Raw genomic sequence first — 72,089 nt, forward strand, 5'->3', positions numbered from 1 at the left:
TTCTTCTGTGAGTGCCCAATCGCAAAACTCTTGCTTGGTGTTAGGGCCATAGAACATCTGCTCTGAACATGACTCGGACTGGACAATGCACAAGTTGGGCACATGGACGCCACCATCTTGGGTACATTCAAAATCAAAGAAATAGTACTTCATCTCTTCTTCACTGCCGCCTTCGTCTCCTTCTTCAGCTTCAAAGTCGAATAAGTCAACATCATCGTCATGAATACTATCTCTGGCGGACTTCTTCTTTCTTTTAACACGGATGGGCTGGATGTAGCATAAATGGTCACAGTCTTCGTACAGTTTACATACTCTGCAGTATTTTTCCCCACAATTGTGGTCATTATCTTTCTTTCTCTTTCCCCAATTGATGGTTACACCACACAACTTGCAGCGACGAATGACTTGACATGTTGCATATTGAGCAAGGGGACCAGGTGTTTTATGGTTGTTGAAGCATTGTTGACCTTGAAAGTAGCGATGACAATCTTTGCAGTAGACCTGATTAGCTGTTGCTGCACATACAGATGGAACACAGCAACACTTGCAGAAAACTTCACAGGTGTGGTCATGCATGTTTTGGTACCCTTTGTGACAATGGTGACAGTAATAATTTCTCTGTAGAAATGCGGGCATTGACGTGATGACATCATAGTGATTGTTATGATGGTACAGATAAATATTGTGTTCAGCAGTGTCCTTTCCCTGATAAGCAAGTGAACCCGACGTCTCATCTGAAATAACATGAATTCGATACGATGGAAGGACAGCTTGTAATTTGTCAAGTTCTTCATGTCCACAGGGCCCTGATGAAATACCTGCTTTGGCCATGAGTTCGGATGCACGTCTTTTCTGCTCTTGCCGTCCCTGTCGCACAGAGTTCCATCCTGGATCACTGTTACGGTTGATGTGGGCTATTGCTGTCACTATCGCTCGTGCACAGCATAATTCATCGGTATTAGTGATGCGAATGATACTTCTCATTAGTCGGAGGCGACGGGCTATGTTGACAGGTCTCCATCCCCACTTCTTTCCCATCCCAACAGGCATGTGCACATGAATGAAGTTGATATAAACATTCTCATCTAGGGTGAATTCTTCATAGGACTGCAGTACACGTTCAATTTCGCCCAACACTCTGTCCACAGTCAGTTCTTGAACAGGGGAAAAAGGTAACCAGATTTGATAGGGAAGGGACGGACTTTCACAGGGTTTTACATCACTTTTAACTTTTGAGAGTCCCTGGGACTCCTGGTGTTAGAAAATGGGAGTCCTACATCAAAATATGGGGGTCCCAATTTATTTCACAAAAATGTTTAATAGTTTATCAATGCCATGGTCTTCACTGTGTTCAATTAGTATTAATTTGCATACACAGAGACAACAAGGTTCCATATTGTACATGGAGGGGTAACTATTGTGCAACACATGCACACAACTATAGGGCATATTCAACTGACTCTGTATAGTTTGAACCGCCTGTATAACTATAATGAAGAGTTGAAGACAAAAACACATTTCACTAACCTTTTTATCGATTAATTTTGGTGTTTGACCCAACTTACATTAGTTTAATTCACGTACGCGTGTGTAACTATCTGTGGCTTATCGAGTCACGGACTCGTACTACCATACATACTAGTCAATCCGTTCGCCAAGTTTGATCACATTTTTTGACAAGCACGCCACAAAATCCGCCACAAAATGGAAAGAAACCACTAAGTATCGAGAAAAAAGTTTCATGTCCGGTTTATTTCAGTTAAAAAAATGCGTAACACGTAGGAAATGTCTCGCAATGTCAACAGTTCAGAACAACTACATTTCATTTACAAACCGGGTCGACTGTTATGGCCGTCTCGCTTCAGGACGGCCGGAGGTCAAATATCAACAGTTTTAAAGGGGCTTTTTGGCAGTCAAACGCTTGAAATTCACAAAATACACTTCAATTTAACCGAATCCTTACAAATTTCTCAATCTTGCATGTTTTGGACTTCGAAAACCTTAACCTCGGGTTCCATGTCGAGAGTTAGGCATCACACAGTGCCGCCATCTTGGCCGCCGATACGTTCGAAGTTCACTATCGCGATCGATTTGGTCACCAAATCGCGTCATTTTTCCATAAAATATTCTCAAAAAAACTGTAAAATCTATCATTTCTATCACCCAGAGGGCAGTAGCTTGGCATAATATAGTTGTCTTCCGTGTCTACGGCATGGTAAAGCTTTCAAAACGTACGTACGTGTTTCGTTCAATGCACTGTGGCCATATCCGCGTACGGGTGAAACTGCAGACCTGATTAAATATTCATGAAAACCGCTGACCTCTTTTGAAGAAAGGCGCATAAATTACTGGAATTTTCGATTGTTAGGCTGCATGATGTCATTATTTTAGTCCTTATATGGTACTAAACTGGGTTCAAAGGGTCAGGAATACTCTCCTTCTGGCTGAGTTCGGCAATGCATAGCTAAGTTAGGCATAAGCATAGAACGCAATCACTGTCGGTTTATATACCGACGTGGCGCTGAGAGCGAGAATGCCGTGTCGGTTTATAAACCGACGCGGCACTTTAAGGGTTAAAGTACGGGGTCGCTAAGGTTTACTGGGATGTGTTTTACGTGTTCAGCAGCTTCGCAAGGTGTACACCAGCAACAGATATTGCTGCGTCCCAAGGGACGCGTGGTTTAGTTTTTGAGGGGTCCTGCGTCCGGTTTTATGCGTAAAGGACGCAGAAATGCGCGTCATGTAAAACCCTGCTTTCAAGTGTAATGCGTACTCTGTCCCTGGGAGAGATGCCATGGGTGAGTCGGCTAATAATACTCTCAAACACATCTTGTAGTACTACCATCACTTGCACGAAACCACGCACCGGTTGGATATCATTGAATTGTATCTCGTAGTCATGAGCTGTAGCATTGAATTTCTTCACTTGTCGTTCACGGACACGTATGATGCTGTAATACTTTGCGCCGCTGTCTTCATCTGATGGCGAATCTTCTGACGGCAGGTCATCAGTTGACCCCCCGCCAATCTGACGTGTTGGATGTGATGAGGGGGAAGAACTTTGTGTGGAAGGCGGATGATTATTTGAGAGGAGGGCCTGCCATTTGGTATTAAATTCTTGGGTATTCATGGGGACAGAAGAATTGGATGAAGGCTGAGTATCTTGAATATTTGAGGGGGAATGAGGACTGTAGGAGTGTAGGAGGTCTTTTAATTTTACATTGAAATCCTGTGTGGCAATATTATCCCCGCTTTCTGTGATTTGGCTATGATCAGTATTACAACTATGAATATCTTTCCTTTGAGAACTAGAACTATCACTACAATTACTATCAGTATTATAAGAACTGTAACTATCGCTACAACAGTTACTGTTACTGCTATCAATTGATGACCCCACAGTACCGTTTTCTTCACTGATGTTGGTTTCTTCTTCCGATGGAAAATCCCACGCTGTCTTGACCATAACGAGATTATTCCTCGGTCTGATGTACTGCTTAGTTGGCTTAGCTTTTGTTTGTCTATAAAAAAAATAATTTAAATAAGAAAAAATATTACTTTTGCAGAAAAGGCACAGCAATCATGAATACTGATTTTCTAACATTACTGTTTTGTTCAGTATATATATAATACAAGTTTGTCAAGAAATAAAATTGGCTGTTTTCCCCCTATTTCTTTTCTATTATTACTTTTTGTTCATTAAATATATGATATAGTGTTGTCAAGGAATACAATGGCTGTTTTTCCCCTATTTCTTTTAATGAATGAATGAAAATAAAATTTTAACTTACGGAAATTGATTGAGACCACCACCATTCTCCTCCTCCTCATCATATATCATGCATTTACTGAGGTCCTAGAATAGAATAGAATAAATGTAATCACACTCAGTATGATATACGAAGCTTAAAAAAAAACTATGATTTTTTTTTCTCCTCCTATAGTACTTTTCCTCTTTAGAACACATACACACAAAATAATACAAAGAGCAATCAGAACAAAACATATTTTGTTTACTCAAAACAGTTGGATTGAACCCCAACTTCATATGTACGGTCTGCAGAGCCTGAGGTCAACGCATGATGAAACCATAAACAAACGTGCACTGTGTACATATATACGTGCAGACGAGAGCCCTGTTCAGTGCATAACGACTATTTCCAATGAAACACGTCTGAAGAGATTTCAAAGACCGATCGATAAAATTTATTGATCGTAGTTTACGACCACACTACCATTACAGAACTCCCTGTGATCATGTCCGGACGCACACTGAGTAACTATCGATCAGAAATTTACACCAAGTTGAACTCCATACAATAACAAATCATGACCTGATCGAGGTCGCCTGTGCGCACGTATTACAGAAATTCTCGATCACTGCACTGTACACTACGGTGTACTTCAACAGTTCAGATTCCAAGTTGTTCATAAACATATTCCTCACGGTCCGGTGGAAGAGGTGATATTTTTTTTTTAGCCAAATTACTGTTTGCAGAGTGTACTCCAGACTTCGTTTTTATTTATTTATTTATTTTAGCTTGGGGGGGGGAATCCCCGCTCAAAACAGAGCCAGATACAGGCAGGACGGTTTGTCTGTTGCAGAACAAAAGACGGAATTTTACACTTCCCCCAGGGTCCCTTAGGGACGGACCATTAGATCTTGGGAGGGGGGGTGGTCACAATGAAATTGTGAAAATTTTTTTTTGCTATTGTAAATTTCTGAAATTTTTTTTTTCCAATTGAGATTAGCTGTGCAAATTTTTTTTTTCAGAGTAAATTTTCAGATTTATAATTTTTTTTTTAGTTCGTCGCTGTCTGAAGATAAAGAGGGCAAAGATGTGGTGCCAAGCACCACAAGCGGCCACGAAGCGGTCACGGGGGGGGGGGGGGGGTCAGGAGGGGGGGGGGAGGTCAGGAGAGGGGTGTCCCCCTGCTGCTGTTGGAGCTTTTGAAAAATAGAGATTAAAATGGTGTTATTTGGTGGCACTTGGGGAGTATTTTTGCGGGGGGAGGTCAGGAGAGGGTGTCCCCCTCCTGCCGTTGGACCTTTGAAAAATAGAGATTAAAATGGTGTTATTTGGTGGCACTTGGGGAGTATTTTTGCGGGGGGTGGTCAGGAGGGGGTTTCCCCCTCCTGCTGTTGGAGCTTTTGAAAAAAAGAGATTAAAATGGTGTTATTTGGTGGCACTTGGGGAGTATTTTTGTGGGGGGAGGTCAGGAGGGGGGTGTCCCCCCTCCTGCTGTTGGAGCTTTTGAAAAATAGAGATAAAAATGGTGTTATTTGGTGGCACTTTGGGAGCATTTTTTTCGGATAACACATCTTCCTCTGAAACATGGTCTTCTTGCTCCTCAGTAGCTTCCTATAAGTTTTGAAAATTGACTATTTTGGTTTCCTGCGCTTCCCTTTCTACTGCGTGGTGAAATGCCTACATTCACCCCACCAAACATCATGCATATCTCATGATTTACAATTGATTTTGACAAGCTGAGAAGCTAAAATAAGCTAAATAATATAGTTAAATTTGCATATTTGTGTTTTTAGAGCAATTGATGCACTTTTTTGATCAAAACATCTATTTCGCTGTAGCAGCATGTCCAAATTGATTGGATGTGTATAGATGTGTTGAAATTTCAATATTTGTCTTTTTAGGACAATTTATGCCATTCATGGTAAAAAAATCTGTATTCTCTGAAAGGGCTTGTCCAATTTCTTTGAAATTTGCTACACAAAAACGATTATTCATGCAGATTTATTCAGTATTTGCTATCGAGAAACTTTCAAAGTTCAACCTTTTGTGTGTTTTTTGTGTTGGGATTTGTTGGATAGATGGCATTCTACGTAGTGTATTGTTGAATGTTAAACATGTGTTGCTGTTGTTTTTTGAGGCTGTTTTTTGAGAAAAAGAATGAAAATGCCTTTTTAAAAGCAAAATAATACATAATGACTTGATATGTTGTTTTATTACTATTGACGTGTTTCTACTTGTTCACCCATTCTTGCATTCATCATTGCAATAAAATGCTGTGAAAAAAATGAAACTGATGTGGCCTGCATCTGTTTACCTTGATCTTAAAAGGCAAATACAACTTTCAGTCTTGACAACCATACCATAGTTTCAATGTTTTACCTAGTGTACCTGCTTGGTTTGTACGCAGGAAACAAGTAGAAAACAGGCTCTATAATTTCATAATTTTCAAGTGATCAGAATACAAAAGTCCTGAAAAGCTAAGATAATCACAACTTCCAGTATAAGGGATACAGTCACTCTAAATGTATAAATTACAATTAAAAATGTGCCTGGAGGATGTACTAAAAAATACAGAAAGTTGCTTTCTGTCGGTAAAATCTAAAAAAAATTCAAAATTTTAAAGACTTTTGCAGATTTTTTTTTTACGCCTTTGTCTTCTGATTTATTTTTTTTTTATTTTGCAAACTAGTTTGAAGATTTTTTTTTTCCTAACTTTTTGCTCTGAAATTTTTTTTTTCTGTTTTTGACCACCCCCCCCTCCCAAGATCTAATGGTCCGTCCCTTACCCAAACAGCACAGCAAAGTTTGACTGTCAATCAAAACATTTGCTACAAAGTTGCTGCATGGTAAGATCACGACCTGGTCGCATAACCTAATTTTTAGAAGGTCATATTTACGTGTGACTGGCTATAGCGCTAATACAGTATTGCAAAAGATCGTTGACCTCAACCCAGTGGACTGATCACGCATCGAGTGACGGGTTAATGGCACTATGGCTGATGACAAGATCGACAGAGTGCAATGCACGCACCGTATACACCGTCACGCGGTTGTTTACATGCACTGATTTTGATCACGCACGGCACGGCGGCATCGAGCTTGAAATGAAAATTCTATCCAACTTCAACTATTTTGCCTATGGTTCTTTTTACAGCGAGGAAAACGTTTCCGTGTAGGGGTAGGGGTAATCAGACAACACACGACAGAGTGCAATGCACGCACCGTATACACCGTTACGCAGTGTTTACAGCATGATTTTGATCACGCACGGCACGACGGCATCGAATTTGAAATGAAAATTCTATCCAACTTCAACTATTTTGCCTTTGGTTCTCTTTACAGCGAGGAAAAACGTTTCCATGTAGGGGTAGGGGTAATCAGACAACACAATATAAATGTATTTGTAAATGTTACTTACATCATGATCATGATTGTTCGGCGATCCCAATACTGCGTTGCTGAACGGATTGGTGGGACTCCGACAAAGGCGACTTGTTCTGTAGAAATGAAAAATGAAAAAAATTACATGAAATATTTTCCTTCAAAGGAATCCCTTCTCAATTTTAAAAAAAAAGTTTATATTCAAATATGTTGGGGAAAAAAACGGACGTGAAATTAAATTATGTCAATTTGATTACAGCACGGATTTGTCACTTCTAACACAACAGTACGGAACCCCGACCCCTGAAAAGAAATCACCACAAAAAATTAAAAAGAAAATAGATTACATAAATAGAAAAATAAATAAACAAATAAATACTTACAGCATTTTCATAGTGTTGGTCTGCAGCAGCGTCGGCGGCGGCAAACACGGTATCCAATTGGGAATCTGTCAGCGACAGGTCATCCCACTCGGCGTCCATGGTTAGATTCTGTACAAATAAAATAAAAAAAAAATACACATAAGACAGACTTTCCTTGAAAGGAAGGAGTTTACGTCAATTTTATCACATGCAGGCAGCATTATGAGCATAAAACAATGTCACTTCAATGCATCAGACAACCCCCGCGCGACACACACACGTACACACACACACAAAAAAAACCCCACAAAAATCAACACACAAAAAATCAACTACAAGCGAATATACTAAGTGTACCGGTCACTCCTTGTGTTCGCTGTCTGCGCTGGAAAACTTAATGATTACTGCGAGGAAGCGACCTGCAAATTAATATGTACACGAAGCACGTCTTTTCGATGAACATTTTGACTTATTCTATTACTAATGAAGCTAAGCTAACAAAGACACAAGCTACAATTTACCTTAAAAAGGGGCTGGGTTAACCTCCGTGTCAAAGGTCTTGAGTGCACCCAGAGTTCATAATTTGACCTCTATTTATAAACTTTGGGCGGATCATGTCCATATGTTTGCCAAGATTAAACCCTAAACGGAAACACTCATTGTCAAAGTCAACCCTAAAAGGAAACACTCTTTGATACAAAGTATCTAGATTTTGGAACTCTGTCAGTGAACGATAAAATCTGTCAAATCTGGCCGCGCGCGTGGGACTAAAGGCTAAGGCAATGACGTAATGTTGTAAGCCTCACGCATGCTCAGACTGATCTACCGTCACGTAATAAATCGATAACATACTTACAGTGTTGGTATGCCCGGGCAAATTACGCGGCAGCCAACTGAGACTTTGTTAGATTATCCAACTCGTCATCCATTGTTATCGTGGTCGGCACTGTTGCACTGAAACCATCTGACTTCAGACAGACACTCGATGCACACCGCACTTGAACACAGCCGAATGCCATGGCCGTGAAGGTACTCCATGTTTATATGTGGTATACAAATGAGGCCTCCTAGCATGTGAAATAAAGTACGTCTCCTAGGTGATGGAAAAAGACCCCCTAACTTACTCGAGTGTTCTATATCTTCTCGTAAAGACCCCCCTAACTTACCCAAGTGTTCTATATCTTCTCCCTGCCCCCCCCCCAAAAAAAAAGGCAAATCGGGAAAACTCGCTCGTATCCAATGTGACTGCTGTACGTACGGTGTACATCACTCCCCTGCTGTGAATAAGCTCCAAAACCAGCCATAGGATTTATCTTCATTAAGTCAGGGGCAGGTAGTGTGCCACCGTCCCAAGTTTTTTCAACTTCTGAAGCAAATAACCTATGTGCCACATTCCTACATTTCTTGTTCGGCTCGAAGTTGTGCTGCTCCGCGAAAAAAAAAAACCCACTCGTATACAGCAGGCTCCTTCACAGAGTGATCGAGCCCATCTATTTTCACTAGGTTAGGGGGTCTTTTCATCACCTAGGAGACGTACGTTTCTACCAGGCGGCCATGACAGTGATCTATATCTTTTAAAAAGTGATCTATATCTTTTTAAAAGTGATCTCTAAGCCCAGGCAAAAAGTGATCTATATCTTTTTAAAAGTGATCTATATCTTTTTAAAAGTGATCTCTAAGCCCAGGCAAAAAAGTGGTCTATATCTTTCCAAAGTGGTCTATATCTTTTCAAAGTGATCTATATCTTTTTAAAAGTGATCTCTAAGCCAAGGCAAAAAAGTGGTCTATATCTTTCCAAAGTGGTCTATATCTTTTCAAAGTGGTCTATATCTATTTTCACTAGGCTAAGGGGTCTTTCCATCACCTAGGAAACGTGGGCCTTTTCATCACCAAGGAGACGTACGTTTGTACCAGCCAACCATGACAGTGGTCTATATCTTTCTGAAGTGGTCTATATCTTTCCAAAGTGGTCTATATCTATTTTCACTAGGCTAGGGGGTCTTTCCATCACCTTGGAGACTTGGGTCTTTCCATCACCTAGGAGACAAAGGTCACGACCTCGATGTCTATTTTCACTAAGCTAGGGGGTCCTCTAGGGGTCATGACCCCAAAGTGGTCTATACCGTCCCCTTTACTACTTCAACTTATTCACTGTGTTGTGTTCAAGTTCCATTTTGTACTGACTGTCATACAAGGATAACATAAGCAAAGCAAATCAAATTAGAAAAGGATCAATGCTGTTGTGTGGATTTTGCTGAACATGGCTGATTTTAATATTTCACCCTATATATTTGGTATCCAGCAAAGGCATATTTTGATGTAAAGTCAAAATTAACACTACATTGCTGACAATATATGTTACCGTTTCTGCATGAACTTTTCTTTTTTAAATTATAGTATAGTAGTACTTCAAACAGATTAACAATTATCGTGATGTCAACCCATAATTTTACATCACAAAGACTGTAATTCTGCCAATTTTTTTTATTTTTCATCATTTTATAAATTTTGCACTGCACAAGATGATTGAATAAACTGCAATGTTTGAATTTGTAAACTCAAATAATAAAAATCCTTTGGTCACAGATTAAATTATTTTTTGAAAAGAAATTTACTTTTAAACACTAATAGCATATATTCTTTACACGGTCATATATTTCAAGGAAAATATGCCTATTAAAAACAGTAATTTCTCCACTTTCAATTTTTTTTCAATACTATGACAATTATCAGCCATGAGGTTTTACAAACACAAGACCAGATAAGCGTTTTTCATCATTTCCATAGGACTCTTCGGAAAATCCATTAAAAACATTAAAAGTGACTTAAAATGATCACTTGGTATACATTTAATTTACGAATGCCAGGTTGAGTATTTCACATGCACTCAGATCAGTAGGGAAGTGCGTCATTACTATTTTGGACTGTTAATTCTTATTTCTGAATTATTTAACTTAACAAAGGGAGTTAAAAGTTTATGAAGTACTTCCTGTACTTCCTTGGGTTTTATCTCAAAGTACAAGTTATATCATTATATCAGCGCGTCGGTCACGCCAATGCATCGTTCTGACACAGGGTACTGCTGGCATTATTCATCTAGAAGTTATGAATATGATCAATCTGTGTCGCGTATGTGGGTATTATTTTACCCTCGCTATCTCTGCATAGTATTTCAAAGAAAACAGTTTACATCACTCTTACCCTCCCTAATCCCCTTCATTAATTTGTTCTGCCGATCACCAATGTGAGGCTTATCGCCCTGACCAATAGCTGCTTACGAGTTATTTGGTCAGGGCGATAAGGCACTCCCCCCCCCCCCCCCCCCTCCCCGCGTTGGTGATCGGCAGACCAAATTAATGAAGGGGATTAGGGAGAGTAATTAAGAGACGTAAACTCTTTTCTTTGAAATACTATACACAGCTCGGGTAAAGTAATAGCCACACACTCGACCATGTAAAGCTTGTATGATGAAAGAGTTTAATACATGACGTTTATTGATCATATTCATAACTTCTAGACGAATAATGCCAGCAGTACCATGCGGTTCTGATTAGGTAAGAGCTCATGTGCCGGCCGCGGCAAAAAAAAACTTCTACCAGTGCTAAAACAGGCTCCTAAACTGTATCAGTACGCCCCCGGGAAGTCCTTCCACACCTTTCAAAAGTGACTAGATGATCAGTCTTGACATTATGAGAATGAAGTGAAAATGATACATAAAATTTTTCTATTTTGAAAATCATATCTTGCATTATGGTGCAGTTTTACAACAATAATGGACAACACGCTCAAACTCTTCCACATAGTCTTTTCTACAGGAAACATGCACTTAATTTCAATGGTAACATATACAGAATCTTAGAAAGGAATTCCTAGTCAGGGAATAAGTCTAAGTAGAATTGACACAAAAAATATATTTGCCTCAATGTACAATTTAAATGAAAGTCTGTTTGGTATGAAGCAAACGAGAGGTCACTGTTCCTAAGGAAGTCAAACAAACTAATGTTTTTTACATGCATAAATTCCAAGGTGCCGAGTGGGCTGCCCTCCGGGAAGCTCGTACATATGCAATTTAATAATTATGCCAACGAAGGTGGTAAGTGGGCTTCCAGATTTCACCAGAATATTGAAAATTCTAGCAGTTTTATAAGGAAAAGCGTGCAATCAGATATAGATGTGACACAAAGTCGTGAATTACAATGCATTTACTGCATCACGTGGTTAGATGTTACAAATACTATTCCGGCGGAAACAGCCACTGTATAACATATCTGACGGCAAGTAAACAGTCTTGAACAAAGACTTTTTCTTGTGAGTTATTGTACAGTCGTGTCGGTAATTATTAGAAATGTGAATTTAAAATGTAAAGACATGGACGCATTTCAGAAGAACTATAATCAGTACAGAACCTTTCGAATACACACAAAATAGATCGCAATGCAAAGCATCCAAATTATTCTTTCGCTTTCTCAGACGGAATTAACCTTATTACGCATATATGGGGACAAGAAAATCCACTGTTACAAAGTATTTTGAGATCAAAATGCATAGGAAATATGAAAGTTAAGCAAGATGTAATTGAAAGTTTAAGGAAGGCCATAGATGAAATGTTATGATTTATCTTTTCCAACTAGTCTTTAAATACTATATGATTTTCACCAAAGATGATGAAGACGTTACTTTTTATTCGATTGTTTAGCTCGTATATAGGATTGCCAAAGTTCCTGTCATATTCTAAATGTTTTCTCTTCCTTCTGAGATGATTATTTCCAAATGTTTGCGAAGCCCTTAATCCAATAGAGCTTCAATTAGCTCACAAGATCCACAAGATTTTTTTTTTTGCGCATGTCACTTGTCACTTTTTTTAGCGCATGTCATAAGATGCAGCCACCCATTTGAACGTGCTGTCCAAAGATTGAAAAGTTTTGCAGTTTCCAGCAACCACCTATTCTTCACTTTTGGCCTGAACCTCACATGATGTTGTTCTCCGTCAACTTATGCAAGTTTTATCCTACCATTTCATCGAGAACCTGAGATTTCAGTGATGGTTACGTTTCCTGTGACTGTATTGCTATTGCATCTAGTTGTGGGCCTACATATTTCAGTGAACCAGTGTGAAGATGACACTCGAATTTGCATATTCATTGATTGCTCCCTGACAGATGCATCTGACTTATGCCATCTCAAAGGAAATCACTCTATACCTGTTTTATAGCTGTTGTGTTCAACTATACATGCTCTACACATATACCAGCTATGCCAATATAGTATACAAGGTCAAGTTTACTAGATCTGAAACATTCTGCTTGTAAGAAACTCCCCATTGATGTTTTTAATTGCTTAAAGGAATATAAGATCTTAAAACGTACTAGAGGGCGTCAGGCTGGTAAATGTACTCGTCGTAGATCTTCTACAGGTAAACCAAGGGAACTAACTACTGTACAAGCTCCCCAGAAGATTGGTCTTCTGACACTAGCCACATGGAATGTCCAGTCACTGGGTAACAAATCTGCGGAAGTTGCTGATTACATCGTAGAGAAAGGCATTGACATTTTCTGTGTTACAGAATCATGGCTGATGAAATCCGGAGATGAACCTATTATCAATGACTGTACACCAAATGGATATTCTTTCCAACACCTGTCCCGTAAAAAGAAGTCAACCACTGGTGTTACCCATGGAGGCATAGCTCTTATTTACAAATCGACCTTGAAATTAACTTCTTGGAAACCTGAACATAACATCAGTACATTTGAAGCCTCGGAAGCAACCTTTCAATACAATGGCATCTCACTCAAAGTTCTCATTGTTTATCGTCCCCCTCCAAGTGTTAAAAACAAGCTGACAGTCACTCAGTTCCTTGGTGAGTTTGGATCAACAATTGAAAAGTATGCTACATGTGCATCGAATATAGTTTTTATTGGTGACTTTAACATCCATGTGGACAATATCAATGATACCAATGCCACGAAATTTACAGATCTTCTGTCTTCATATAACTTCATTCAGTTTGTTGATCAGCCTACCCATAAACACGGACATACATTGAATTTGGTAATATGCAACACTGACTCACTCGTATCATCCCTCTATGTAGATGGCTACCGCTCCTCTGATCACAATCCGGTTGTTGCAAAGTTATCTCTCCCGAAACCACATCGTCTCAAAAAAGGATTCACATATCGTCAACTGAGTAAACTTTCAACTAAGGGACGATTCAGAATTTACTTCCAGGGGGAGGGTGGAGGATTTTAATAATGTTTTTTGTAGTTTGACTGTTTTTACTCTGCAGAAATTTTAATCATTTTTAACCATGTACGTTTTTAGCCTAATTTGATTGTTTTTTTACATTTTAGTTTGTTATGCTTTGCTGGTATTTTATCAATTTTAAATGTGTAAAGCGCACTGAGGCGTATGTGTAGTGCGCTTTAAAGAAATAAATATATATATATATTTTTCCACGGCCCCCCCTAGTAAATTATAGAAAAAATCTATGGCCCCCCCTCATCTTTCGTGTTTTTTTTCCATGGCCCCCCCCCCCCTAATATATACATGCATGCTTATACACTATAGACATATCCAGTCTAACAAGTTGCAGGAACTGAAGTGGACATTTAATGGATGATATAACAAATCATTTCAGGGTTATGTGACTTAAAAAGAATGATTTGCAGGGACTACAAGTGGCACACTTTTGGAAAGGGTAGCAATAAACATATCTGGTTGTAAATTTCTGAAGAAAATTTAATTACTAAATATGAATACGTTTTTTCGTTATGTCTCACTGATACATATGATGCACACAAAGACAAGCAAAGATGTCAGTTAGAAATGGTGAACAGGAAATCAGAGGAGCAGATAATTGGCAAAGTGATATATATCTAGAAGTTTAATTGTACATCATTTGCAGATATCCAGATATTTCTGGAAAGTAAGATGTACATGTACATGCACAAGTTCAGCATACATTTTCATTTGATGATGCTGAATGCAGACTCACGGTGAAAGTTTTAAACATTAGGAATTAAAATTGGTGAAAGCCAACTTGTTTTTAATTTTCTCTTTTTTTCTAATTTGGTTGTCATAAAACCAAGTAGCTGCCACGGAAAGCAACAATGCTGAGGAATATTTTAGATCATTTCTTGAACAAAACACCTTATCAAAACATGAATTCACATGTTATTCTGCTCATTCCATTAACAATCCAATGTTCATATTAAAATGCAGATAACCCTGTGTAAGTCAAAGTTCACATTTTGTCAGCAGTATTTTTCAAAATTGACAGAGCATTCATATTTCAAATTTTTTTAACAAACTTTATTAAAATAGTCATGATGCGCATGTTTTCAGATGACATGAAACAATACATGTTAATTTGTTTTTTTGCCTTTTCTGCCAGCCGCCACTGAGAAATCTTTGATTATACATATCAGAATGAATGGGACACAAAAGTATTAGCATCAATACACAATGTGTAAGCCTATCCATATTTCTCCTAGCCTCATACACACTGAGATCACTTCTTGGACTACAGCAAATTTCTTGTGTACACAATATTTCAACAATCCGACACCATAGCATTGATGCAGAGCCACATGATCTTCTGGATGCACATACAGGATTATTGGAAAATCAACCCTTTTGTAAATTTTTCACCATATATTTTTGACAGTAATACATAATATTTTTATTTTCAACATTAAAAAACTATTCGCTGAAAAGCAACTTGAAGATGAGACGGCCATAAATTTATTTTCAAAAAAGTTTATAGTAGATGTAAGCACTGTAAAAAGTTATGTAGAACATTTAAAAAATTTAGAAAGGGTAAAATTGATGAGAATGAAACATAAAAAAAGAGCAGAAAAGAAGAGAGGATAAAAATATGAGGACTATGACTGGTTAAAGTTGCTCTTGAGTGGGAACCTTCAAAATTTAAACGTAAAAGAATTAGATAAATACCTTGATAAACATAAATTACCAAAACAAAAAAAAATTGAAAGCTGAAAAAGTTCAAATTATAACCGCACATATACATGCACAACCTTCATTCAATTTAAGAAAACTGTCAGGGAAAGATGTAACAACTTATGTCACAGATGAGTCAGAGTCAGATAGCAGTGACTCTGAATTGGAAATCTCTGTCAATGGAGTCATTGAGAGTGATGATGATGGTGTTGGTTCTGAATATAATAGTGACACAGACACTGAACTGACGAAATCCCAGAGAACCAACGTGACCATGTTACTTTAAGAAGTGGCAGAGTAGCAAGTCGTTTTGTTTTGAATTAAGGTGGAGCTGCATGTTGCCAAAACAGTTTTTTTCAAAGCAATATTGCTCATCAAAGATGACAAGGAAACCCCCTCATACCATATATTTTCAAAAAGCAGAGACTCTAAAGTTTAGTATGGTAGCAGTAGTTTACTCAAAGGATGAAGTGGGTGTATATTTGGGGTAAAAAACCTCAATTTTGGTATTAATGATAAAATTTAATTTAAGTCAAAAACTAGACAGTATTTTCTGAAATGTAATATTTCACTTGAAAGGAGAGTATATGTAGAATAAAACGACTATTTTATTTGGCATTATCCATCCTCATTTTAAAATTGTAGGGGTTTAAAGACTGACACTCTAATAATTGATTAAAATCATGATCAGCAAAATTAAAATGCCTCTTATTCAAAATGCCTCTTTTTAAAAATGTAAGAGCTTTATTGACAAACAAAACCAATTGATAGTCGTTTTGTTATATAGCATTTAAAAAACATAATGTGAATTTCAGAAAATTTGACCCAGTCGGAGTGGAGTTATATTCTTCGGAGATTTTGAAATTGGGAGGCAAAAGAAGCCAAGAAATCGGGTGATTTGCATACATTTGCACAAATTAGCACTTCTTTATCATGCAACTTTACACTGCTTTACAAGCTACAAGGTAAACCCAACCTGATGATGCTGAATATTTGCTGTAATTTTTAGCATTTGTTCAATGTTCATCTCTGTGTATCAGCATTTGTTTGTTATTCTATCACTACATAGAACACCCAATGCTGTATTTAGCAACATACCAGTGTGAACATAAATGACCATTGTTATTGTTGATAAATGAATTCTAGCCTGGACTTGATTTGAGATCTCTTTTCAACAAAAACAACCCCGACTGTTTACTGTATGGTTTGTGTTGACATGCTAAATACTGGACATTTCATGACGCTTCAGGGAGGAAAACAAGATACTGCAGTAGATGCATAAAACAAACCACTGTGAATATTACCGAATTTGGCAGCTAAAGGAGTTTAACTAAACACGTTGAGTTTATCTGTCACCCAGGTAGCATCTATGGTTCTCTTTTGTAGAGATCAGAAATTCTGGGCAAATATTGAATTGATGATTTCTTTCCTTGCCCCCCTAAAAGATTGTGGTATTTTTGTCTGGCCCCCCCCCCTGAAAATCCTCCACCCCCCCCCCCCTGGAAGTAAATTCTGAATCGTCCCTAAGGATTTGTTGAAAGACCTTGACAGCATTGCAGTATTCTCTGAGCCACCACGTGATCTGAATGATGCCGTTCATACCTATAATTCAAACCTCTGTGAACTTCTCGACAAGCATGCACCCATGAAAAAGCGTATCGTCACTGTAAGACCAAATTGTAAATGTTATACATCCGAAATTGCAGTTGCCAAGAAGACTAGACGCTCTGCTGAGAAACAGTGGCGTAAGTCCAAACTCGAAATCCACCGACAAATTTATCGTGATTCCTGCAAAAATACTAATGCTCTCATTCGAAACGCCAAAGTAAACTATTACAAAGATCTCATCGGAAAGAATGCTCATGACCAAAAGTCTCTCGTCAAAATTGTATCATCAATTTCATCTTCACCAAATAATAATTTGCTTCCGTCCCATACATCTGCATTGGAATTAAGTAACCGTTTCAGTGACTTTTTCACTAAAAAGATCACAGACATCGGCTCAAGCCTAGATGCTAGAAGCTCATCTGATGACTTTGGTGATATGGAAGTCATTTCTGCAGTATCCTTTGATCATTTTCAACCAATATCATTATAGGAGAAAATCTCTGCACTCATCAAGAATTCGCCGAAAACATGCAGTTTGGATCCATTTCCAACATCATTTGTCAAGCTGTGCCTTGATAAGCTACTCCTGATTATCACATGGATTGTTAATGTGTCACGCGAATCTGGCTTTTTACCCATTCTTTGAAGTCTGCAGTCGTTAGGCCGCTCATAAAGAAACCAACCCTGGATCCAGAAATTCTCAAAAACTTCCGTCCAATCTCCAATCTACCTTTTCTGTCGAAGGTAATTGAAAAGGTCGTTGCTGCTCAGCTGAAAGATTTCTTTAACCAAAACAATCTACTCGATCCACTTCAGTCTGCCCATAGACAATATCATAGTACTGAAACAGCACTCCTCCTTGTTCATAACGACATTCTCACTGCTCTTGACTCTGGACAAATTGTTTTACTGGTTCTATTGGATCTATCTGCAGCTTTTGATACCTTTGATCACGACATACTTTTGCAGCGTTTATCAAATCTTGGAATTAAATCTACTCCTCTTTTATGGCTTCGTTCATACCTCACAGACAGATCCCAGTCAGTTACATTAAATGGACGAAGATCACTGCCTCAAATGCTGCGATACGGAGTTCCTCAGGGGTCTGTTCTTGGACCTCTCTTGTTTCTAATCTACATATCACCACTCGGACAGCTCATCCACCGCCATAAACTCCAGTTCCATCAATTCGCTGATGACAATCAGCTGTACCTGTCTTTCAAGAAATCCAATACCACGTCTGCCGTATCTTCTGTTGAAGAAACTGTCAATGATATTATGAGCTGGATGACACAAAACAAGCTGAAGTTAAACAACTCTAAAACGGAGGTCATTTTAATTCGATCTAAATTTGACCATTCGCCAGCGCCTTTCACTGACATCAACATCTGTTCCAGTGTTATTGAAACCACTTCATTTGCGAGGAACATCGGTGTAATATTTGATGACAACCATACATTCCAACAACATATTCGTGCCACTTGCAGTGCTATTCACTTCCTCCTTCGCAAAATTGGTCGTATCAGAAAGTACTTGTCCAGAGATTCCTGTGCCACCCTCGTCCACGCCGTTATATCTTCAAAGCTTGACTACTGCAATGCTCTACTTTATGGCTTGCTCGATACACAATTACAGCGGTTACAACGTGCCCAAAACACAGCAGCTAGAATTGTTACAAAGACCAGGAAATCCGACCACATTACTTTACAATGCTTTAAGTTGTAAGAATGTACATTGCAGTGATAAATCACACGTTGAAAGTATTTCGAAGTTCTATAATGATATTATTGACAGTCTGTATTCCGCTAGTAAAAACGTAATTCCCAATGTGCATAAAAGTAACAATAATGAGGTGCCAGGTTGGAATGATCACTTGAAAGAAATCCACTCTATTGCTCGCGACGCTTTCACTTTGTGGCGTGAAAACCTAGAAATGGTCCACTTTTTGAATTCAAACGTCGTACTCAAGCGCAATTTAAGTGTGCACTGCGAGTCTGTCGACGTAATGAAGATCAAATTAAAGCCGATGCTGCGGCTAAAAGTCTTCACTCTGGTAACAATAGTAATTTTTGGCGTTCAGTTCATAAAATAAATGCAATGATTTCTTCCAAGCCAAATAACGTAAGTGGCTGTAGTGGCGATGCAAATATTGCAGAAATGTGGCGTGAGCATTACAGTAATCTTTTTAATGTTGTCCATACTAAAAGTGACCAGATTTTTAGACATGATTGATAACTGCGAAGGTGACGTGGATATCATTATTTTACCCAATGATGTTAGTAATGCAATAAGTAATCTACAAACAGGTAAATCTGCTGGTCCAGACTCATTTCTGCACTGTACGCCAGTGACAAGGTGTCAGTTTTGCTTAGCATGTGTTTTACTTCGATGCTTGTTCATGCTGTTTGTCCTAATAGACTTTCGGATACCATCTTAGTCCCCATTGTTAAAGATAAGAATAAGAATATAAATGACAAAAATAACTACCGGCCTATTGCATTATCGACTGCTGCATCGAAAATTATGGAATTAGTTTTAATGAAGAGAATTGAGTCATTTCTTGAAACTTCACATTACCAATTTGGGTTTAAAAAGGATCATTCAACTGATATGTGCATTTTCATTCTGAAAGAAATCATTCACTATTATAAGAAACATGGTAGCAACGTAATTGTAACTTTCATGGATGCTTCCAAAGCATTTGATCGTGTTAATCACTGGACATTGTTTAAAAAGTTGATTTTTCGTAAAGTGCCTATTTGCTTTGTTAGGTTTCTCTTTGTTTGGTATAGGTCGCAATATATTTTTATCCGTTGGGGCTGTTGCATTTCAGAGGGTTTCAACGTGAAAAATGGCGTTAAGCAGGGTGGAATATTGTCACCGAAACTATTTAATATTTATATTGATGATTTAAGCTATAAACTTGAAACTTCACGAGGTTGTAATATTGGTGGCATGTTCATCAATCACCTCTTTTATGCTGATGATATTTGTCTGATAAGTCCCTCTGTGAAAGGGACACAGAAATTAGTCATCATTTGCAGCACTTATAGTAATACTCATGACATTGTCTTCAACACGAAAAAGACCGAATGTTTGTGTGTCACATCAGATAGTTCTAAAGTTAAGCACATTCCCGCTGTTTACCTCAATGGTGTCAAAATTGTTTTTGTCGAAAGAAAGAAATATCTTGGGTTTTTGTTAACACATAACTTTAGAGACGATAGCGATATTGAGCGACAAAGGAGAGCATTCTATGTCTCAGCAAATATGCTGCTAAGGAAATTTTCCTTGTGCTCTTTTCAAGTGAAATGTAGAATTTTTAAAGTGTATTGCTCTCAATTGTACGGTGGCCACCTCTGGTTCAAATATTCTGCTGATGCCATGAGAAAACTGAAAGTTGCCTACAACAATGCCGCCCGTATTTTTTTGGGTTATGAGAGACAAAGTAGTGCCAGCTCCATGTTTGTCACAAATGGGCTGTGCAACTTTGATGCTCTTCTTAGAAAACAAATGTATGGTTTTATAGTACGTTTATCACGCAGTGGAAATACGAGTGTACGTCAAGTTTATGATTGCATGTATTTTATTTCTGATCTCCGCAAAATGTGGATAAAATCACTTTTCCATTGAGCGGTTGTGGTTTTTTTTTTGCATGATAGTGCACCACTAAAATCACTACTTCAGTGTGTATTATGATATTTATTTATCTGTACCTTAATTCATTATTGTACTGAGATTTCTATGGACATATTTAGTCCGAAATAAAGTGAAATAATAATTACCCCCGGTACTTATGCAACTTCACTGGCTTCCAGTACATCATCGCATTATATACAAACTTTTGCTGATTACTTACAAAGCCCTAAATGGACAAGCTCCACAATATCTCAGGAATTTAATAACACCTTGTGCCTCATCACGTATTCTTCGTTCATCTGATAAATGCCTTCCTTTGGAACTCTTTACTCCTGGACATAAAAAACCTGTCCTAATGTCAACATTTTCAAAAGACCCTTAAAAACTTACATCTTCCAGAGAACATTTTCATTGTAACTCTAAGCGCCACTGAGCATTGTTTAACTTTGGATATTGGCGCTTTACAATTTTTCTAGATAGATAGATAGATAAATGCGCCCTCAGAGGACTGATATATTGCCTTATCAAATGATATGTGCAGAGTTCCCCAACATCAACACAGGTAATAATAAAATGGTATATTACACATTTTGATTCAACTCTTAATTGTATTTTCAACAATGATGCCTTGAATATCTCAGTGAGTTGACCAATCAAAGGTGAAGTCTTTAGGTTCTGTATTATATAAAGGTATGAAGGTAGTAAGCGCCGGATATCCTATCTATCACAATAGATTGGCCGTACCCGACATGCCTTGCAACGTTTTGGCAGCTATCGAAAAAAATAGATATGAGGTCATTCAAAGCGGAATCTTGACTCAGTTCAGAAGTGTACTCTTTGCGTCTTAAAGGTCTATGGAGAATTTCATTCCCTGTTCTTGTTTGAGAGGTATGGTGAGATGAAAAATCTCAAGCCAGGTTTAGATTTGAATCCCCCTGAAACAGTAAGGACTGAGTCAACAAGCTCGACCGTGATATTAGGTATAAATTTTAAGTTTTGCCAAGCAAACATTCGACTGGTACATCGATGGCACGCTGGGCGTTTTACAAAAGATATGTGATATTGGTTTGGTGTACGGTAAGTTGATTACTTTTTACCTCTTAAATTTGATTAAGGTCATTTAAACCTTCGGGAAAGATACAACACATTCTCGTGATCTTTGGCTTATGCCAATAACAAACTGACTGCTCGCTAGCTACAATTACGGCTACTACAGATATCAGTAACCCAGATCATAAATCTCAATTTTGGCTTAAAGGTGCATTCTAGCTGTTATTGTACGACTGGTTTTTTTCTGTGTAGGCCAAATTTATATAGCGTTCTTCATAGATATTCGAAATTATGTGTATGACAAAGTATAAGGGGCTTTTAATTGTAATGACTCGTGGGCTACTGATTTTACTTTATACGCAGTGACTGTAACCTTACGGTATTCAAGTGGTGGTTGCCCTGATCTTGTGAAGGACTGCTACTGTGCAATATAAGATAAACAGTAGAAACTTCAAAACTATTCCATGATTAGTCAGCATATCACAGTCTGAATGACTCACCCCTCCAACAACCTTTATCATATGATTTGGCATGATCAGCCGCGCCCACGTTTGTCGATGACGTCACTCGAAACGATCATAGTTATGTTTATTCCGTAACTACGCAAACATTTCATCTCCTGGGCGTTATCTCATGATTGTTGCTGTACTTTCAATAATTAAATTACCTGACCAGATTTTCTGACGTATTCTCAGATATAATGTAAAATAGTGTTTGATCAATGCTTGAGGTCAAAAGATAAGATGTGATGGCAATTATTAAGCTTTTTCGATCAGGAAAAAACTTACAAAGCCCAACGAATGTAACTCGTTTCATTTTAATGCGAAGAAAACTGATATGTATGGTCAAAGGCCCCTGCCCTATTTAACCGAATGACCTTTCTCTCGTCGGTAAATACTAATCGCACACTATTATAGGTTTCGATATAAATAGAAATAAATATCCACGCGTCTTAAATGCCATGTAAAGATAAAATTATTGACATGTATAATTTTTAAAAAACAACTTGCATTCCGATTGCTTATTTCAGGTTTTGATGAACAATGTTCCAAAGCTAGCACTTGCAAGACCAATTCTAGAAACATCCAGTTGTTTTAACATGCAATGTCCCGCAGGTGAGTGTGACTGCAAACACGCCCGATTACAATTCCTTTCTTGTTTCCATCGAATAAGTAAACACCTTTTTCAAACTCTCCTTGTGTAACATTTGCTCAACGCATACATCAAACTACATGTATATGTAGAATTCTTCCTAATTGAGAATGCATGATATGTTGACTTTGATAGTGATTTTAAAACTCCAATAAGCCTATCTGTAAGTTTTGATGCGTTTTCCAGTTTGTTCAGTCTCCGAAAATAAAAACCCGCGTTGAGAAATGTTCCCCTTGTTCAACTTGAGAACACAGTCTATAATAGTGTAACGTCCTATATCAGTATAGTATGGTTTACAACTGAGTCTAGTGCCGCCAAGGATTGTTTTGATCAACAATACCGTTGCATATTGCACAAAATCCATTGCTGTAAGGTTAATATTTCTTACTTCAGCATAGATTAGGAAACTATTTCTCTACACTAATTATAACGAAGTGATACACGCATTCTTTTCCAGCTTACCATATAGCAGAGGCTGGGAGTTCAACAGAATGTCAATTCAAACGAGATCTTCTGTTCTCCGTGTGAAGATGGGACATTTACAGCCACGTTTAACACCCTTACACAATGTTTCCCACACACATCCTGTAATGTAAATGCCAAGTTTTACAATATGGCACAAGACTGAGGACACGGTCTGTCAATGTGTAAATTACACGTACCTGTCTGTGTCTGGCTACTGTGTCCTTGGAGAAAATGTGGAATAGGTGAAAGAGTAGCTATACCAGGTGAGAATAACAAAAGATACATCTATGACTTTCTTTCACTTAACAACCCAAGTAGAGACCAAAAATGTAAATAAAAATTGACTTTCTTCAGAAATAGTCACCCCATTTACTTTTCAAGTGCAGCTTGGTCTTTCAATCTGTGTCATTTGGGTTAATGATAGAATTCGAGTTTCTAAATCGCATGTCTGATTTATCAAATCAGGTAACTCAACACACAACGTCGTATGTGGGGAATGCCCCGATGGTACATTCTCAGACACAAAGGACTGGACGACTTCGTGTCAAAATCATACAAGGTATGATTGTCCTAAATGTAAATATTTTTGGCAAATATGTGACAGTATTTTGCATGAAGTCTTATATATATATATATATATATATATATATATATATATATATATATATATATACATATACGCATATATATTTATTTATTTATTTATTTATTTATTTACCTACTTTTATTTAATTTAATAGTTTGCCTAAGCTTTCTCATTTGCTTCTTTGTTTTTCTTTTTTTTCCAATTCATCAATTCAGTCCTTTTTGGAATATTGTTAATAGCTTTGACCAGTGAATAAACTTTCTCACCAATAAAACGTCAGGTGTGAAGAATGTGGCTTGAAGACAGTGACAAAGGGATCTCGATCGCATGATACAACTTGTGAAAGCGATTGTGAAAATGTTTCTATCACTAAATCAACAGGCACCACATTCCGTAAGTAATTGGTATACAAATGTGTCCGCATAGCTAACCCAATAAAGGGTGCAGGCTTGTACATTATGGAATGCCATGGTGTCAAATATCTGCAGTCTGTATACTTTAGCTTAAAATGCAGCGATTACTTCTTCTTTTTGATTTCTGTCTGAAAGGGCAGAGTCAAGATAGTCCCTTATTATAACATTTTGACAGTCGCAAAGTTAAATAAAATTGAGCTTATAAAGAGTCCAATTGTTCGATACAAGCCTGGAGTTGTTTATGTAACCTTTGTTGCGTGACCCAACCTGTATAACGTGGAAGCATGCATGACATAGGCTGACAGAAATTGTAACATTAACTCTTAACCTTTGACCTTTATATCTGATTAAGGATATGTGGACACAAACTAACCAAGCTTTATAGCAAAGTAGACAGTTGTCTCGTATGTTACTATAGTAAACGGTACAAATTTAAAACAGCTATAACAGAGAAATCTCATTTTCCTGTCCAGTTACTCACTAATTATATAACTGCAGTCTTCCTGAAAGACGATGTGATATATTAAAAGTTTAGTTCGGTATTTATTCCATGATTTGGAATTATGTAAACACAAGTAACTTTTTTAAAGTGCTAACGATCGACTATACTTCACTGCAGCTGTGCCTCACACAGAAGATGCCGTCTCTATGCACTCTGGCGAAGAGATCTCCACTGATGATTACGCCTCTGTCATCACATTATCAACTGACAGCGAGCACAATGGTTGGGGAATTCCCCTTACTATTATAGCTATTTGTGTCGTTCTTGCTACTCTAGGGCTAGTTATATTTGCCTTGTGCAAGTATCTCAAGAAATACAGAAAACGAGATCCAACGAGGAATGGTACTGATTGTTTTTCATTATGAGCTTCCATTTCCATCATAGATAGACTTAACAATTTAAAATTGTAATGTTTTCAAATAATCGAACACGATCATGTGGTCACCTTTTGACCTCTCTATATATATCAGCTAGGCCAGCTCTAGCGTACCCTTCAATGCTTCCATTTGGTCGTCCCAGCGAGTCACATTAATCGTATTTTGACATGTTGACTCCACCTTATCGTGGTGACGTTTCTGACACAGTTTGTCTGCTGAAACACCCTATGCGTTTAAATTTCTCACAACAAAAGGCCCCCTACCACCAGGCTGTTTTGTTGTTGTTGTGTTTTGTTTTTGTTTTTTACTTCAGATAAATTTACTCCAATGGAACCAGAATTTATATATTGCCATATATCATAGGTGTATTTACTTTGCCGAGAAACATTCTATTGAATCTAAAATTTGGTTTTCCGGAAAAAACACCACTATACCAGTATAAATATATTGTTGTAAAACTAACCGGAAAAACAAAGCATGTGCCGTCTTTTGTAACTAATATAAGCTTAAAAGGAGTTCACGCAGAGAAAAGCGGCTGCTTTGAATGAACGTATCCATAACCTGTGGTCTATTTGGTCCTTCTTTCTGCTCCTTAATGAAACCAATGGTGACAGCACCTTTATTTGCTTCGAGTCTCTTGATTGATGAAAATTCAAATAAAATGTCTTGTGGTTGCATCCTTCCCCAAATAATGTGTTTTACCGACATTACCTCTCGTTTAATATCAGATCGTGGTGTACCAAGATGTAACGGCGTCCAGAACCATAATCGGCATAATGGCTATACCTATAAACCTGTCGAAATGGAGTACAAATTGGTGTGCCAAATGGTGCAACATATCCAATACCACACACAACTGTCAATGTCAACGTCATCGAAATGAAGAATTCGGAACAGAGGTGAGACTTAGCTGGCAACAATCTTTGACAGCAAAATATGTTTTATTTTAACGTAGGGATATTGACTTCAAAATGTGTTCGAAAACTTTGTTTCAAGTATATTGCTTCAAAATCTTCAAAACTTCCTTCATATCTTGTACTGGTAAGGGAGTTTTCATTTATTATGAGGGGCGGAGGGATAGAGGTCATTTTCGGAATACCTGTCCGAATAGTTATATTTATAAAATCCCTCCTGTATGGAGGGTTAAATTTGCAATTTTTCAATTTTTTGAAAGAACATAAATTCCAGATATTCTAATTCAGCGGTTGAAGAAGGAGAGAAATATGTAATGTGGACTGCCAATAGGTGAACTTTTAATACAGCTAAAACTTTGCTTTCGCCAACTTCACTTGAAGTTGTCAACGCTACCTTAGGAACTATATGCATTAAAGAAGTTCTATATGATAGAGTGTAGTGGAAAATGATATTTTACAAGTTGTTGTTGTGATATAGCTTGCAATTATAAACCATTGTTGAAATGCCTCCCTCATAATGGAAAGCCCCCTCAGTGCAAATCCGACGAAGGTTCGCAATTTTAGGCATTTTGTAATCTTTAACATAAGCATTTGCAGAAGATGCGGCCAAACATGTTGTCCGACATGTGCAATCGGGTACACAAGAGCATTCATATGACCTTTTGGTTTATCCTTCTCTGATATTGTTTTTACTGATTTTCCGCCTTTGAAAATGTTCGAGGAACAAATGCCCTTCTCTTTACACTTCTATTTAAATGAACATCTTATGAAGCGTAAATACATTTAGATTTGGTTCTAAGGCAATAATACTTACCTTTATTCCAGCGATGCGACTGGAACTCACGAAACCAATGGTGAAGAATCCGAGCAAACACCGATAAATGAAGAGGTTATCGACCGCGATGTAAAAGGTGATGATTCATTCTCTCTCTCTCTCTCTCTCTCTCTCTCTCTCTCTCTCTCTCTCTCTCTCATCAGACCTTGCCGAAGTTTCATTTTCTAAAACATAGATTACTCATAAAAGTATCTTCTGTCACCTAATTTTCTCATGATTTTATTTTCCAGAGGACAAAACACTTGCAAAAGGAATAGCCGAAAGTGGGGAGTCTACAAATGGAATTCCTGAAACTAGCGCACCAGAAGGTTACTAACCTTAATCTATTTATTTTGACAATATAATCAAAACGCCTTTAAATGAATTAAAAACTTAAAAGTCGCCTTTGACACATTTTTGAAAGAGGTATTCATTTCCGAAGGATATAATTTGTACTGTACACAAACATGAAGGAATTTCCGTTACAGTTATTGTTATTATTGCAAAAGTCAAGAATACAATTTGCATCTTTGTTTATCGCGATACATTCTTATATAAATTGAAATCTTTGGTGTAGTTAACACTTGCGTCAAGCAAACTGTCAGCTGTTCATCTTCTCTCGGACACATAAACCAATGTGTTCAGCCAATAATACATAAAATTGATATTTATTTTCTAATTCTAATTCCTAATGTCTCTCTCAGACAAAGGGCATGATTCCCCATAGTGACTGAATGCACAGATGATCCAAAGCAGAACACAGAGGACTCGTATGATAGTAGGTATCAGACGATTAATGAAAATATTCGACATCACACCGAACCATTTCTGAAAACCATGATCCCATCACAAATATCTTCACTGTCCCGATAGAGATAGGCTCTACTTTCTATAAAGGCAATAAAATGAATACAAGTTGGTAAAATAAATAAAAACTGTTAATAAACATGACTTTAAGATTTGAGACTCCAGGTTGAATTGCCTTTTTTACTCCACAATATTGTTATGGTCTTCAATAGTTATGGTTGGACTTACTTTCCAAATGCGACATTAAGACGGTCAGTGCTTTCAGGTTTCTTTAAAAAGGTTTGAGCACCTCCTGTTCAATATGTCATCCATCATTTGTAAGTTATAAACGGAATGAAACAAGAAACATTCCACAGACAAGACCGGTGTCTTTGTAAAGATATACTGTGCCATACAGTTTTTCCCAGAATTTCATCCGCTCAAGATACGGCCCTGCAATTAGTCATTTGAAATATAGCGAATTATTCCCTTTACATTCATGTATGCCAGGATTTCGGTCTTTTGGAATATATAAGTTGTCTCCTCTCAAAACTTTCAAGAATATAGTTTGTTTTCTTCAGAGTCAATTCAAGATTAAAATTCGAAACACCAAGCTGTTGTCTCAGAGATTCTCTTTGTTGCCGGCCGAGTCTGGGCAAAGTCTGCTTCACGATAAACATTAGTCTAGGCACCGATAAACGTCACTAGATTAAATAAATCTTCCAGCATATAACCTGAATTCATTAATCCTGAAACTTTATTACTTTCAAAGTGAAAAATAAAATCAACCAGCTGTCTATCAAGTAAAAATCACAACTCGCTTCGTATTGTTCATTGCTTGTGCTAAATCCCACTGCTTTTCTTCTAGAAGAGGCTAATCTGAATGAAGGAGGTCAATACACACTTCGTCAAGATAGTTCCATGACAGGACACAGCAGTGACCAGGATTCCGATGATGACACAGTGAACACGAAGATGTTGAGTGTGGGTTGACTGTTGAATTACGACGAGTAGAGTTTACATCATCAAAGCTACCATGTTTCTGCCGTTAGAGGTTTTTTGTATCACCTTTGAGTTAGGCGTAACGAGTCATTTTTCACGGCATGTCCCTTTCATCAATCAGAGTAAAATAATTACAAATACATATTTTACATCATTTGTCTTTATCGACTGTACATCTCTTTTAAATCAACAATCAGGGAAAGAGTTTAAAAATCTGAATGCCGACATGGTACAGAAATTGTTTGATTGCATGGCAAGCTATGCATTTGTCAAATTAAGGTGTTTGCATACTGGAATAGAAAATATGCAAATTAAAAGGGTATAAAATTAGCAATATCACACTATTTAACATCAGTGGTAATTTTCACTTTGTTTTCAAATGTACTACCTCGGGGACAGATATTCGGACTCTCAATCTTTCACAATATTTCTGTTTGCCTACCACTTGTGGTGGTTCATTTTGAACCTCATGGAGTACCTAAGGTTTTCACTGGCTTTGTTCTCTAAAAATCGGGAATTTTATTTTCTGCCATGGAGATAACAAGGGATGACGGCCATTTTGAATTTCAAATATCCGTAAATGTTTGGTAATAATGTGTTTCAATCTGTGGTTCCAAAGTTTGCATGGTGACCCCCGATTTTTATTCTTGATTTTGAAAGAAAACTAGAATGGTCAAAAGTTATAGCTTGAGGAAAGTTTGGGCAGAAGTTTAGGTCTTTCGTTTTCGAGGCGCGAAGTACTTTAAGCACGTTTGCGCGTTCTAATAAGAATTATTAGCTACCTATTTAACCATCGACATAGTGAAAGAATTTCTGCTCCTGAACCACCACAACGATTTGGCCACGTGTGGTTTGGCCCAAACACAATTGGTGGGAACAGTTTAAAATCTCTACTGTTTCTGCACAACGATCTGGCAATTCAATATCAAATATATATCAGTAAGATAATGCTAACCAAAAAAATAGAAAAGTTTACGTATTTTACTTTATCTTTGTTTTTTTCCTATATATTACATAAATAATGGTGATAGGTATAGTTCGAGAGAAAATGTTTCCTTTTGTATTGATTCTATTTTTCTGTTGTTTTTGTTGATGCACACTTAATCAAGATATTTAATGTATGTTGAGTGTATAAAAGGATATTTGCATAAGATCCACTGAGGGTTCTCGAGATCTCAGCCACATATTTACCAGGGTCCCTCATTTTAAAATTTGAACGACTCTGCAGTATGTGTATGAAACTGTATTATAGGTATGTAAATAATGGTGTGTTGATCTCGGTACAAAGATTAATAGATCAACCCATAAATGACTTTATAAATGGTGAGGTCCGCAACTGACATGAATGAATGGTGTCAGAATGACCATCTAGGTACTGGGCAAAATACTTTGAGATGTGTTGGTTAGTCGTACTGTTTACAAGTAAAGCAGCTAGGGCCATATATCCCATCCCTAACCTGTAACGCCTCATTTCAAACTTTAGGCGGAACGCTCATTACCTTGAAATTGAATCATGGGTAGGAAAGGAAAACCAAAGACACCAGCTGATAATTATTGCTGTTGAAGATGATATGCATTTTATTTTCATTGCCAATGTCATTTTCAAGCTAGAAAAAGATTGTTTGAAAAACTGCAAGTAATTACATAAACAACAAAGAAACTAGTTTAAAAGCTATTATCAACTGCAGTCTTGCTTTTAGGGTACTCCTAAAAATACCATATATAAACATCAATACCTTATAGAAACATCAATTATAGATCACCAGTAAGCTTATATATTTAGACATCTAGTAATTTGCAATGTGATGTAATTAAATATTGTCAAGTATTCTTCTTCCTAGCTGTGGAAACGCAGCTATCTGTTGGCGGGGTAGCGGGCATCGCTATGCGGGTCAAAGGTCAACCCCGCCACAGAGCTATCTTCTTCCATGTCTTACATGTTCATTAGTTTTATAACCATTTTTGTTGTTATTTTTATTATTATTAGTAGTAGTAGTATTTACCATCGTATATCCACAGACAATATAGTAGTATCATAACGTTATTATTATTATCATTATTGATGCAAAAGTTGAAACCAATCTGTCTGTGCAAATTTCCAGAATGTCATATGCCTTGCAAAACTCCTTTCTCACTTGTTTGTACTGTAACAGAAAGGTAGATCAATTATTCATCTTCAAGATTCACATATATAGTTTTATAAGATCCGCGGAGTTACACCCATATGTAGCTTTTGCATTGCAATAATGTGAATAAATATCTGAACATGACCTGAATAAATGTATAATTAGGGTGATCAGAAAAAGAGGACCTTTATTTCAAAACTGCAAATGATGACATTCTTATGTAATTGTAGACTTTGAAATATGTTGTGACATGAACTACAGCGTTTGTGATGTGCACTTACAAAAAAGTGATCAACGGAGTTGTCACATTTGAGGAAGTAAAAACTGTGACCACGGGAGGGTAAACTGTCCATTTCTGATGTAACAAAGTGTTGATTATGTGACAGCATTTACTTTCAGAAAAACACTTGTATTTCCTGCAAACTTGTCTGAGAATAAATTATCATCTTGCTGTCCCGCATTCTCTTGGGTTATTTCCACAAAAAATGTGATGTATCTGAGAACGACTGCTGTTTGATTTAATTCAATGGCCCTGATTGTCGCAGACATGTGGGAATGTGCGTTTGAAAGAACAGAGGCCTACAGGCAGTTATTTTCAGATCATTTTAATTTTAGCATCCCATTTTGATCAGAGCAATACACTTGACATTGTTATGAACAATAAAATCATTCATTCATTTCCAATTTTTGCTGATAAACAAATACTTTCATTAGTGATAAGACTCTCTTCACATGATGTAGGGAAACAGGCAATGGTTCATGACATTGGTAAATTGACATCCAGTATTGTAAAAACTCCTCTGAGATGGATTAAGATTAAAGTAGATTTATAGTTCCTTTAAAATGCTGTCAGTTGGCAAATTTTCTGTTACTGCATATGCCTTCTGATGACAACAATTTACATGGCCACTGACCATATTGACAGTCTTCCCTCATGATAGATTTTGACTCGTGACCATCAGCAGGGTAGTTTTTGCTCCATTTTGGTATTTTGGATCAGTTTGACGATAATTTGGCAGTCATTGACAGTCAATCATGGTCTAATAGTCCATCTGATGACTCTGACATGATAATGTTTCATTATCACTTTATTTTCTGATCTAATCTTATGACCATGTTTTGGCAATGATTTGGTTACTGTCGATCATGTCATATCATTGTCAAGTGATGACTATAATATAACTGTGTTAATGGTCACAGTTTTTACTTGACCATCTTATGACCATCATTGACTCTGTGACTGTCAGTCATGGCCAAATGGCAGTGTGGAAGTGATGACTCTAATATGACCATGTTTTCATGGTCACTGTATCCATTCTTGACCATCTCATGACCATGATTTGATTATGAGTGTGTGAGTTGTCATTCATTGTCAAATCATTGTCAGTTTTGATCATGATCAGCGCTAATGATAGGTTAAAACATGGTTGACCACCTTTGATCATGAAATATGGCACATTATCATGGTCAACAAGAAAGCAGGATAAGTATGCATCTTGTGCTCAAACTTTCCTCAATGAAACTTTTAACCATTTTCTTACCTAATCATGAATAAAAATCAAGGGTCATCATGCAAAGTTTAGCTTCAAAAACAAATACCTAACATTTACTGATATTTGAGATTCAAAATGGCTGCCATCCCTGTGTTAATGCTACAGGGGAAAATAAAAATTATTTAATTTTTGAAAAACTAAGACTGTCACAATTTATCTTATTTGAACAACTTTAGAATGAGCCCCCATAAGTGGTAGAACAGAAAAATGTATAATTTTGAGAGTCACAATATCTGTCCCTGAGGTGTATTCTATCTTTATTATGACTACATGTACAAATTGTGCCCTTTTGGAGAAACACTAATCTGGCTCATAAATCACTCTTAGACATGAACTGTGGTGGCCAGCCTGAGACCTTTCAGAAACTGATACTCTGAACTGAATTCACCCTCAGGTAAATAAGACTTATGTACCACATTGAACAACAAGCAATACAAAGTTTTAGACAACAAACAGCTGATGAGTGTGATAGGTAAAGAAAACTTTGTTAATTCACAACTCAGAAATTTTTATCAAATCACACTGAGCAGCCATTATAAGGGTCTGCATGGGTCAGCTCTACAGTATGCAGAGGTGTGTACAATAATCATCATGTGACATTCTGGGTACAAGGTCAGTGATCTTTAAATATGCCTATCTGCATAAATGGCACCCTATAAACTGGCATGCAGGTATCCAGTAGAATATAAAGTTGATGAATACTTCACAAATACAGTAACTGAAAATCGCCATAACCACCCATCCACCCCATTATTCCTAGTTAACTATGGATGTACAGAGGTGAAATTTACACACTAAAAACTAAACAAACAACAGAAATCTACAAAACCCAAGTGACGTGAGATTTTGAACAACACAATATACCTGAAATAAATATATCACCATTTAATCACATCTAACCTGGGTAAATTTTATACTACATGATAAAGATCAAACACTATTTCAAAATGACCATATCCTTTTTTACTTTATGGAAGACACTGGAATGTACATGTATGCATGCTTCAGTGATCTGTTGAATGTTTCAGCAGCGAAATTTTTTTATGGTTTAGTGGTTTTGTGTTCATAAAGAGATCATCTGTCAGAGTAACAAAGCACCACAAAAATAGAGACTTAAAATTTTGAAGACTTTATTTTTTTCTGTTTTGATTGACAGAAAGTACCAAGCCTGTAGTTTCAACATGCTAGGTTAAATGCCGATCTGAAAGTTGTTGTGCTGTTTTAATGGTACATATGCACTTGCACAAAAGAAAATAGTTGTTAACAAAGTGAATTAAATAAAAAGATACATCCATCCGTGTGCAAAATTACATCAATTCATACAGTTATACTATATTATCAAACCAGGGTGCTTTATCCAGCAATAAACCGCACAAAGCATGGGTACAATATGAGATTTTGACCAGTTTACGACATACATGCACCAGCGATTGGGAGTGCATGTACACAGTAAACTGTTGAAAATCAGGTAGTTAACACTGCTGAGATGTTATTGCTAGTGTGTTATAACAGTATATTCAAATTCTGGCATGAAAAGTTAAAAAGAAAATATTTCTCTAACTCAGAGTGCCTGTGTGTGTTCCACCAGTGTGGTATCATGAATATAGCACTTAAATTTTCACATCTCAATTAATCAGATCACTGTCTTTTTGCCATTAAGATATTTGTATGATTTGATTTTGAAGTATAAAGCCACAAATGTTTTGACTTTTGATAAAATGAATAGATTTTCCAACTTTGATACTAATTTGCTACATTGATAATTATTTGAAAACAATCATCTACTTTATAACAATTCAGTAAACATCTATTGCATATCTAATAAACAATACAAATATTCTGCCATTGGATAAAACGTACAGATTTGCCACTTTGGAATAATTTAGTGGGCATCTATTGCATAATTCTGAGCTTGAAGGATTACTTGACTGTTTGATGATAAGGTATTAGATACTTGATTTTGGTAATGAACTTCACTGCAAATAAGAACCCTTAATGACAATAAAGCAATAATAACAGCTGTATATTTTGATAATACTTTCATGACAAATTAATCTAGAAAACATGTTCATCTTCTTCTCAGTATGTTTAATGTAATACAAAGTATTAACCTTACTGACACAGCATATTTAAGTGGAGAGCCATTTGATGTCTGGGGTGGAGGAAATGGGTATGGCACTATATTTGTCACTGTGACAGCAATTTTCTTTCTTTTGTCAGTCTAGTTTTAGCTCATGCCATCACAGGATTAATTTTTTTTCTCATTCCCTCCACATCCCCTCTCTCCCCCGGATCAAATGATTCTCCCCTGATGTGAACAATGTACACCTTTGTTGTTGCTGAGTAAATTCTAGTCTGGATATGATGTTGGATATAAGTCACATAAATACTGGAAATTACACATATACTACCTGTTTTGAGGAGTTGCACACTGGGCATCTCTACATAACATTTCAAAGTCAAACTAGGGACTGTACTCTACTTGCCAAACACAAAATTGGGCAAACCAACATAAAAGATAAAATATAGTGGATGAAGTTTTAACCCTTTCACCATCATGGTTTGGCCCAAACCCATCGTTATCAATGGCGAGTGTGAACCTGTTTACAGCAAATTTGGGTGGACAGGTTATAATAAGTATCTTGCTGGAGCAATCAGCTACATTATTTGATGATCACAATTTCAATTTACATTGACTGTCATCTAATTGGCAAAGTTTAGAGTCACTATTCATGATTATTACAAGTAGATGACAGAATAAATAGAAAGTATACAATTTCATATAAGTAACTATTAACATCTTCACTGGTAAGTAGAAAGCGTTTCTTCCTTGAATAGTTCAACATAATATTCTGCTCAGTAGTCGATGATTTTAGGAATACCATAGAATACTAAGATCACACTGTGCCACTACAGAAGGGCTGTGTTGTTTGAAGCACACAGTTCAATTTTTCATCAAAGGCTCCCTTAGACATGCAAATTTCTGACAGGATGAGTGGACCCAGTATTTCCTGGATCAAGCAATGATCATTCTGTAGAGCAGTTGTGATGAGGATATGTAAAAACTATTCTTCAAAATATGAGCAATGTAAAAAGAGAGAGTAGACTCAAAGCAAAACCAGTATATTTTCACAAGACATAGTACAGAAACATAAAACAGGCTACAGTCACATCTTTTGTTAACCTTGCTCCATAAAAGATGTGATAAAAATAATTTGAAAGGATACAAGAGGTCAAAATAGAGAAATATACAAGACTAAATTCAAAATTTACAGAAAAAGGCATGATGTCTATGAAAGGTTTGTATGTAGATTTTGCTAGTGACATTTTCTGCCAAAACCATGTTTGACAACCATCAGGGTGAAAATACTATTGATATCAGGCATTTTGCTTAAATTAACAGTAGATGTGGCTAGATGATGGATTTAAGACATTTGTCGAAAGATTTGTAAAATTTTTGTATTCATAGAATGCACCCCTCAGAGGGCAAAACATTCTCAGCAAGGTATTAAAAGTACAACTTCCTGTTGATGCACTTTGTAAAAAGTTGACCTTAACAATTTTGGACTAACATTACGGCCACAGTGTGTCTGACTCACACACCTGAGACAACCAAGTATCTGTAGACCAGTGTGTAATAAGTAAAAGGATTATTCCTTGATGACCAGATAGTTGTAAACTGGAATCTTGTCAGCCCTTTGATCATTCTGGTCACAGGCAAAGACCATTAAGTGGTAGTGACCTGGATTCTCCATAAAGAGTAAGAACGCAGTCTTACCATCTTCAGGTTGAGAGAACACAGTACTTGTTAGATCCTGTGTACCCTGCATGTAGTGATACATGAAGGTGTACCCTAATCTTACCTCATGAGAACAGCCAATCTGAAGATTCAGATCATCATCTTTGGTTACTATCACTGGTTGGCTTTGGTTTAGATTACGTAATCCAAAGGCATCAAAGCAGGACAAGGACCCCAGGTGTTCTCCGACACATAGGGATAAGGCGTCACATTCAGTTTGGGCTCCCTGCAGACGACCAGGTAACTGCAGAATGGTATGGCTTGCTTGGTGTCGCCAGCTTGGAGAATTACGAAGAGATTGAATGCAAACCTTCCAGGGCACGGAGGTTGGAATCGGAATGAAACCACTCCATCTCCGACACCTTGAAGGTGGTATCTCCTAAACTGACCCACGGGGGCGCCGTATGCTGTCACTTCACCATGGACTTGCACTGATCCTGTGAAATTGAACTGAATATCTGCGGCATCTCCATCACAAAGAACAACAGCATTGAAGTGGGTGAGAGGGAATAAACCAAAATTTTCAACTCCAATTGGACCCCACCAATTCATGGTAGATGGGGGAAGTGGGTACCTATCAGACGATGGCCGATGGCTATGAATTTTATATCTACAAATCTCGGTTGATGTTTCTGGATTTAATTCACCATCCAAGAAATGTTTCTTAGAATAGAAAACAAGATAATAGATGCCTGGATCCGGCAGCCGGATGTAAAAACTGAGACTGTTCTCTGCAACCTGTTGTTGGAAAACGTATGCTGTGAACCGTATTCCGTTCACGGTTTTGGCCACAGCAAGATGCTCATCAAAGATCTCACAGTTAACAACATAACCCTTTGTAAATGCCAGCTTTATCTCTAAGTCCCCATTCTCTGCTTCGATGATGCATTTCTTGTGTGTTATGGGAACAAAACCGTAAGTGAAAAAATTGGTTTTAGGAAGATGTCATTGACGAAATCTTCCATAGTAAAAGGATTCCGAAGTAGCTGCCATGGTGGGTCATTAGGGAAGTGAGTACGGATAATAACTTCCGGATCAGCCAGGAAATAGTGTTCATCATACTGATACCGGAATGGATCAAAAGTGCTGGAACTACCAATATGTGAAACTCCCCAGTTACAATCCACAAAGTGCCAGTATTCATCAATGCAGACTGCATTCCAGGTGTGACGGTATCTTTCATCATTGGGGCTGATAGACTGACCCGGACTGTAACCAACCATTTTAGCACAGCCTGCGATCTCAACACACTTCAAGCCAGCATACCTGTAAACAGAGAAAAATATAGACAGAAACTAATATTTTAGAGTTTTCAAGAACTTTGTGATTCTATGGTTTGTTCTAAGTTTTATCTGTTGCAATACATCTCAGAAATTTCCTCAACCTTAGCCGCATGCAAGATCACACTTTGATATGAAAATGTTTCCTATGATCAATTTGATCTGAGAATCATAGTTTTGAAACTCATCATTGTCACTGTTATCTACTTTTATATGTAACATGAAGAGAACTGAACTTTGAAACAGTTAACGAAAGGAACAGTACTTCATTATACTTTATATTACAACCATGGAGATATCGAAATCAAATCATTTTTGCAGAGCTACAAAGAAATCTGCATGTGTTCCATAAAGATAACATCAACAATGTATTACCATTGCTCTGCTCTTTGTAATGCTGTACAAAAATACTTCTCATAAATATTGCATTGGTCTTCAGTATCTAAACAGCTCACCTACTCAACCGTGTTTAGGCACACAATTACATGGCATTCTTCTTGTTCATTCACAGAAATACCGATACTCTTGTTCAAACTTTCAATATTTTACCATATTCATATCACATAATAAAATAAAATATAAATTTACTGTCTTAATGCACCATACAACTTATTCTACGTGTAATAATGTCAAAATTATATCAAAAAACAAATTAAGTTATTTGTAACAAAATCATACCAGCACGCACATACCTGCACATTCTCATAAACAATGTAGACCATGTAATCTTATGTTCATAGATGCCTTTGAGGACTCCAATGGTGTATCATCTACTGCATCATGTAAATCCATTTCTTGACAATTCTGAGCTGTGATCCATCGGAATATCAGGCGTATCTTCTCAAGTTGCGAGTTGGCTGGTTCTACTAAAGTGTCAACCATTGATGAGAAAGTAGGTTCTGTGACAAGGCTTACTGTCTGCGCAACCTATAACAAGCCAATACAGAAGGACACATATAATACAACCTCATTTTATAACATTTGGAGTGTGAAGCTGATAACATGAGCCATGATTCACCCATGGACAACTTTTTTTACTGTAATAGTCCTAAAAAGGATAAGTACATAAACAAATCATCTCAACACAAATTACATTTTGTTTTATCAGTCATGATGAACTTTCCTTGTTTGTGTTCAACACTGATAAAAAGAGACAACATAACAGTATTAGTCATCATAATTATGGACAACTTAACACTCTATGCTGATTAGTGAAGGCAATGCAACAATTAATCCTGATTGTTAGAGAGAAAACATAACATTTAGTACTGATTATTACAGATAATCTAATTGTCAATACTGATTATACCCGGTATGTGAATTCTGATCAGTAGAAATATGTGGCATTTAATGTGACAGCTGACTAGTGCAGACAATGTAACAGCTACTATGATTGGTAGAGACAATGTAACAATTAACAGTGATTGGTGCAAACATTGTAACATTTAATAGGATTTGATACAGATGATGGAATAGTTACTATAGATTTGTTGGGAAAATGATAGAAAAATCTCCCTCCAGAGGCTGACCTTTGAACTATACAATACAACTGTGTATCTGCCCGTATGTCTGTTAAGATGTTACAATATTTTACTTATTAACAGTTTGATCATGTGGATAATATTTTTCCATTTTAAGATATTTTTCTCAGCATACCCTGATAGCATGTGCATCCAATTCTCTGAAGATAGCCGGATCAGTGTAGAGTTCTTGCTTCTTTCTGACTGGGTATTCATCTAACAGTGGCATCATAACCAACGCCATAGATTGTACTGGAGTTGTCCACAGCTGTGTCTGTGTGGCTTGTGCCTCAGGTATTACATTGAATTCATCATCACTGTCTTCGGAGTCAGACGGTTCCTGGATGGTAAATATTCCATAAGACACTGCTTGTCAAACTCTTTTTATCATTGCTGGACTTATAGATAGATAGATATTAGATATGCTAACTACACTTAAAATTTGAACACAATATATGCAGGCCAAAAAATAAAGTTTTTTGTTTCTCTCTTACAAAAATGATGCAGTTATAAGGTCTTTCTTTCCATTTTTATTATTATAGCTAAAAAACATCCAACTACCGACACAATAATACAAAACAGCAACATTTATATCCAAGCTGTAATTCTCGCATACGACAAAATTCAGAACTGATCAAATATCAATTTTTTTGCATTGCCATTTTTAGATGCTATATTTGATTCTTTTCAACAAGCGTGATATTGCTAGTCCAGATCGCTGCACAAGTATAATAAAAATAAATTGTTTTGTCTCATGTGAAGATTTTATTTTCTTCCCCTTCAAAAATTTTGCTATTCATGATCTCCTAACATTGTCTAGTAAAACTTTCTGACTCGTCTATGTTATACATTATATTGGAATATATTAATTTTCCCTCCTTCATTGGCATACCTTAAAATTGCAAGATCTACATGTTTATTTCATCACTTACAATTCGTCTTCCTTCCAGTGCAGCGACTTGTTCAGCTAGCATTGCATTAAGTTTACTTTTTTCCTGTCTCAACTTGATTTGCAACTCAACCATGTTTTGTTGATGTTTCCTCATCATGCTTTCATACTCTTCCTGCGTGACGTCACCGCTATCAAACTTCTTTGAGATGGCTTTGGTCATGTCACTGTCATACTGCTCAATGTCTTCTTGTAACATTTGGAGTTGTTCTTCACTAAGTGTTTCCTTGTTTTTCTGGGAAGACATAACAAGAGAGTCTTATACATTCTACCTCTATGAGTAAATGCCAAACAGTGGTGTGAAGATTTTCTCAGATACACTTGCGACTTCTTTGTGACTAGAAGTCATATATAGTCTTTCACAGATTTCACTTCTCTTTTGGGCATCTCTGTGCATGAATTTGTCTTCAATTGGGGCATATTGATCCTACTTCTGTGAGGCGTTAACAGTTACCATTCTAACATTAGTCAAAAGTATACTCAATTTTTTATGTACATTACAGATCAAAATATCTAGCGCATGCTCCTTTTCAATTTGATAAATCATCTCTTCAATGCCCACCAATATTCTGACTTTGGTAGTGATTTTAAAGTTGAATTTGTTGTACATTTTTGAGTTGTCATTTGCACAAATTAGAAATTAAACAAATTTGAGTTTGGTACCATCAACAGTTATTACTGCGACTGAAGAATAGGATCATACACATTTCAACAGTATTGGTGATTCCATTGACTTAACTCTCACTTTTTCAATACAAAACGTGTACCTCATCGATTTGTCTTCAACCAATTCAACTTTACTAAATTTGATCTTTTGACAGCGGTTTTCAATATTTCTACAAGCATGCTACATCTGACCAATCAAATTGCTACTTTGGTCAGTTCTCCACCAATAACATTATTTCTCTAATTCAAAATCAGATTTCATAAATCCTCCATGCACTGCACTTACCCAATAGCACTTACCAAAGTAGCTAGCAATGTAGCTACCAATAGCACTTACCAAAGCAGCCAGCAATCTAGCTCCTAATAGCACTTACCAAAGCAGCCAGCGATCTAGCTCTCAATAGCACTTACCAAAGCAATCTAGCTCTCAAAAGCACTTACCAAAGCAGCAAGCAGTCTAGCTCCCAATAGCACTTACCAAAGTAGCTGGCAATCTAGCTCTCAATAGCACTTACCAAAGCAGCCATCAATTTAGCCTTCAATAGCACTTACTAAAAGCAGTGAGCAATCTAGCTCTCAATAGCACTTACCAAAGCAGCTAGCAATCTAGCTCTCAGTAGCACTTACCAAAGCAGCCATCAATTTAGCTCTCAATAGCACTTACTAAAGCAGCCATCAATCTAGCTCTCAATAGCACTTACCAAAGCAGCTAGCAATCTAGCTCTCAATAGCACTTACCAAAGCAGCTAGCAATCTAGCTCTCAATAGCACTTACTAAAGCAGCTAGCAATCTAGCTCTCAATAGAACTTACTAAAAGCAGCCAGCAATCTAACTCTCAATAGCACTTACCAAAGCAGCTAGCAATCTAGCTCTCCCAATAGCACTTGACAAAGCAGCTAGCAATCTAGCTCTCAATAGCACTTACCAAAGCAGCTAGCAATCTAGCTCTCAATAGCACTTACTAAAAACAGCTAGCAATCTAGCTCTCAATAGCACTTACCAAAGTAGCTAGCAATCTAGCTCTCAAAAGCACTTACCAAAGCAGCTAGCAATTTAGCTCTCTGTTCCTCCTCAGTTTGTTCCATTTTCTTCTTTCTTTTTCTCTCCGCTATTTTTTCCAGCAGAGTCTGTCGCTGTCGGTCTTTCTGTCTGTCCAGTTTTGCTTTCAATCTTTCCATCTCGTCTTCATGTTCTCTTAGAAGTCTTGCGTAGTCTTCATCTGATAAATCTCCTTTCTTTGTTCTTTCTTCAAATTCTTTTTGTTTTCCTTTCATTTCTGTCTCAATGTCTTCCATTTCTTCCTCGATTTCCTGTAAATCTCCATCTTCCTGTGAAAGCATAGAACTACAGTCATTGGGTACATTCTTGCAAAAGCATTACATCACTCCTTGTAAAATAAACGTTCAGATTTCTGATTGCAATCATGTACCTTGTCTGATACCCAGACATTCTGCTGTTGTACAGCAACACGTACGACCAATAAATAGTCTAAATGTTTGTACACCTTTATACCTCCTCCATGGTACTCTGAAACAAAAGCCTACATTGTGTACCAGTATGTTCTAACACAAGTGTAGGTTGAAATACACAATTTAGTAGTCTCCAATGTTACAATATGCCAAATTGTCACATACAACTTACAAGGCTAACAGCAGAGCTACAATGCAGCAAACTACATCCAAATAATGAAAAATACGCCCATGAATATTTATGCATATTTCTACATGTCAATACAATGGCACATGTAATTGAAATACATGTACTGCTGAAGTTGCGTCTTTATATAGACAATTGATGTCAACCTTCATATTATAGTAAGAATAGCAATGTAAAAAGTATACGATTGCTACAATGTAGCAACTATGATAACTGTTACATTTGTGGATCACTAGCTGTAGTTTGGTAAGCAACTATCATGGCATATAGATCTGTCATTTGTAACATTCATGTATCAAATTCATATCACAGTAACACACCTGGTTTTTCTTTCCTCTCTTCTTTACTTTGTCTTTCCTTTCTGCAATTTTCTCTTCAAGACTCTTCTTCATTTTGTCTTTCTCTTCTTGTAACTTTGTGTCCAGCTCTTCCATGTCTTTCCTATGCTGTGCCAGTAATCGTTCATACTCCTCTGGGGAGAGCTGTGATTTTTTCTCTTTTAACTCATCTTCGCCTTCTACTTTGTACTGTTTGATGTCATCTTCAAATAGCTTGAGTTGCCCTTCTGACAGTACCTCTTTACTTTTCTGTACATTTACAAAGAATCAAGTTTTTTAGATGTTTTCATGCTCTGTTTTGTTGTCAAGACAACTCCATTTATCATCATTGACATGGAATTTCAAAGGATACTAAAAAACATTCAGGGTTTCTGGTTACATATGCTTGGCACAAAGTTATATCTGATTGGTCGATTGACACTATTCAGAGCAACTTAGGGAGTCAATTTGTATTATTCAATTATAACAATCAGATTCAGCTAACCAATTGGATAACAGCTTCTGAGATGCTGCACCATTAGCCCAAAATTTATTCTGCATAACGTATACCAGGAGGACACACGGATTTCTAGCACTCAAGTTATTTTTTCTTCTCCTCAAGCACTTCTTTTGCAACTTTTTGACATTTTAAACTCAATGTAAAAACTGTAAAACTGTAAGGTATCCTACATCTTATCAGTCCACCTGACAACCTAGATTTTAAATAATTCCTCTTTGCAGGTTTGTTGTTTCATACACATTACCTCAAAACACTTCAAATTCACAAGACTCACCATTGCAGCTAAAAGCTTGGCTCTTTCCTCATCCTCAGTTGTCCTCATCTCTCTCCTTCTCTTCCTATTGGCTAATTTCTCCAACAAAGCCAGTCTCTGTCTCTCCTTATTCTTGTCCAGTTTCTTACCCAGTCGATCAAGCTCTGCTCTGTGTTCTGCAAGAAGTCTCTGGTACTCCTCTTCTGATATGTGTGGTCTCTTTCTCTTCATTTCTTCTTCAAAGTCAAGTTTTCTCTGTCTGATTTGCATTTCGATGTCATCGCCCTCACTGGATCCTATTCCAGCTTCCTGAAATCACAGAAATATCAACACTGCCATCTTTCAGAAAATATATCCGTAACCATTTATGTATTGCTTTCATAAATTCAGTTTTATTTTTCTTATGATCTTAATTCAGGATTTGTGTTGACTCTCTACCGTACTTGCCAGACTCTTTCTCATTCATGAGGTCTTCTGGAGTTACAATGTAGATTGTTTCAAATTTGTCACAAAGCAGGAATCGCCTTGGATTCGTTATTGAGATTTACAAATCATAATTTCAGCAACATGTAACATACAGCATAGAAGATTGTGAATAATGCTACTGTTTGAATTATTATTAAAGGGAGCATATTAGTGCATAGATTTGAAAAGGAACATCCGGGGAGTTAGCAGGCTGGTGAACAATGTACTGACCAGTTCCATGGTTACCCAGTCAAGTGAAGCCCTTCAACATTTTTTACATTAAGGTAGACACTTAACGCTAAATGTAAATATCCATGCACGCACTTCTATTTTGACTTTCAATAAAATCTGTATGATGCCGGTCGATATGGGTAAAATTGTCTGAAAATGTCCTGCATGTAACTAAAATCATATAGCATGAACTGTGAAGAGGCATGTAATAAAAATATTGTTGCCTGAATACATGGGTTTATATGCCCTTGCAGCAGGAGACAATTTGCCCTCCTGGCGTTGGACAAAATTGTCACCTGCTCTCGGGCACATAAACCCATGTATTCAGGCAATAATATATAATACTGAAGGAAAACTGGAAGAAGGTGCTCTGCTTGTCATCTTAGGTCTCCTACAAATATGACAAAACAACACGACTTTTACTTCACTTTGGATATTTTTTAACTCAGAAGATTCTCCTGCCTGTCAACATGAAAACATTGGAATTACTCACTGTAGTATTATTTGATGGCAGTGGTATTTTTGCCAGGCAGCAAGATGACAGAATTTATTTTCACTGTTCAGAAGTGCACATGATTCTATTGACATTGACATTTTTGGTTTTGATAATTTGCAATAATTTGATTACTTCTCTGTCATTTTTCTTTTATCTTTTGGCTGTACATGAAAAATAATTGATGTGGCCAGTCCAGACTGACATATGTAAGGATGAGAAACAAACCAGTTTGTTTTTGTGGCCTAATATCAATATTGCTATTTACTTCAAGTTTTTTCTTTCTCCTTGCGCCAAGTTTCTCTTCCAAAATGCGTCTCTGTCTCTCTTTGTCTCTTGTAAGCTTATGAACCAACCGCTGCATTTCTTTCTTGTGTTCTGCAACAAGTCTATAAAATAGACATGTTTGCTGATGATTGAAATCTGGTACATATATTTGATCAATTATGATGAAATATTAATGTGGGGAGTGCATCATGCTGCTCATTTGCTTGAAAAATATTAGTATATTGAATGTAAAATTACTGACTGTGATACACTTTGAAAGTTCTAACATTTTGAAGGGAAACTTTATTTCACTTTCTTCTATAATCAGCATGAAATCATGGCAAAAATATTGATATTACAGAGACAAACTACCTGAAATTTCATGATATTTGAAATATAATATGGCAGCCATTTCTTACACTAACTCCCTACAGGGAAAATTATATTTTCCATTTACACAAATTCAAGATGGTGAAAACTTAACATACTGAATATCTGTCCATGATGCTGATACTAATTTTATTTACATTTGAACTGTAAACTTATTAAACCTAATGTTCATGAAAATTTTCGTCTTTCAATAATTATGATTCTCACCTCAAATTGCATAGTTATCCAAATATATCTTATCAAAATATTGTGTAAAAATTTACCTTTGATATCTTCCTCTGAAGTTCATGTTTCTTGCTGGCTACCTCTTTCACAAAGGTAGACTCTCTCCTGTCAATTTCACGGGTCAGCTTTTTAATTCTATCAGAGATGACGTCGATTTCATCTGTGTCTGATCCACTGTCTATGGACATGACAGCATCTGCTGCGACCTTGGACTGTGTGATCAAATTATAATAATTGTGATGGTTTATTTAAAAACAAGTTGGAAATGAAGGACGTGTCAAGATATTAAACAATTAACCAAAAGCTGGAATAAAATGCAATCTCTTTGCCCTTTTCAAGTCAAGACTTCCTTAAGACACCCTCCCAATACCTGAAATCAGTTTAATTTTGGGAGGGGTGGGGCATCTCTTTGAGAAAGCACAGAAAAACTAGTTTTAGAGTTGTTGTTCGTCAAAACATTGTGTATCATGCCTGAAAAGAAGTTAGGAAGAGGGTCTTAAGGAAGTCTTTTACCATTTGACACAATAATGCAAAACTAACTGACTCTTTTGTTTATCAAACTACATGTATTGTATTTGGCAATAGGCACAGTGAGTTGGTAAAGTTTGACTTCAGCAAAACTGTAGTAAACTGCTACATTTGCATAAAAATGTGTGACAACACAGCTTTTGTAACTGTTAAGTACTTCCTATCAAAGTTGTCTCCCTCTGACTCTTTCTGTTTAATATTTTAACCAAAAATTAAGCTCGCTACACTAGTTTGCCAGATCAAAGAGTGAAATAACTCCCCCACATTATAAATGTAATGAGAAACACCTTTTATAGAAAGTGTGCCTGATATCTACTTTTGTAAACTGAAATGTTGCTACTGGTACCAACACTGCAGTATGCAAATAGTTGATAGTTACATAGTATCAATTTTTGTGAATTAAAATGTTGCAACCAACACTGTAGTATGCAAATAGTTGATAGCTACATAGTATCAATTTTGTGCATTGAAATGTTACAACCAACACTGCAGTATGCAAATAGTTGATAGTTACATAGTATCAATTTTTGTGCATTGAAATGTTACAACCAACACTGCAGTATGCAAATAGTTGATAGTTACATAGTATCAATTTTTGTGCATTGAAATGTTACAACCAACACTGCAGTATGCAAATAGTTGATAGTTACATAGTATCAATTTTTTGTGCATTGAAATGTTACAACCAACACTGCAGTATGCAAATAGTTGATAGTTACATAGTATCAACTTTTGTGAATTAAAATGTTGCAACCAACACTGTAGTATGCAAATAGCTAAATAGTATTAAGTTTTATCATATGAAATGTCATACCAACACTGAGGTATGCAAATAGTCGATATTTACATAATGTAAACTTTTTGTAAAATAAAATGTTGCTATCAATAAATACTGAATTATACAAATGGTTGTCTGGGATTCAGGTTTCAGATATCATCAACTTACTCAAGAGATTACTTTTGCCCTTTTGTAGAAATATACAATTTAGATAATAAGGTTCCTGAATGAAAGATACTTAGGTTTCACGATTGTGAATGGATATTCTTCTGAAAATACTGGTAAATGACAGTAATATTTTTTGCACCGAAATATTGTTACCTCTCAATTGATTATATTGCCAATAAAAGGCCTTTAAACACAATAAGTTACAAAAAAATATAAAACTACACCAGGACATAGATCTACTTACAGCCAGCTTAGCTCTCTCTTCTTTTTCTGCTTTCCATGCTGCTCTCTTTTTCTTTCTTTTAGCAATTTTTTCGGCCAGAGCTAGCTTTTGTCTTTCTTCATTTCTTTCAAAGTCTCTTGCAAGTTCCAGCATATTTTGTTTGTGTTCTGCTAGGATAAGTTCCAACTCAGCCTCAGATAACTGCTGTTTTTTCACTTGTAGCTCTCTTTCAAACTCCGCGTTCCTCCTGGCTATCTCTGCCTCCATTTCCTTCTTTCTATTTTCATCAATACCTGCATCATCCTGATAAGGAAATGTGATAATAATATTTTAGAATGAGTCAGAAAAACAGAAAGGTACTTTCAGGAATTTGATATTGCCAATGTGAGAATATGCAAAACATTTGAAATCATGGATAACTCAATCCATCTCTCATTTCAGTAAAACAGCAAAGTTATTTTTGCATTTTATTTGTTTTTGTACTGCATATGTGTGAAAGCAGCTTTTTAAAGTTCACATACTTCTCTGGAAATAGGTACATACTCCTCTGGAAGTTGATAGAGTGACTGATTGATGTAAAAAGTTGATGGATAACTTATTGACTGAGGTCCTAAAGTTGAAGTTTTGATTTCAATGGACTCCTACCATCAACACTGATGTTAAATCTCGATTGTACATAAAACTTTATTAATTTTACATCAATATCAAAACATATCATTAAAATATATCAAAATAAAACATGCAAAATGGGATGCCATTCATCAATGCATTTCATGACCTGCAGAAGTCCTTTTACACCATTCAGAAGACATCAGTACATATTCCATACACCCTACATGTAGTTGTAACTGTACTGTTACCAGCACAAAATATAAGTGGCATCTATTGATGTGGCAACCATTCTTTGCCAAGCATTGCTTGCAGGAGTACAATGACATACTCTGTAGCAAAGTCCAAACTTGTAGCTATTTTGGAAAGCATTATGCATGCTTCAATAAACAGAGCAACATATATGGCAAGATCATATGTAATAAGTATTCTACTAAGTACAGTATTAGAGTAGCAATTTAGCAGACATTATTTGTAGCAATGTAGCAGGTATCATTTGTAGCAATTTAGCAGGTATTATTTGTAGCATTGTAGCAGGTATTATTTGTGACAATTCGGCAGGTATTATTTTAGGCAGGTATTATTTGTAGCAGTTTAGCAGGTATTATTTGCAGCAAGTCTACAAGTACACATTATTTTTAGCAATGTAGCAAGACATATTTGTAGCAATATCACAAGTATCAATGTGTAGCAACACACAGAGACAAGAACAGATACATTGATGGGAATATGAAGCCGTGATTGGTTGCAGGAATCATACTAACCTGAACCCAGGTATTCTGTATTACCTATTTTAATAGAGTTGTTAATAAGCAGTGGAGAAGAAAGAATACAGGACAGTTAGTGAAAATAGATACAGATAATACAGACAGAATATCTGAAAGTTATTGTCCATTTTCAAATTATGGTACTGAGATATTGCTGGTGCTTAAATGTCATGGATTTCAACAGAAGGCAGCTAGTTTATCTCAGAATCAGCTAGGGGTTACAGCATGGACTGTCCAGTGACAATAGTTGAAATATACTTTTAGGTTTATACCAATTAACTGTAAAAGTACGTGCAGTGTTCTCCCCAGGCCATTTTAGCGTAGCGGTCCCGCTACGCTTTCGCCTCTCCCCGCTACGCTTTGATTCTCCCCGCTACGCTTTAAAATATTCCCGCCATCCTTTAGTTCACACGCTAGCGCTCTGCGTAGCTACCAGCTGTTGCATGCATTGTCTACACATTTAATAGCGCTCACTGCAACTTTCAACCTGGTGAAAGAGTGGAAGGTGTGAAGTATGGTATGCGTCCGATAACTTGTCCGTAAGTGTTGAGAGGAACGTTAAAACAATAGAAGAATCGGCTGGGTTGTTCACAAGTTTTCATTCTACAATGACTATTACGACCAACAAAGACCTTTAGTCGGTATACATCGAGGACAAGTACTCACAGAGTTAGCGGTGTAGCACTAGCGGGGCCTTTGATCACATTCCCATGCTTTGATCAACGAAATGGACCGCAAAAGAAACAAAAGAAGCAGTCGACTAGTTAGGTTGATTATGATTTTACAACGATGATCTTTTTTTTTTGTCCGAGTACGATCACGATCGCAATCGAGTTCACATTGCATAAATTCTGATATGGCGGCGGCCATGTTGGCCGACGTGTTTATAACGTGTTGACATCGATCCTGGCGTCGCGTGTGGTTCCACTCTGACACGTTCTCTGAAAGATTTTACACCTGATTTTCAAGTGATTCTAGTCGTACTTAGTTCATGTCTTGTGATCATCTTGGTGTTATTTTTAAAATCAAGAATCGAACGACAATGTTCAGTGGCAGTGGTAGTTACGCGGGGGGGGGGGGGGGGGGGGGTTGAAATTGATCCCCGTGATGAAACATTATTCGCGGCGTTTGTCGTTCAAAAATAATATAAAACTCAATTACATTTGAATTGTGTAAAGCTTAAACTTATGAATTTTACTCTTTGTTGGCAATTTTGACAATTTTATTAGCAATATATGTATTAATGAAACTCCAATCAGACGAATCATTTCTTGCTTTCAATCTGAACTTGCTGTTACTGTTTGAATCTTCTATTTAATTGCAATTGTACTATACTGTGATGATTTATTTAAGTGTAATAAAGAGTTTCCATGATGTTCAAATTGCATACTTGTGTGTTACCAATTTGCATTTTGTTGTGAGTGTGCATGAATGCGTGGGTGCATGTGCAAGCTTATATCCATATGCAAATATAAATTAATGATATGCAAATGATTATGCAAATTAGCCGCTATGCTTTTGCTTGATCCTGGGGAGAACACTGAAATGATATATAGTACAAATACTAGTTTTAAAATCCTGTAATGAGTAATGGTAACTGGGACTTTAATTCTGTTCATATAGAGCTTCCGTTATGTCTGATAGCAGAGCATTAGGCAATAATGCTTCGTACCTGTTCTACTTCCATCAACTCTTTCTGGCGTTGTTCCGCAGCCATCCTGGTTTTCCGTAATTTCCTCTGTGTCATTTTCTCTTCCAATGATACTTTTTGTCTCTGCTTTTCCTTGGTCCTGTAAAATCAAATTCAATGACATTTTTTATAAAATATTAAACACTGATGAGATTAAACGGGCAATTTATGTTCAGACAGAATTAAAGTTTGATGGAAAACAAAGAGTAGGAAAGCATGAGTCTTTCAAGCACACATAAAAAAGAATTGAGATACCATGTCCAAAATAAGCCCATCAGTGTTCAGATTAGTTCTGTTCACTATGTTTATTTATCACGTAACAGTTTCCACTCAACCATTTCACCCCCATTTTCATTTGGGCAGACCCACACTTACCACTGAAAACAATGGGGTTGGACCAAACCAAGAGGGTGAAAGGGTAGAGTGGCATATTCCTGATAATGTCAAACAAAAAGTAAATTGTTTCTGTACAATAAAATTCATCGGGAAAAACATACTTGCAAATGTGGACAATGTATATAGATGCATAATTAAAACAGAATAATGTACCTGGTCAAAAATATACCAACTTAAATTTTACTCTTCACAATCCCGCTTGGTTTTGGCACCCAGCTACCTGGTTTATGATTGGATGTTCCCTTACCTAATCATTTCATGATTTCCACTTCTTGTTTGTGATTGGCTATCATCTGTTCATACTCTTCCTTTGATAACTGAGTCTTTTGACCTGCAAGGCCTGGAAAACATCAAAATCATTGTTAGAATTTCACAAAATTTAGAGGAAAGTGTTCAGTCTCACAAAAAAACATGACAGGAGTCTTTGAATCAATTTTAATACTTTTAGAAAACCATTTTGGTCAGCCTAAATTACTACTATCTATCTATCTATCTATCTATCTATCTATCTATCTATCTATCTATCTATCTATCTATATTCATGGATAATTAGCAGTCTTCCTTGCCTTCTCATGTGTAATAGGAAAATATTGTACATCTACAATATTGTCACATACGAACGGAAAAGATCTAATGTCATGGTACTTCAACGGGCATAATTTTATCCAATGCCATATTATAGGCATTACACTGCTGTAGAAGTGTATCAACTTTGACTTCAATCAAATCAGTGGTTCTTGAAACTTTGATTAGTATACTAAAATAATTTTGCAAATTAGAATTTAATTAGGTATTAACCCTTTGAGAGCTGTAATTTTTCCAAACAAAATTTTAGTGCAACATTTTACCAATTTCTATGAATTTTTCTGCAATTTTTTGATAATTTTGGACCAAATGACATCACATTTTATTGGCTGAAGCTTTTCATCAGAATTTTGGCAGAAATCTGAAAAAAATTGACATATATGTTATATTTTATAAAGGCGACGAAAATTGACTTTAGCGCTTAAAGGGTTAATAAGTCACACCATTGAAGAACCAATTATTTTTGCCATCACCTATCAGAAGTTACATTTGAATCCACAATCCCAATCAGCTGATTTTTCTGCTGAAAGCTGATTTGTCAAACACATAAACAGGCAGAGACAGGCATGTGATACAAGCCACTTTGGGTTACACTTTGATATTGCTGTGGTTTAGTAGCTGAGTTCAGGGTTCAGATTAAAATTTTCATGTAGACCACTGTCTGGAACATATTTTAGTAGTCCAAATAAAACTAGCCTAGAATCCTATTCTAGGCTAAAATAAAACAGGCAGTTATCGCAAATACATTTCCGGGTCATAATCTGCTGATAGGCACTCCTTTTAAAACAGGTTAAATTTGGAACATCACAGACTGATCAAATATTGGACATATCCTTTCTCTTGGACTACATTCACAGTTAGGCTAACGTTATGCCTAAATGGCTTGACCTGAAAATTGACAGGAAGAAGTTCAATTAATACAGTGCTTTGGGATGGATACCCATCCCCATTAATGTAAACAGTGATGATCTAAAAGGTTTTGATTTTATTTTGCACTGGTCCAAAATGAAACCTGGCAGCTTTGGGTTCAAACAGTATGCCCAATATGATGGCACATAGCCACTTTACTGTTGATTATAAAGCCTACTTGATACAGACAGAAATTTTGTTTGTACAAAGGCAAAACTAGCTCTGTCTGGGGTTGTAAATGAGAGTTTACAATTGGCACCCAGTGTTCAAAATTGACATACAATGTAACATTACCATGCACTGGTCCGTGTACAAGTCTTGTTCAGACAACTTATTTGTCCTATGTCTATACTATTATCAAAGCAAGAAACTGGTGCCATTGTAACTTACAGACTATCATCTATAGAACAAATATGAATTTTCTTACAATTTCCACCTCATCTGTTACAGTGTCTTGTTTAGGTTATATGAAAATCAGTGCAGCTGATTTCAATTTCCCCAGACAAACTCTCTGTATGGGTCACACAAGTTTGCCTGATTCTATAGTAGTGACCTCATAAAAGTGTGTTGCTCAATAAGGCCACTTAAGAAAATTTCTTTGTATGCCATCCTTGGATTTTTGAAAAACCTACCAGCCAGCAGGGAGAAAAACAAACACAGACAAAAAACACAAGTGTATTGACATAAGCTTAGTGTTAATTTGTTTTCTTTCAGAAAAATAATAATTAATTTGCAATAGTGTTAACATTGTGTTTGTGTTTTTCTAATTTTCTCTGAAAACCTATCAGCACGAAGACAGCTAACAAAGAATTTTATTTATAACACGTAACTAATTATGGAGGAGAGGCTTTCATGAATGGAAATGATATCTTGTGTCTTAATTGGAGTGCCAATCATTAGCTCTCATTTACAAGCCTTGGCAGGGTCTGTTTTACACAAGCAGAATTTCTGACTGTATCATGTAGGCTTGATCAACAGTAAAGTAGCCATGGGTGTAACTGTGATCTCTATGCCGTTAAATGATTTGGGAGATGAAATGACATTGATGTGCTTGAATGATATATCTGATTTGAAACATGAAGGAGAATCTTGGAAAATGACTGGGAAACTCTGATAAAAAATTACCATCCAGAAGTACTCTAAACCATAGACCCTAGAAAAAAGCTATATAACAGTCTATGCTTAAACAAATTAAGACATCCTTCATCTATATACATACGAGCTAGAAATGGCCCTTGTATTTTGATAATATTCCCAGCCAATATTTCAGAATACACTCAGCAAAAATGTAAACTCTGTCTGTGGAGCCTGTATCACATCACATGATTCTCTCAATGGAATGCCTGTATCACCATGGAACTCTTGAATCGCAGAGTTATAAATTAAGTTTGATTAATAGTAGTAGCAAGACTGGCAGAATGACGACTGATTCATGGAGAATACTTGTAACCTGCTGAATGCTTTGTCATATTGACTGCCTATCAGTAGTAATACATCTAATTAGTAATTTCAATAATTTCTTCAGAGTCCACAGGGAACACATTGATAATGGTTGCAGTAAGCCTTCACTTGTCAAACAGTCTTTTTCTGAACTATACACACTAATATTGTTGAGAGACTCAACCAGTAGCCTATTGTGACCTTTGACCCCTAAAGTGCACTTCTAGATTTTGCGATTATATTTCTACAATTGATGTGCATGCAACATGCATAAATACCAGTACACTTTTGTTTCAAACCAGTTTCAAATTTGACAACCTATCTGACAACAATCGTGTTCAAAACACTTAAAAGTTGTAGAAAAATTGAAAAAAACACTAAAATGATTTATAGGGCATTGAATGGTTTTATTAATCCTTGTACTATAGAGCCAATATGAACATGGTTAATGACCAACTAGCTATTCGTGCAAAATGTGTAAGAAAGTTCTTGATTGGCAGACATTATTGCCATGGAACAGATCTGGCCAATACAAAATGCTGTTTTATCAACAACTTCTTACCTGTCTCAATTGTTCTTTTCTTTCTGTTTTCTTAGACTCAGGTATTAGATTTTCTTTGTTCGCCAAGGGTTCAAAGATTTCCTCAATATCATCCTCTAGATCTTCTAACAATACGCTGTCTTGTTGTGGTAGCTGCAGGCAGGACATGCAGAAACACATGAAATACATTTGACATATGTTGATAATTTTTCACAAGTGAAAAGTTCATTTCTGCTGACAAGATATTTATTACCATGTTTGTTCAAGTCTTCACAAATTAGTGCTCCACAATGAAATATTTTTGTTCCTACAAGGAGCAGAATGATTGGATTGATTGGCAGAAAATAAATATGCAAATAGACAATATACCTTAAATAATATCTTTGATAGATTAAAGTCCTTTATCCAATATTCGAACTAACAGACTATTACCTGGATCTTTAGTGGGCCTTCTCCAGATTTTGGTGCCATCACTTCCACCTGGAATTTCCTTCCAGATGATGCTTCCAGGAAAGGATTAGTCACATTTTCTTTGTTTGTCACGTTCATCTCTGCAGTGTTGGCAAGGAATGATGAAAAGTCACTTCCAGATATATCAATGACCTGAATCAGAACAGAAAAGTGATAATTATGGTTCACACAGTAAATTACATCTAAACTGTATTTATTTTCCACAATAAATTGACCAGACAAACTGACTAGAATCAATACTGAATCAACTGACCAGCTCTTAAAAAAACTTACATCAGGACAATTTCTGATCTGTTATCTGTCTATTGCATGGCCACCTATCATGGATGATTCACACTCAATTTGTAAAAAATTCTAGACCATGATCAGTACCATGCAAATGTCAAAAATCTGTAATATCACCTGTAACCATGGAAATCACTATATCAATATTCAAGGTTATAAGTAAACTGTTGATATATTTTCCAGTATTTTGTTCTGTGTGCAAATACAAATTCTTTTTGCTACTCCAACATTCACAATGAACTACCTACACTGCCAACTTGTCAGACACAGCCTGTATATGCCTAATGTCAAATATGGACATATTGAATTCTTGTTCCCCCAACCACACTGAAATTCAAATTGTGCAACAATAACATCATATGATGCCCACAATGCAGTTTGTTTACAATGTTAAACTTTGGATTTCAACATCCTCTAATGGGAAGCAGAAAAAAGTTCTTGTTTTCTAGTCTTAATAGTGACATGTTTGAGACGGATTAGTATCCATTTATGTAAATTACATTAATGTGTTTTGTTACGGTATTAAAATTTTATGCTCATGATTCATTATCAATGTTGATTATTTCATGTACCAATGCATCTTTGTGTTATCATTGTATACTTTTTAGGACAAATTATGAAAATACTGATATATATCAAAAGGTTATACAGCTATTATCTGATTAATAAAAGCATACACATACATGTACACCAAGGAAGCTACTGGTAGGGCCACCTATGTTTTGCTTGTTATCTGGTGACGTGTGCCACAAAAACAGAGGAAAAATGAGAGCACTATTCATAGGTGACTATTTAGTTTGTGTGATGCAGTAACAGTGTTTCATCAAGACAGGGGAATGGGGGATTCCCCCTCTGTTAACATATTGGTACCCCCTTGTAATTTGTCAAGGGGAATCAGCTCCCCCCCCCCCCCCCCCCCATGACATGGTGCCAGAGAGATACCTTAGAGATACAAGTAGAACACATGAACTGGTGAAATCCCCCTAAATTTTCTGGTAAAGGAGGATAATATCTCTGTCGATGCCATCCTGGATGAAACACTGCAGTAAGTTTAATTTATCAGAGAAACAACTGTAATGTGTAAATGTCATACAACAAAAACAAATAACAATTCAGTTTTAAATCAAATGATTCTACTTTAAAAAGGAAATAGTTGAACTTTTCAAAGGTCTACAAAGTTTCTGTTCAAAGCTGATTGTATAATTTATATTAGTTTTAATTTTCAGGTAGCACTGTTCATTTAATTTTAATGCTTTCACTTTTTGTATTGTTTACGAATTTTTCTCCTCATCTTACTTTTAGAAAAATTATAAAATTTTTGCATGAATAAAAAGAAAGCTTTTTCATATGATTTTCATGTGATAAGTATCAAGCAATACGGCCAGCATACATGGACATTCCATTGTGATGACAGAAACACAAATATTGAACAATCTTAGCATAAATTGCTATTTATTTCATACAAATCACCAAATTATTGCGACCTTTATGCCCCATGATGCAACAAATATTCAGACTCTCAAATTTATACAACACTTTCCTGGTCTAAAGCTTGTGGGGTCTTATTTTAATGCTCTTAGAGTGTAACAAAGGTTTCATCAGTTTATTTTTGTGAAAATTGAAAATTGTATCTTTCCCGCATAGAGTTAATACAGCAGTTGGGGGCCATTTTGAATTTCAAGTATCTTCAAATATTTGGTTATTTCTTCTCTCAAACCAAAGTTATAGGGTAAGGCGAGGAAAAATAAACAGTTTGTTTCTCATCCTGGACATCCCGGTATTGCCAAAATGATGTGGTGACGCAGTTTTTTTTCCATTTTTTTTATTCTTCAACCAACAAGAACGCACAAAAAACATGAAAACAGCATAGGAATGCACGCAGAGATAAATGCACAGCAGTGTTGCTTTATTGTTTTTGTATAGCAACAGTTCTGCGGTTTGACTTTTAGTGCAGCAATGCACAGTTTTGACAGCTTAATATAACAGTGACATATGTGTACAGTTCTGAATGGAATGTTAGTGTCAATTATTTTGTTTACAGTTCTGTTTTATACAGCACTGTGTTATGCACTATCGTCGCGTATTTTTGCGGTTTTTTCCATTTTATTTCCTCATGAGCAGAAAAAAAGGTTGACACGGCGGGTCTGAATTGACACGCGAGAGGATGAGAAACAAACATTTTATTTTCATTGGCATAACTTCTGATTCTTATTCTTGATTCAAAAGGGAATTATTTAAAAATTTTTTGTCTTTCCACTTCCAGGTTTGCACCACCTTAATTTGCCACCTGCCATTTTCATTAAGCAAAACTGCTGGTTTATTCTCTACACTAACGATTTACTTTGATCCCAATGATAATGTTGATTAAAATTCCATTATAGATGTCAAGTTCACTATTGCGTTAATCATTTCAACATCATGGTTTGACTTAAACCAATTTTTATCGGTGATTTCTGTGAAGCTGTTTACAGGGAATCAGGGTTGGATAGCCTGAACAGAATTACAACTTCAATATTATCTCTACCTTCCTACAAATGGGAAAGAACTTGATCCCAGAGATAAACACAAACCTTCAATATCCTCATAGTTAATTTTATTCAACTGAACAGATACAATTTTGAAAGCACTGGATTGGTTACTCCCTGTACTTTCACTTTAAACTGACTTTTAAAATATCACACTTATCAAAATTTGATTTAGTTCTCAGTGCACATTAGACTTGTGTGTGAAAGGATTTATCATTATAGAAAAGAAAAACTGCACTGCAAATCTCCCTAGATGTATTGATGCATCAATAACTCTAATGGTGTGAAAAACATTAGATCTCTTTCTGAGAAATACAATGGTATTTCAACAGAACTATGTTTGATGGCAACATGAAGGGAAAAAGTGAAAGTAATATATATATATATATATATATATATATATATATATATATATATATATACATGTAAATATACATGTATCCTATTATGAAATGTGCAGTTGAACATATGAAGTGAAATCAAAGGGCACAATAATTTGGATATATATACATATATATATATATATATATATATATATATATATATATATATATATATATATAATGAAATGATTATATGATATATTAAATACCTGGTTGTCGTACTCTACAGTGTATTTATTTGGTGCAACTTCTGTCACAGTGGCCGTGCCTTTTTTTGTTGATGACGCTGATTTTGGTCGAATTTCATCAGCTCCTGAGACCATGGCCGATGGTTTGTGATACTGTCCCCCTGAGTCTCCTAACGGGGTCTTACTTCTTCGACCGGACATGGGTCTACTTGCTGTCTGGGGTCGTGATGATGTGGACTGTGGTCGATTCGACCCGATATTGTCGCCATCACCTGCGTGATCAGAGGATGACTTCGGCTGTGCCACTGTCCCCCTAACAGTCACTGCTTGTGACTGGCCAGGTAAAATGACATTAGCCACTACTTCGCTGCCTTTGGTGGCTTGGCTACCTTTCGATCCACCGCTACCCATGATCTGGCCTTCAAACGTTAGGCTCTGTATAAAACTCACTCACTCCAGGACCTGTTACCGGATCTGCAATAAACGTACAGCAACATAAACGACAGAAAACGAAGAAGTCTTTCTACCTGTACACTGATTATCGGGTCCACCTTTAGGCAATATTGTCAACAAGTAGACACTTTCGTTTCGATATCTTTAAAGGTGCTGCCATACACGTCTGTACAGTCCCCTTCCATTCTAATGCAAACACAGCTAGACACTAAGTTCGTACAGATCTGATACAAACCTTGATGGGATACCTGGAATGTGTTGACAAAGCCTAAATGGAGTCGTACCACAATGAAATATTTACTTAAAATAGTGACTCACAACCAGCAGCATATTACGACGTTGTCGTTTGAGTCAACTATTTTCGGTCTCGCCAAGCAACGAGACGCCATAGCTATAAACGATTGCGTTAACCTTTGACCTTAGACGTCATAGATAAGATGTGACACAAGGTCATTGTGTGTAACATGGCCCGAAACAGGAAAACCCTCTTCTTATAAAACTCGTAGAATTATTTTGTTCATGAATGCATTTTTATTAATCATAAATTAATTTCCTGAGCCTCTTTCTTTGAAATACTCAATGTAATCAATTTTAAAAATAATACATTGGGAATCTCATATGGCAAGCCAAACGTTGCAATATTCTTGAAAAACCTGTTTTGTTTTTGTAAAAAGCCATTTTCTTTGTGTAAAAACGCATTTTCGTTTTGCAAAAATTCATTTTCTTTGTGTAAAACATATTTTCTTTGGTAAAATCATATTTCCTTTGTGTAAAATCCATTTTTCTTTTTGTAAAAAATATTTTCTTTTTGTAAAAACTATAATTCTTCTTGTTAAATTTTTTTTGGTAAAAAACATTTTGTAATAGGCCTGACAATTTTCTTTTTGTACACAAAAATTATGGTTGTAAAACCTATTTTCTTTTTTTACAACACATTTTCTTTTTGTACGAGTCTATTTTCTTGTTGTACAAATCTATGCTTGTATTCCAAAACGGTCACTCATTGGTCACGTGTCACATCTGTTTGTGCTCGTCCACCCCACGTTTCTCCGTAAAAACGTATACTTTTTATTCGATATATCTTTTTTACTACTATATAATAAAAAGTTCACGGGTTGCACACTGTCGCCCAGCTGTGGCGGTGACCCTTGACCCAAGCGCGTTCGATAGACGCCACTAGCAAAGCACCCCTGCAAAATACTGTGGATAGTGAATTAACCTTTCAGTGAAATTCCAAAATCCATTTATTGTACACAAATCCATTTTAACCACTCTAGTCTAATTAAGTACATTAATATGAATCATTAAGAGTACATAAATACACAAATTTATCTAGTTTTTTATGGGAAAAAATTATTTACAGTTTCCTCATATATTTATTTATTTATTAGCCGTGTTCACAATAATGACATTGGCTCAGAAAGAAAGAGAAGGGGAAGAAAATGTATAACACTGAAAAGTTTTCAGATTCACTTCATTCACATTATAAGCTTACTACAGCCTAGTGAATAAACATTTTCAGTGAAATTCCAAAATCTAAATTCTTGCACACACACCCATTTGTAACCACCCCTAGTCCAATCAAATAATATTTACAAACACGAACCCTACTTTTTTCTCTAACTTTGCAGGGATGCAAAAATCTACATTTTTGGTCATAACGTTTTGTCAATATTTTCTACCGAATGATGGCTGAAGCAAGCTCGCTAAGCTCGCCAAATCGTACAAAGTATCAAGATTTCGCTTGGAGGAGGTACTTTTGCTTTGTTCAGCGCAGCTTTGTATCTTTTTTTGTTACCTAAATATCTCAAAATCAGATTGGTAAAACCAAAAGGAATGTATTAAATTGAAGCGAGCGTAAAAATCGCTCTCGGAAAAGGTGTACGTGAAAAGTGACCGTTTCAGGTAGAAAACGACTGCCAAACGACAAGTGAACTTGTGACATCATCAGAACATGATAAGAGCCCGATGAAAGTGGTGACGTATCCGTTCATATCCAGACATATTTTACTCACATCATATTTATCCTGATCAGTGTGCTAAGCCCGCTTTCAAAAAAAGTGGTGGGGGGGGGGGGGGGGCTGGAGGAATTCAGGGGGGATTCGAAAATTTTTGGGGTAGTCGAGGGGGGGACTTGAAAGTTTTGCTCTGCCTATAGGGGGGGACCTGAAAATATTTTGACTCCCAACATTTTGATGTCGTCCAATGGTTCTAATGTTAGTAATAATTAAACAAAATCTAGAACCGTTTTGTCATATTTTGTCTTTAATCTCGAAAAAGTCTAAAAATGTATGAATGCCATTAAATTTTCGTAGAACAAGTTGGCCTTGTAATGGGGCAGGAGCTACAACTGTTGATAATTTTTCAATATTTCTATGCAATGTATCAAACACAGTTTCTTGGTGTCTCTCTACAGCATGCTGAAAAACACAATATTCAGTTTGTCAACAAAGCCCGTTTGTCTAAATATTGGTGATAATTGAATGATGCAAATGCACGGTACACGTAGGCTGTGTTGGCAAGCTGAATACTGGATAGCTCAACATTCTGTAGGGAATAGAACAAGAACACAATTGTATAAACTGAACAAAAATATTGTCAAAATAAAAAGTTAATACAACTACTGCCCTGCTACTACATACTGGCAGTGACAGTGATACATGTAGCTCTGACTCTGATGTAGTTTAAGAAGAGTTTCGGTCATAGGACACTCAATTGACAGTGACATATACATCTACTTGTACACAAGATCCAGCCACTAGGGGACTAACAGTTACCATGGATTTTTGAATTCTGGCATATGAGAACAATCAAATATTAGAGAAAAAGATGGGGTCACCATAATTGATCTTATACAAATGTACGATGAAAAGTCAGTTTTTCTAAAATCACTTAAATCAATATATAAAATCATTCACTTCAAGTTCATGCAGTGAATGAAATTTTCACATCTCATTGTACCAATAACACAAAAGTAAAACTTTGAACAGTAAAGACTCTAATTAAATGGAAAAATGTGTGACTAAATGGAATGTTTTATTTTTTACAAATTTGCCATTATTACACCCAAAATTTCTGAGATTAAAACATTAATTTCATGGAATATTTTAACCTTCCAGTATTGTCAATTTTGTAAAACATTTAATAAGTGGCATCTAAGTTGTATATGTCTTGTACTTTTGAAAAAAAAAATTGGTAGGTCACTGTGCTCATTTTTTCACAATTTGGTTAAACATAGCTAGGAATACACAATTTTCATACTCTCTCATGATTGTCATTTTGTGTGCTTTTCAGCTGGTGCCATTGAACTCAAGTCGGCTTAGACTGAGAAATCCAAAAAGTTCACTGATGCATTTAAAAATGAATCAATTTAAGAACTTGCCCTGGGTATATGGCTCTACAACCTACTGATAAGAGAAAGTGTTGCACATTTACGTGCAGAACGACATATGCGGCTATATGGTAATTTGGGGGGGACTTGAAAATTTTTGAGGGTATTGAGGGGGGACTTGAAAATTTTTGAGGGTATTGAGGGGGGGGGATCTGAAAAAAAAATAAGATTTCAATCGCGATTCCTCCAGCCCCCCCCCCCTCACCATTTTTTTTGAACGCGGCCTAACTCATGCAAAATCTCTACTGGTCAAGCGAGCCAGCAACTTTAAAAAATCATTGGCCCTGAAGGAAATAAACTGGTCCGATCCTCTGGTCAAATCCAAATAGGGCCTATAGGCTAATTCAGATTTTTTATCCGCGTTCAGTAGGCCCTACAGGGACTTGGAACATTTGATTATATTACAAAAATATTTAAAATTTAATGACATACTAATTAGGGGTTACCAACTTCAATTTCGTTTTGCAAAAATCACTGTAATCAACCATTCACCACAGGTATCTCGAAAAGGGGTACCGACTACTTATGGACTTTTTAAACTCTCGTCTGTCTCGCGAAACTGAAATGAAAGTTTTAGAAATCGCAATTTTAGTCAAATTTCGGGATTTTCAACACACAATTCCTATACCACTATATTCCTGAAATTGTAGAGAACCTGGAGCCCTAAAATGACGCCCTTCTTCTTCCTATAGCGCGAGGACGGTGCAAAATAAGAAACGAGATCAAAATCGTGCAAGTCGGAAAGATTTTACTATCTAGGAGTAAGGGGAGAACCATTTGATTTCTGGGGGGGTATGGAGGATTTTGAGAAAAAAAAATTTGTCACCAGGTGCGAGAGAAGAAAAAAAAATTGATCCTGTCATGGCCTGAGAAAAAAAAATTGTCATAACAGACGGAAGAGAAAAAAAAATTGTCACAATGCACCAGAAATAAGCAAAATTTGGAAACCTTATTCTCATGTATTCTTTGCCGGCGCGCCGCCATAGGCGGCGCAAATGTTTTACCACAAGCAATTCTTATGTTTCTTTTCCCAGCACTTATGATATAAGCATGCACTACATAGGTCTACTTTACACCTCAGTACACTCAATGTTTTCCTTCCCTTTTCTGACCCAAGAAATCATATTTCAGGATTTCTGTTGCAATATCTCAATGGCATAGGCACTATCTAAAGGGGACTATTTGACTTCTGTAAATTGTGAAAATTTAAAACACAGGACAGGAGTCAATAAACTAGTGTTAAAACCAATATATTATTTTCTCAATATAAATTTGTTAGAAAGATGTACCTTGACAATGAAAAATTGAGGAACAACAAATATAATGAAATACGATGTGTGAGCCTTGTTTTTCTGACCACAAACACCGGATCGCAACATACCATATTCAGGCTTTTCATTAGAAGCTGGCAGCTGGAGAAAGACACAAGAAGGTCACAGATTTTCCGTTCCTGTATATTCATTTGTCTTCAGTCTCTGGCAAACAGAACTGTTTCACAAATTGTATTGTCATTGTTTGGTTGTTGAATATTGTGACTCAAAAACTGATCATGCAAAAAATGTAAAAAACATCAGTGTTCAATGTCATTTTCAAACAGTTTTACCGAGTGCAAAATAAACTGAAACTCCTCTCAGATTGCACCATTAAACACATCAATTTCTCAAAATTTCCAATACGAGAGGGGGAACCCTCCTCTGTTCTCCCCTTGGGGTATTCTAACAGTTTCACTTAGTAAACAAATTAAAAAAACTCTCAGATTGCACCAGACTGCACCATTGCGCACATCAATATCTTAAAAATTTCCATGCAAGATAGGGGAAAGCCCCTGTGACACTTTCCCCCTAAGCCTCTTTCATGTTCTCCCCCTGTACTTTCAAATTCTGCCCGGTCAGATATCCTAGTGAAAACCCTGTCATAATATCCATCCAAATTAAACAATATACTATATGATTTGATACTGCGTGATCTTTTATATCTTTATTTTATTGTGACTTTGAATTTCATTTTGATGTGTTCACCTTTTTTGAACCATCATGAGATAACTGATGATAGTCTAGCAGGGTACATCAGGATTTGAAAGGTCTTTACTGTTGCTGTATTTGTAAATTTTACAATTACATGTATTGGTATTTAACTTTTCTAAGTGGGGGATCGGTCAAAATTTCAGAGTTAGAGAGGGAGGTTACTCAAATTCATCATGGTTGGCGAAGGGGGAGGGGGGTCACTCGAAATTTCGGAGTTTCAGGCCGTAAATAATGACGGCTCCTTATATACAACGCATTACAAACTTGATGACCAATAAAAAAAAAATTGCACTGCTACTCCATTTGGAAAAAAAAATTGATGCAGGTCTGACAGTAGAAAAAAAAATTGCTGTCACTCTGACAGGGAAAAATATTTGCTCCCATACCCTCTTCCTCCATACCCCCCCCGAAATCAAATGGTTCTCCCCTTAACCAATGCTACAACATAAGACCAAGACACCAAAGGTTGGCAGTATTCTTTATTGGCAATACACATATCATAGCCAAACGTATTAAAATAAAATAAACCAAAGGAAGAAGAACCCTGTGCTGAGCCCAAGACACCCCTACCCCTGTACCTGCCCCTGGGGACGGATATTTTGTGCAGCCCCCTATGCCTGGAACTGGCGCGTATGGACGCGCCGGGCGCGTGCGAGTGACAGAAATTTTGAAACATGTGTGCTACATTTTCCCACTAACATAGGGAGTACATTGATTACGTGTTATAAGCAAAATGGCTGACCGCAGGAAGCCTAAGCAAAAGAAAAAAGATGTGAGTATTACTGATACTTTTCTGTTCTTACGATTTTTGTCGATGATTTTGGTTCATAATAGCACATTTAGTCAAGTTGTGTGTTTTACTCCCAACACATGATTTCTTGCGAAGCAAATTATGAGTGACTGCAGGCATGATACGGATGTGGCCTAGAATCTTGAGAGACGTCGACCAGACTGTCTGGGCACAGCAGACGGACACGCAGACGTGCTTCCGTCTGCAAGTGGGGAAGGGGTCCAGACTCTTCGCACCAAAACCAGTTGCCCCACACAACTTCGTCCCAAAACCATTTCGCACCAAAACCACCTCGTCCCAAGTACTACCTCGTCCAACGCCACTTCGCCCCAAGTACCACCTCGTACTAAAACCACTTCGCTTACCGTCAATTCGTCCTAAATCATCGATGTCACGATGTATCATTACGTTGTTTTTACCTGCAACTTGGCTACCACGAACCATTTATTCTTCCATGAAACCATACCATATATTAGAAAAAAGAAACACGCAAACTACTAAATGGTACATTTCAGGTACCGTGTGCGGTATTGCACGATGCGATGTCATTTTCTCGAAATGTGTACAATTTCAAGATTTCAGTCCTGGGATGGTAGAAAGGTGATTAAAACTTCACTGCAGTGGTTGGTTATTTTCAGCTTTTAACGGTTACCGATAAATTGGGGAGTAAAGTCGTGTTTTTTTTCGGGTCGCAATGGTTTTGGGCGACGTGATTTTTGGGGCGAAGAGGTTTTGGTACGAGGTTGTTTTGGTGCGAAATGGTATGGGACGAGATGGTATGGTGCGAAGTGGTTTTGGTGCGAAGTGTCTGGGAACCGTGGGGAATCTGTATGAAAGGAAAGCCAAGTTAGTTTTCAAATGTAACAGCTGCGCTGTTAGATTCTAATAATCGTTCCTCGTTTTGTACCCGTCATCTCTTCGCTGGGCGGAAGTTATTCTGATTGCTGTGCACTTGTGTATCTGGACAGATTGCGCCAAAACGGTAATCATTGTGGTGTACACATTTACACGGAAAACGTTATTTTCACAGACAACCCAGTTGAATAAAAGGATGACCTTTCAAAACTGAAATGCCCACTCGCCCAAAGATTTTTACGATCATATGAAGTTTTAGGAGTAATGATTAAAGACGCAATGAATTTCACAAGGCCTTGTGTTTGGTAATATAATAATGTCACACAATTTCTCCCATTCCAATGTTGCATATTAAACCAACTCGCTTAAAATAGATGGGACGGTATATAACGAGACAGAAACCGAAACCATGAAATAATTAACTGTAATGTAAACATTTTAAGTCAATATATTGCTACCAACACGACCACACGAAAATTAAGGCAAGGCATATTAGATATATTAAACAGTGCCTGATATAAATTGTAAATTATTGTTGAGAGGTCAATCAGTAAATCAAATACAGACAGAACTACCATTTGAAACAATCAATGTCTTACCTGAAAAGCAGTGATAGAAATATTGCAAAGAATTTTTAAATGCTCGGACTTTTCGATATTGATGGAGACCATCACCAGTTTGTCATGATCAGTCTGACCCTTGACCAAATCAAGCAAATGAATGTTAATTTTCTTTCATGGTTTCGTTTTGAAAAATAATCTAACTTCTCTCTATGTCTCACTGAGGTATGAGACAAAAAGAGGGAAGGTTTGTATCCGTTCCATACATGTTGACATGTTTGCTTGTTCAGTGTATCATGTCAGTTGTGGTGGTATTCAGCTGTGACAGTGATGCAATTAAGCTTTGCTTGACATTGCAGAACACACAAGAATCCGTATGTGTAATACTTTTCTGTAATATTGAAGATGTATAAAAACTGATAACTTTTTGAGAAAAAAATATTATGAGTATTATCTTATCTTATGCAACTCTTTCCTGAAGATGACAAACAACTTCAGGCCAGACTTGCACAAGATAGGAGACTTCTCATATATTTTTTTTTAAAAAGTTAGCCGTACAAATAGCAAAGCATCTGACATTTTCTTTTCTTATATATTTCAGAAACCATAGAAGTTTTCACCGTAATAACTTGTACATTTGTCTTCAGTGTAGACATTTTATATCAGAAAAATTTAAGTAGAAGTATTCAATTCACACAAAGGCTGAAATTTTCTGTCAACTGAATATTGGTCTTGCAGACTAACTGAACCCTAGAGACCATATTTGTTATATTAGGTTCTGCTGTTTTACTTGTAATGTTCTGATCTGCAGGTTTGTCCTTCAACATACTGTATGTAATGTTTATCTCAAGGGTCTATTTTCATTATCTTTACTATTTCAACACATATCTTTTCTGCGGAAACAAAAATATTCTAACATAGCACATGTGCATGGCATCACACTTATTCAATGTGCACTCTCTGTGGATAACATCACTTAATCTGTAATCTGGAGATAACTTTGGCCTTGTTATGCAAGAGCTAGTTAAAACTGTGTGTGAGCATGGTGGCTCTGTCAGCACTTTCTGTGCAAGGGAAATTAATTCTTTGGTATTTCATCAACTCATTATTGGCACATTTAATTTTCTGGTTATTATTGAGCAAATTTTGCAAGTAAAAAGGAATAAAGTACAAGGTAGCTGTTGTATGGATGTGTGTTTATTATTAGTCATCACAACTGAAGGTTGTGTGCCTGTGGGTGAACTAATTTGCATATTGAAGTAAACATGGTCACATGATCAGGAACATGTGGCACCTGTTTTATCGGGCATATGGTCCCTGTTTTCGTTGTTTATATTGTTACATTTGGTCAATTTTCTTAAAACTCAATGTACATGATTTATATGATGTAGTGATCACTCTGCAGTTGTTATTCGTAATACACTATTGGGGTTTTTTTTGTCAAAAACTGAGTATTAGAAGTGAGGCTTTATTTCAAATATTGAAGTAATGGCTGTATCTATACTGAAATCCCTGTGTCTATATTTATATCTTTTCATCAAAATGCTGCATGGGACTGCAGACTTGTTGCAAACAGTGTACATTATTGTGGAGAATTCTTTACTGATGCATTCATCACAAGTTTTGCAAAATGTTCACAGACTACAAGAACAAGTTTATCTATTTCCATTCATTGCAATAATATCATAGCAATATCTTTGGCAAATGTGAAATTCTATGTGGAAGCAGTGTTCCATCCAAAATGAAGAAATTCACTTTTAAATGGAATGTGCTTCCCCTCTTGATAAATTGATTACATTATACATATGTTTTCTTGTCAGCTTGTATAATATTCAGTGGTAGACTTGTTTGTTGTCAAAATCTTACTTTACAATTATGTTTAATTTGGTTTCCAAATTCAACGTACATATAAAGTAAATAAATAATAAATATTAATAACTTGTCTTGTTTAGGGAAAGTTTTGTATTGACGCATTTAATTTTCCATGGTGTTACGTTTCCACAATTGTATATTCAGAAAAGTAGGAGAGATCCTGTTTGTGATGCACCTCAGGTATTGCTGCTGTTTCTCATATTTTAATATTTTAGGGGGAACTGATAGCTTGAAAGCTGATATCCAAACTTTGATCCTAATATCATAAATGTATTTTAACGTGTAGCTGTTCACCCCCTTGAACAAGGCTATTGATGAGTGTTGACAGATTGTAAATTGGATGCCAATTAGTTGAAAAATCCTGCGCAACTCTTTGCTTGCGCATGGATTTGGCTGCTCGTCTATGTAATTTTCCATAGCTGTGGTGGCAGCAAAGTCAAAATCAGCATATAAAAAACAGAAAACTCATCACCACAGTTATGGATTCAGAGCTGTGTAGAGCCTAGATTTGACTGTACAGTATCCCTGTTCACCCTAATTTCCTGTAAACAGTTCCACACTCCCATCAATGGCGATGGGATTGGGCCAAACCATTGTGGTGAAAGGGTCCGACACTGTGATGGACAACAAGTTCCATCAGAAAGTACAGCACCGAACAGAAAGCTTAATTGTCTAGACAAAGTAAAAATACTGCTTCTCAAGAGGGCTATAATATTACAAATAAAGAAAGCGTAATTATGATTCAAATATCATGTATCTGTGAGGAATATAAAAATAGAAAAAAATAGAGTGACATTTGAATTAGACAGTATGACCATAATCGCCAGATTAAAATGACTGCCCATGGCAAAAGATTAGTCAAATATCTGACCTTTACTGTGAGATTAAAAATTTTTAAATATAAAATGTGCGTATCGTCTTCCCTCATTAACTTTTTATAGAAGATTTAAAATTAGGAAATTTGCCAAAACAAAGCATTTGTTATTTGTGATAATATTATTCAGCGCTTGTATTAATTGATATAAGCATGCCTTAGTGGCATCTGTCAGGTGAAAATTGAAAATTCATCTTTTTAATTTTTCTGTATGTGGAAATAGAATCTTACAAGGAAGGAAGTAATCATTTTGTATCAAGAAGAGTATGGCATTTGTCTTTATGCTACAGTGACATTCCATTGTCTCAAGAATGTGCCTCGGGGACAGATATTCAGACTCTCAAACTTTTACAATTCTTTCTAATCTACCATTTGTGAGGGCTCATTTTAAAGCTCTTGGAGTGAGAGAAATTTTCACCCCCTTAGATTTTTGGAAATCGCTGTTATCAAACTTTGCACAGCAACCCATAATTTTTATTCTTGATATGGTGAGAGAAAGGTTGAAAGTTTCATTGAGGAAAAGTTTTACCGAAAAGTATTTGTGTATTACTTTGAAGTGCCTGCTATCATGAGGTAGTTCATACCACAAAAATTAAAGACACATTTTAACTCAAATTTCCTTCAAGGAAACTTTAAACCATTCTTTTCCAAGTTCAAGAATAATCATCAGGTCACTGTACAAATTTTGGTACCAGAGAAACAAATTACTCAAAATTTACCAACTCTTTAAATTCAAAATGCTGCCATCCCTGTGTTGTCTTTTCTATGTGGGGTACAATTCTTCATTTTCACAAAAATAGGCCTATGAAATCCGTATCTCCTGCATGAGCTTCAAAATGAACCTCAACAAGTGGTAGACCACAAGAATATTGTAAAAATTTGAGAGTGTTAATATGTCCAACTTTTGATGATTTTTTTTCACTATTTTGTGTGTCAGCTACAAGTTCTTGATCTACTTCCTACAAGCATGTTGGAATACCAACTATTTAGCTCATCAACTTAGCATCTATATGTAAATGTATACAATGTACTATTATTGTTTACACTTGAATTCTAGTCCCAACCAGAATTCATGGGTCAACAATCGTCTACACACGTATAGGCTGCATTGACAAGCTGAATTCTATGTATCTCAACATGCTTTGGTGAGTAAGACAAGAAACTATTGAGGACATTAAAAATATAGGTGAAAAGTCATCAAAAGTTACAGGTACTGGCCTTGCTGTCCCTTTAACTGAAGAGCATTTTACATATTACATGTCCTGGAATAGGACTTTCTCAAAGAAATATTCCAGAAATTCTGAAGATGACTCAAAGAACTCAGAAATGGTGCAAGGTACAGGCCACTCTCATCGGGTAGTGCTTCAGGATTATGCTTGCAACACAACATAACCATTTAATATTTGAACTCACAATTACTTTCAACCCTTCAACCTGTAAAGAGGTTGACAATTACATTGATAGCAATGGGTTGTGGCCAAACCATGGTGGTGGAAGGGTTAAGTTTCTGATTATTTTTAGAAAAAGTAGACTATCTGGTATTTACCATCTTGTATTTACCACTTGATATTTACCATTCGGCATTTCATGCAGCTACATTTCTCTGCTGTGTTTCCGATCATAAATCCTTGCCTCAAGTCTGCAAATATGGTAATATTTGTCATCCAGAAATTTCTTTGCCTTAAAAGACTCCATACAGGAATTTCTAAAAATATCTTCTTGAGTCAGACCTAGACAAGTACTTGTGTTCTGTGTAAAATTTTGAAGGGTAAAAAGTGAATACTGGAATCAGGCTGCAGTTCTCCAAATTGGCTGAGAAGGATATCACTATGAACCATACCATGGTCAATGTAGTATGTGCCTACAAATACAATGTGACAGACTTGAACTTTTGCTCAAACTTGCCTAAATCATGAAAGTTTCAAATTTCTCTTACAAAGCAAGAATAAAATAAGGGGCCATCTTGCAAAGTTTGGTGCTGGAGAAACAAATAATTTAACATTTAATGATATTTTCAATTTAAAATGGCTGCCATCGCTGTGTTAACTCTATGGAGAAAAAACACATTTTGGATTTTCGAAAAAACTAAGAGAGTTGAAATGTTCTTACTCAAAGAGCTTTAAAATGAGCCCAACATGTGGGAGATAAGAATAGAATTGTAAAAATGTTGGGAGTCAGAATATCTGTCACCAAGGCACGTTGTACCTTTAAGCACTGCAGCTATGGGGTTCGTATTTCTGTAGACCATCTTAAATATCAAGCTTTCATATTTTCAATTTTAATTTATCATGAACCTACAGATGCTATTTGAATGTGTCATTGAACCGTTGACTAAAATGAACAAATGAAAACACACTGGCAGTGAGTGGTGCATTATCATGTACTTGACTCAATTTGCATAGCAATATTGAATTTCTTGTACGTTTATATTTGATAATTTATAGCCAGTAGCTGTCCTGGTTGTAAATGCAATATCTGTATTCAAAAAGCATATATTTATATATAGATGTATACTGGTATATAAATATAAATATGTACAAGGACAGTGATAGTGATATGATTTCAAATTCAGAATGCATTAACTAAATATATACATATAAACATTATGAGAAATACAAGTGACAAACTTAGGTGAATTTACCACCATTTGGTATAAACAGGAGTGCCATTTTTCACATCTCCCTGTTCCCCCCCCCCCCCCCCACTCTTTAAGAAAGGAGGTAGAGCAGTTCAGACCAGAAACAAGCAACCTTGTGTGAGTGTTTACATGTGGCCAATAGGTCATTGACCTTTGAACAATTTGCGCATTAGGTATCGTTCCTAATTTTAAGGGTGATCGTGAGAATCAATTACATGTACTATCAGCTGTATCAAAGTAGTTTGGTTGTGGTCTAATAACAGAAAAATGCTTCGATAATAGAATGCGTAGAATTTGATTTCAAATTTGCTGGAATGTCTGTTTTCAGACACCTCTCTTTAGACAACCCTGGAATATTGAACCCTTGTGTGCAGTGAAACTTAATTAATGCAAAAGTCTGCATGCTAGGGGGTTCAACAGCTGTGCATAATAACCACTCTAAACCAAAACACAGGGCAGCCATCAAATTCATTGACCCATTTGGATATCAGAATTGTTTTAAATTGCAGAAGCTTTAAGCTTAATTTTCTTGACAGAATTACTTAGCAATGGTCAGAGAAATCAAATCATCATTGAAACTGTTCACGCCCTGTTCCCAGTAAATTGGTCTATACTCACTATTAATAATGATAGGTTTAGGCAAACCATGGTGGTAGAAGGCACAATATTA

General features: G+C 36.5%; 5 protein-coding genes and 1 long non-coding RNA gene across 10 annotated transcripts in view; 2 read left to right on the forward strand and 4 right to left on the reverse strand.

Moving 5' to 3' along the window:
- Positions 1-1,916: 1,916 nt before the first annotated feature.
- Positions 1,917-8,557, reverse strand: LOC139137659 (uncharacterized). Of its 3 annotated transcripts, none has more exons than XM_070705862.1 (5): positions 8,352-8,557; positions 7,517-7,624; positions 7,171-7,249; positions 3,792-3,856; positions 1,917-3,521 (listed from the first exon to the last, which is right to left on the reverse strand). In XM_070705862.1, the coding sequence occupies exons 2-5, from the start codon at positions 7,525-7,527 to the stop codon at positions 2,711-2,713; spliced, it is 966 nt and encodes a 321-aa protein (XP_070561963.1). In that variant the 5' UTR covers positions 7,528-7,624; positions 8,352-8,557; the 3' UTR covers positions 1,917-2,710. The 3 variants fall into 3 exon arrangements, with proteins under 3 accessions (XP_070561963.1, XP_070561965.1, XP_070561964.1); XM_070705864.1 differs by lacking the exon at positions 8,352-8,557 and adding an exon at positions 8,017-8,296; XM_070705863.1 differs by lacking the exon at positions 8,352-8,557 and adding an exon at positions 7,853-8,296.
- A 12,963-nt stretch (positions 8,558-21,520) lies between these two features.
- On the forward strand, positions 21,521-31,346 carry LOC139137662 (uncharacterized). 2 transcript variants are annotated; one of them, XR_011553436.1, is made up of 12 exons: positions 21,521-21,781; positions 22,785-22,869; positions 23,364-23,634; positions 23,837-23,930; positions 24,238-24,350; positions 24,990-25,214; positions 25,978-26,148; positions 26,989-27,074; positions 27,229-27,306; positions 27,682-27,755; positions 28,632-30,590; positions 30,682-31,346. It is a non-coding gene; the product is annotated as an uncharacterized lncRNA (long non-coding RNA). The 2 variants fall into 2 exon arrangements; XR_011553435.1 differs by having other exon boundaries at positions 28,632-31,346.
- Positions 31,347-34,865: 3,519 nt separating this feature from the next.
- Positions 34,866-50,890, reverse strand: LOC139136530 (golgin subfamily A member 6-like protein 22). The gene is made up of 13 exons (XM_070704255.1): positions 50,883-50,890; positions 50,222-50,339; positions 48,547-48,570; positions 47,195-47,476; positions 45,515-45,688; positions 44,863-45,003; positions 43,427-43,714; positions 42,636-42,902; positions 41,697-41,987; positions 39,976-40,227; positions 39,180-39,383; positions 38,216-38,450; positions 34,866-37,509 (listed from the first exon to the last, which is right to left on the reverse strand). Exons 1-12 carry the CDS (start codon positions 50,888-50,890, stop codon positions 38,226-38,228), a joined length of 2,274 nt encoding a protein of 757 aa, XP_070560356.1. The 3' UTR covers positions 34,866-37,509; positions 38,216-38,225.
- On the reverse strand, positions 36,376-38,223 carry LOC139136529 (hillarin-like). The gene is made up of 3 exons (XM_070704254.1): positions 38,216-38,223; positions 37,272-37,509; positions 36,376-37,134 (listed from the first exon to the last, which is right to left on the reverse strand). The coding sequence occupies exons 1-3, from the start codon at positions 38,221-38,223 to the stop codon at positions 36,376-36,378; spliced, it is 1,005 nt and encodes a 334-aa protein (XP_070560355.1).
- Positions 50,883-58,823, reverse strand: LOC139137663 (uncharacterized). Of its 2 annotated transcripts, none has more exons than XM_070705869.1 (5): positions 58,651-58,823; positions 57,984-58,436; positions 54,543-54,713; positions 54,132-54,263; positions 50,883-50,975 (listed from the first exon to the last, which is right to left on the reverse strand). In XM_070705869.1, exons 2-5 carry the CDS (start codon positions 58,371-58,373, stop codon positions 50,925-50,927), a joined length of 744 nt encoding a protein of 247 aa, XP_070561970.1. In that variant the 5' UTR covers positions 58,374-58,436; positions 58,651-58,823; the 3' UTR covers positions 50,883-50,924. The 2 variants fall into 2 exon arrangements, with proteins under 2 accessions (XP_070561970.1, XP_070561971.1); XM_070705870.1 differs by having other exon boundaries at positions 50,890-50,975; positions 58,734-58,771.
- Positions 58,824-64,531: 5,708 nt separating this feature from the next.
- Positions 64,532-72,089, forward strand: part of LOC139137664 (translocation protein SEC62-like) — a 17,641-nt gene continuing 10,083 nt past the window's right edge. Inside the window, 1 exon segment of the mRNA XM_070705871.1 lies at positions 64,532-64,602. Within this exon segment, the coding sequence (XP_070561972.1) occupies positions 64,564-64,602 (39 nt within the window). The 5' untranslated portion in view covers positions 64,532-64,563.

Source organism: Ptychodera flava, chromosome 7, assembly GCF_041260155.1.
Source record: "Ptychodera flava strain L36383 chromosome 7, AS_Pfla_20210202, whole genome shotgun sequence".
NCBI classification, from domain to species: Eukaryota; Metazoa; Hemichordata; class Enteropneusta; family Ptychoderidae; genus Ptychodera; species Ptychodera flava.

What these genes read in the sequence shown, in the direction of transcription:
- LOC139136529 (XM_070704254.1), bottom strand. An exon ending in ATTTCCTGGCTGATCCGGAA is followed by an intron (nt 37,135 to 37,271) that starts GTTATTATCCGT and finishes ATAACACACAAG; the next exon opens with AAATGCATCATCGAAGCAGA.
- LOC139137663 (XM_070705869.1), bottom strand. Translation starts at nt 58,373, where the DNA reads ATGGGTAGCGGTGGATCGAAAGGTAGCCAAGCCACCAAAGGCAGCGAA. An exon ending in AAGGCCCACTAAAGATCCAG is followed by an intron (nt 54,264 to 54,542) that starts GTAATAGTCTGT and finishes TCCTGCCTGCAG; the next exon opens with CTACCACAACAAGACAGCGT. An exon ending in GAAAAGAACAATTGAGACAG is followed by an intron (nt 50,976 to 54,131) that starts GTAAGAAGTTGT and finishes GATGTTTTCCAG; the next exon opens with GCCTTGCAGGTCAAAAGACT.
- LOC139136530 (XM_070704255.1), bottom strand. An exon ending in TACAGAATACCTGGGTTCAG is followed by an intron (nt 47,477 to 48,546) that starts GTTAGTATGATT and finishes TTTCCTTATCAG; the next exon opens with GATGATGCAGGTATTGATGA. An exon ending in AGAGAGGAAAGAAAAACCAG is followed by an intron (nt 41,988 to 42,635) that starts GTGTGTTACTGT and finishes ATGCTTTCACAG; the next exon opens with GAAGATGGAGATTTACAGGA.
- LOC139137659 (XM_070705862.1), bottom strand. An exon ending in CGAACAATCATGATCATGAT is followed by an intron (nt 3,857 to 7,170) that starts GTAAGTAACATT and finishes ATTCTATTCTAG; the next exon opens with GACCTCAGTAAATGCATGAT. An exon ending in GGTGGTCTCAATCAATTTCC is followed by an intron (nt 3,522 to 3,791) that starts GTAAGTTAAAAT and finishes TTTTTTTTATAG; the next exon opens with ACAAACAAAAGCTAAGCCAA.